Genomic DNA, 72089 nt, shown 5'->3' with positions numbered 1-72089 from the left:
CCTATAATAAGAATATCATATTTCTTCTTAACAGTAGGGAGAGGAAATTCAAAACCTCCAAATATAATCGATGGAATTTTCCCAATAGAGTTGATACTATGAACTTGAGGTTGTTTCCTCGGAAAGTGTACCGTATGCTCAGTACCGTTAACATGAAAAGTAACATTGCCGTTGTTGCAATCAATAACAGACCCTGCAGTATTAAGAAAATGTCTTCCAAGAATAATAGACATACTATCATCCTTGGGAATATCAAGTATAACAAAGTCCGTTAAAATAGTAACGTTTGCAACCACAACAGGCACATCCTCACAAATACCGACAGGTATAGCAGTTGATTTATCAGCCATTTGCAAAGATATTTCAGTAGGTGTCAACTTATTCAAGTCAAGTCTACGATATAAAGAGAGAGGCATAACACTAACATCGGCTCAAAGATCACATAAAGCAGTTTTAAACTTTTAATATAATTTCTTTTAATGGAGCAAGGTATAGTAGGTACTCCGGGGTCTCCAAGTTTCTTTGGTATTCCACCCTTAAAAGTATAATTAGCAAGCATGGTGGAAATCTCAGCTTCCGGTATCTTTCTTTTATTAGTAATGATATCTTTCATATATTTAGCATGAGGATTTGTTTTAAGCACATCAGTTAATCTCATACGCAAAAAGATAGGCCTAATCATTTCAGCAAAGCGCTCAAAATCCTCATCATCCTTTTTCTTGGATGGTTTCGGAGTAAAAGGCATGGGTTTCTGAACCCAAGGTTCTCTTTCTTTACCATGTTTCCTAGCAACAAAGTCTCTTTTATCATAACATTGATTCTTTGATTGTGGGTTATCAAGATCAACAGCAGGTTCAATTTCTACATCATTGTCATTACTAGGTTGAGCATCATCATGAACATCATCATTAATATTTTTACTAGGTTCATGTTCATTACCAGATTGTGTTTCAGCATCACACATAGATATATCATTTGGATAATCAGGTGGTTCAGCAATAGGTTCACTAGAAGTTTGCACAGTTCTATCATTTTTCTTCTTCTTTTTAGAAGAACTAGGAACATCAATATTATTTCTCTGAAAATCTTGCTCGATTCTCTTAGGGTGGCCTTCAGGATACAAAGGTTCCCGAGTCATTCTACCAGTTCTAGTAGCCACTCTAACAGCATAATCATTTTTCTTACTATTCATTTCATTAAGCACTTCTTTTTGAGCCTTAAGTACTTGTTCTACTTGAGTGGTAACCATAGAAGCATGTTTGCTAACAAGTTTAAGTTCACCTTTAATATTAGCTATATAATCACCTAAGCGTCTAATCATATAAGCATTTTCTTTTAATTGTCTACCAAAATAAGCATTGAAGTCGTCTTGCTTAAACATAAAGTTATCAAACTCATCCAAGCACTGACTAGCAATTTTAGTAGGAGGGACTTCAGCTTTATCATATCTATAGAGAGAAGTTACCTTTACTACCTGTGTCGGGATATCGGGATCAGGAGGTTCTTCAGTAAATAAATAATTGAGATCATATGTTTCTTCAATAGGCAGTATATTAAGACCATGTATTTCTTCAATAGGAGGTAAATTCTTAATGTCTTCGGCTTTAATACCTTTTTCTTTCATAGATTTCTTTGCCTCTTGCATATCTTCGGGACTGAGAAATAGAACACCTCTCTTCTTCGGAGTTGGTTTAGGAATAGACTCAGTAATTGGAGCAGGAGCTGGCTCAGGAGGTGCCCAATTACTTTCATTTGTCAACATATTATTCAATAGAATTTCAGCTTCATCCGGTGTTCTTTCCCTGAAAAGAGAACCAGCACAACTATCCAGGTAATCTCTGGAAGCATCGGTTAGTCCATTATAAAAGATATCAAGTATTTCAGTTTTCTTAAGAGGATCACTACAAGAAATATGTCAACTTGTGACCACCACTATTGGTCACTGAATGGTCACAAATTTCCATTTGTGACCTTTTTGTGACCAAAAACATAAGGTCAAAAGCTGGCCGTCATAAACTAACTATAGCGACCTTTCTTCTGGAATGATCGTAGACGTTTATGACCAAAATACGTCTACTATGGCATTTTGGTCACTCGCAACCTCCCCAGGCCACGTAGGCATCCAGCGTGGCAATCTGACGTGGCACAAGATTCAGCCCAGTCCAATTCGGTTTTCTACATGGGCCTAGCCCAACAATTCGGCCATTTTAATATTTATTTTTTCTGTTAATTTTCGCGAGCTACATGGGCCTAGCCCAACAATTTAGCATTTTTATTTTCTGGGCCGTGGCCTTTTTGCAAACCATTTCATTAAGCCTATTTTTCTGGTTTTTCTAAAATACATAATGTTCTGATCCACTATAGTTTGGGCCATAGCCTTTTTCGAGCCCAAATATTATTTTGTCAAGTAGAACATTTGGTCTTTTTCATTCACAGATTTCAATTTACACATTTGAATAACAAAATAATAAATCTCTCAATTAACTGATTAAATCCAGAAATCATCCAGTCAAATACTCACAAGAGCACATACACGTTTGCACGTCCAACAAGTGCACATACAATCAAAAACAGATACACAAGCACCAAAACTTGGTGGCAACATCAACTAAAACTATGGCGCGCATCTCCAAGCTTCTTCTGATCTTCTATCACAGCAGCAGCAGCCTCGACAACATTAGATCCTGATCCAGATAAGCTATTAGTGAAATACACTGGAAGTAAATAATATTCTTTCAAGAGGCTAAAATTTATACATACATGCCCAAATGCCCCAATTTAGTAAACACTAAGCATGGCATAACAAAACTTCCAACAACTTGAATGCAACAGATTAACCTGATGTTGTTCTATAATAGTAATCTATACATACCTGCATGGTACATTGGTACAAAGTTTAGGTAATGAAATGAACATCACTATAACACTAACCTAAAAAAATTCCTATTCTACTACCACGACCATCCATTCAACTAACAATACTAGTAAGTGCACAAAGACTAACATCACAAGGCAGGAGACAATTATGACAATTTTGGCAAGTTGGAGAAATCGTTTAATCAGTTTTGGTATACTTAGGTTATGAGCCAAAATAGATCAAGCAAAAAAAGCAGTAACTGGTGATGCATGAGCATGGATATGGTACAAAATTGAGCATATTAACATTAAGATTTGGGCCTTCCAACTTTACTGGTCATACATACATATACAGAATTGAGCATGAATCATTGGTCTTAGTTGTATATGAGACTAGTTGGGCTCTGTATTCTAAGCTCCAAGCAGGTTACAGAAGAAATTGAAGATGAACCGTATATAACAGACTAAAAAATCAAATAGAAACCCAAAAATTAAATACGATTATAACATGAAGGATTACAACAGGTTCAATTCAATCAATTTCTACAGCATTGAATCAGTAGCATAAGCATGCAACAACAACATAAGAATTTAATCAACAGCAGCGCGAGTATAAGCATTTAATTAGCAGCAACAACACAAGCAGCAGCACCACCAGCACAAGTGCACACCTATTCAAGCTAGTAGCAGTCTAGCAGACTAGCAGCAGAAGCATTTAGACAACTAGAGAAGCACAGTACAACAGCAAAAGCATTGAAAGAGCAGCAAAGCAGGTTTGAACTATCACATGCATATCTTATAAACTTAGGCAAGTGTTCTCAGGTTATCCTTAACATCATGCATTAACTTGGGTAATTAGCATCAAACAATACATATCAGTACAAGGCTAGGCAAGATAATAAAGACTTGGGAAAAGATAGCAGAGTTATAAAAATGATATGTGCCCTTAAAGAGAGGGCAGTGTCAAGTGCGGCCACAGACATAGGCATTAGCCGCACCCACGACCCCTGGACACTCTCACAACCGAAGAGGAGGTGCCTTGCGTATAGTCTCCTTCGAGTCTGCGAGAGAAAGAACAAGGTGAAGGTCAGTACGCATCAAGGATGCTGCTGTTTTGGGTCAATCTAAGTCAAGGGCATAAGAGAATTTATTCAAAAAATAAAATAACATGTGAACATCTTGCACAAACTATCATCATTTATAAAAAATACAAAACAAATATGCATACGAAGGTGAAATATTACAAAGAAAGCACTCATCAAGTAGCAGAACAGGAGAATTAGTTAACACTATACATTGCAAATTCAGCAACTACAGAAAGGAAAAAAACAGGGCACATCCATTCTCCAAGCATCCAGTATATTATCAGAATGACGAAACTTTCATAACAAACAGAAAAGCATATGTGGTGGTAAGATGATCGACATACTGAATCTTTTATGGCGAGTTTGGCGAGTACTAGTTAAGCAAACAAACATAAAGAAGGACTAAAAGAATAAACCTTTGTAACAAAGTAACTAGAATTAGCACCAACTGCAAGATGACATGTGGTGCAACAACTAATTATAGCTAAATGGGTTGTCCAAATACATAGATTATCATTAGATGGATGAAACCAACAAGATCGGATCATACAAATATTCCAGGGTATCTGACTTTGTTATCCAGAAATATCGCATGAGTGTAGTGCACACCAGGATAAATTGCAAGACGGAAACACTGGGAGCAAGCAACTGATGTAGTAATAAGCTTTCATGGAATTTTATTTTATGTCATGCTAAATGCAGCAGGCATGCATAACTTGATTCACAAGGCTGCACGCAACATACACAGTGAACTCTCATGAACAAACACACCACAGCTTTAAAAACAAAATTTCAAGCATCACAGTGCACCATACGAATCAACAATGAAACACTATAGTTCATCAATATCACTAGGCCCAACTAGTGTGTGGTGGGATATCGAACCATTTCGAATTTTTTTCAGTGGATTCCATACAGCAAGGGGGATTTTCCACAACTAGCTCTCAAGAACAAACACACCACAGCTTAAAAGGAAATTTCCAGCCTCACAGTGCACCATACGAATCAGTGGTGTGTACACAAAATATATACAGGTTCATCCAAAAACTAAACCAACCCCTACTGTCCTCACTAAACACCAGCACTCAGGCCCAACTTTGTAGCGATGATTACATAGACGCACTGCTAAACTAACGCGACATGTAAACCAGATCCACGCATCGAGAGCTAGCAGAGGAGGTCGGGACAGCTGCCAGAACCCCACATGAACAAAGCAAGGGTAATCCATCTAGAAAATGGCGCGTTTCTGGAACAGAAGCCCGGCGAGTGACGGCGAGAGCGAGAGCGAGCAAGCTAGGGGTCTCACCTTGAGGCCGATGTAGCGGTCGCTGTGCACCCTCTTGAAGTGCTTCACCCCCTTCTTCACGATCGCCTTCTTCAGCAAAGGCACCGCCATCTGCACAACGCACGGAGGAAACTCAGTAACAGGAAGGCATGAAGGATCGGCGGCCGGCGATGGTCTATCCCTCGACGGATCTGCATCCACAAGGCGAGGTGAGAGAGGGGGTCAGCTACATCCTACCCATGCGGATCGATCAGATCGGAGGGGAAAAACAAGCGGGGACGAGGGGCACCTACCCGTGCTGGTCCGCCATCGCGGCCTTGTCGGGGACGAGGGAGAGTTGGGGAGGCGTCCGGGCAACTTGGAGGGGTAGAGTCCAACAGCAACCATCGAGGATGTGGCTGTCTCTAGCGTGGATGAGAGGCCTTGACGAAGGGGGAAGTCGGTGAGATGCAGAGCCCGGAGGAGCGTCAGACGGTGAAGGAGCCGCGGCGGAGCATGGCGTCAAGTGCTCGGAACGGAGCCGCCGTCGCGCTCCGGGCGCGATCGTCGGAGGTGCTGCAGAGCAGCCATGGAGACGAGGCTGTGGTGCCGGCCATGGACTGTAGAGAGAAGGAGGAGAGCGGCGCTACCGAGCGCGAGGGTGGATCGGCGGTGGGTGGGTGGGGGTGGCAGCGGGGCATGCCTTGATCGGATCTAGGGGATCGAGGGGAGGGGGAGAGGCCGAGAGGGTGGGTCGGGAGTGGGTGGGTGGGTGGGTGGCGGCGGCGGGGATCGAGGAGGGTGGGTGGGTGGGTTAGGGTTCTTGTTACTCGGGAGAGGCTCCACCGTTGGATGGATGCACGATAGACGGCTCATATTGCGTCCAATTTGATGATCCGCGTGAAGGTGGTTCCTCGCGTCTCATTGGCCGGTTGTCTCGCTTTTGAATCTCAAAAAAATTGGACTCAAATCTCTGATTTTTTTTAAACATAACAATGGCATAGTTTGTCAAAATGATCTCGTATTTGCATTAGTGTGCATCTTGAAATGGCAAACAATGTTGCCAAATAGAGCTTTAATTTTTATTGCACAAAAAAATCTTTTTCTATTTTCCGAGTGCATAAATGATTTTTTTGTGAAGAACCTACCAAATGTTTGTTCCAAAATAGCACCACTTCATTTTTTTTTCTAAAATAGTAGACCACATTTTATATAAAATTGACCAAATAGTTGCATGACAAAAGCTTTTGATCCACCTCTCGTGAAAAAACAATTTCCATTTTCTGAGTGCCCAAAATGAGATTTTTTGTGAAGGACCTACCATATATTTGTTGCAAAATTGTACCAAATCAATTTTATAAAATACTAGTACATATTTAATTCACAATTGACCAAATGGTTGGGTGTAAAAAGATTTGATCCACCTCTCGTGAAAAAGACAAATTTCCGCCGATTCAGCCGGAAGTGGGTCAAATTTGAACTGTAGCTGCCTTGTAGTTTGCTCTTTATTTTTTCCAAAAATCATTTCTAGGTACATAAGTATCTATTTAATCAGAGAAACACCAAAAAAATTCCAAGATTCAACCACTAGCTAGGAACAGTCATTCCCGCCGTTTTGACCGCATTTTGAAACGGGCATAAATTTTTTAAAAAAAATCAAAAAATTGGGAAACCTTCGCATTGTGTCATTATATGTGGCCAAGTTCCCAGGAAAAATAACAAACTTGTAATACGGCAATTATTTATAAAAAGTGTTCTCAGAAACGAGCTATCATGTATGGAGATCAATGGCTTTCAAGCCAAATGATCAATCTAATGGCCACATTCATGGCATAGTTTGTTCAAATGATCTCATATTGTGCACAAGGGTGCATATTGGAATGGCAAACAATGTTGCCTAAGGAAGTTTTCATTTTCTTTGTACGAAAAAACCATTTTTCATTTTTCGAGTGCCCAAAAGGAGGTGTTTTTGTGAAGGACCTCCCAAATAATTGTTGCAAAATTGGACCAAATCATTTTTATAAAATACTAGGCCATATTTAATGCAAAATTGACCAAATGGTTGGGTGCAAAAAGTTTTGATCCACCTCTCGTGAAAATGACAAATTTCCGCCGATTCAGTTGGAAGCGGGTCAAATTTGAACTGCAGCTGCCTTGTAGTTTGCTCTTTATTTTTTCCAAAAATCATTTCTAGGTACATAAGTATCTATTTAATCAGAGAAACACCAAAAAAATTCCAAGATTCAACCACTAGCTAGGAACGGTCATTCCCGCCGTTTTGACCGCATTTTGAAACGGGCATGCAATTTAAAAAAAATCAAAAAATTGGGAAACCTTCGCATTGTGTCATTATATGTGGCCAAGTTCCCAGGAAAAATAACAAACTTGTAATACGGCAATTATTTTTAAAAAGTGTTCTCAGAAACGAGCTATCATGTATGGAGATCAATGGCTTTCAAGCCAAATGATCAATCTTATGGCCACATTCATGGCATAGTTTGTTCAAATGATCTCATATTGTGCACAAGGGTGCATATTGGAATGGCAAACAATGTTTCCTAAGGAAGTTTTAATTTTCTTTGTACGAAAAAACTATTTTTCATTTTTCGAGTGCCCAAAAGGAGGTTTTTTTTGTAAAGGACCTCCCAAATAATTGTTGCAAAATTGGACCAAATCATTTTTATAAAATACTAGGCCATATTTAATGCAAAATTGACCAAATGGTTGGGTGCAAAAAGTTTTGATCCACCTCTCGTGAAAAAGACAAATTTCCGCCGATTCAGATGGAAGCGGGTCAAATTTGAACTGCAGCTACCTCATAGTTTGCTATTTATTTTTTCCAAAAATCATTTCTAGGTACATAAGTATCTTTTTAATCAGAGAAACACCAACAAAATTCCAAGATTCAACCACTAGCTAGGAACGGTCATTCCCGCCGTTTTGACCGCATTTTGAAACGGGCATAAAAAATTCAAAAAAATCAAAAAATTGGGAAACCTTCGCATTGTGTCATCATATGTGGCCAAGTTCCTAGGAAAAATAACAAACTTGTAATACGGCAATTATTATAAAAAAAGTGTTCTCAGAAACGAGCTATCATGTGTGGAGATCAATGGCTTTCAAGCCAAATGATCAATCTTATGGCCACATTCATGGCATAGTTTGTTCAAATGATCTCATATTGTCCACAAGAGTGCATATTGGAATGGCAAACAATGTTGTCTAAGGAAGTTTTCATTTTCGTTGGACGAAAAAACCATTTTCCATTTTTCGAGTGCCCGAAAGGAGGTTTTTTTGTGAAGGAACTACCAAATAATTGTTGCAAAATTGGACCAAATCATTTTTATAAAATACTAGGCCATATTTAATGCACAATTGACAAAATGGTTGGGTGTAAAAAAATTTAATCCACCTCTCGTGAAAAAGAAAAATTTCCGCCGATTCAGTTGGAAGCGGGTCAAATTTGAACTGCAGCTGCCTCATAGTTTGCTATTTATTTTTTCCAAAAATCATTTCTAGTTACATAAGGACCTATTTAATCATAAATACATGGTTTGGTGGAGATACATCGAGGTTTGGGCGGTGGCCGAGGGCCCCAACTCTAGAGCGCGTAAACTCGCATGCCCGTCGCGTGGTCACCGCGTGACCGTAATGTTGCCATGTGTTCTGGGCGGCCTAGGCATGTCTAGTGGGTTGGGCACTCCCCAGGTTGGTGCTAGAAATAAAATTACAACATAAGATTCTCACGAGGAGACCGATCGATGCTCAAACATGAATTAGAAGCCAAGTGTTTGATTAGCGGTACGGGAAATGCACATGGCCAATGGGCGTGAGTTTTGGATGAGGATGATCATCTAATAAGGAGAATGTCTTCATAAATTTTTAGCTCAAAAGGAGGATCCTAGGTGGTACTTGCTTTGCAAAGTACCACGCTGGACAAAAATATGAAGTTGAAGCTGGGCTCAAAATAATGAATGGAGTGAGCTGAAATTTTTTGGAGGATGGTTATTTGGGCATAGGAAAGCATTGTAGAAAATTGATACCATTTGGACATGCCAAAGTAGCACTTCCTTCACAATGCTCTTCTATGGACAGAAATTTGGGAAAACTAGTGAGAGATATTGGATGAATGAAATGAGCGCAAAATTGGTGTAGGTAAGTTACTTAGGTATGGTCATGCGCTGGTAAATTTTCAGATCATTTGGGTAAGCCTAGCTAGTACTTACTTCACAAAGCTTCTCTCGAGGTAGAAACTTTGGAAATTTCCCGAGAAAGATTTACTAGGAAAATTGAGCTGAATATTAGCATGTGGCAATGATTTGGGTATGGAAGAGTGCCCGAAAAGTTTGAGGGTAATAGGAGGGGTATATATTACACTTGCTTTGCAACGTGCCAATTTGGCCATAAAATATAAATTGAACCTGGGCTCACATAGATGATTTGACTGACCTGCAATTTGGAGGAGGGTGATAATTTGGGCATATGAAGGAACTGTATAAATTTCATGTCATTTAGAGATATAAAAAAGGTACTTCCTTCACAATTCTTCTAGGTGGACAAAAACTTTGGAAATTTGCCAAGGAAGATTTGCTAGGCAAATGGAGCTGAATTTTGTCATGCGGTAATTATTTGGATAGGAAAGAGTGTCCAAAAATTCTGAGGGCAATCAAGAATATATAAATAGAACTTCCTTCATAAAGTGTTGTTGTGAACATAATAGGAAAATGAATATTGTTGAATTAGTTTTGAACTAGGCAAGGAAGGATTTTTACATATTTGATGAAGATATGCCCCAAAGAATTTATGATATTTTTTTGGGAATTTTGGGAATGATAGAAATATAGGTTGCTTCACAACCTAGGGCAAAAACTGCCACATGGACATGACACATAGGCCAAACTGATGAGATGGCGCCTAGTCATCACAACCCACCACAATCTACAAGGCTATGACCATCTATATTGGTCATTAACAACTAGAAATAAGGCAGCAGACTAGCACTGTTTGCTTTGTGCCCATTTCGTGTAAGGAAATTACGACCTTTCTGACCAAAATGGTCGCAATGGTTTAGGGTTTGGAGCCCCCTGAACAGCTTTTGACCAATTGGTCTAAAATGGTCATAAATTTATGACCAATTCTTCGAGGGTCACTGACAGAAGGTCATAAGTTGACATATTTCTTAGAGTGGATGATCAGGCAAAGCATTAAGTAACTTGAGAAGCCTCCCCCAAGCTTGTGGGAGACTCTCTTATTTAGTTCGCACAAAGTTGTATATTTCCCTCAAAGTTGCTTGTTTCTTATGAGCAGGGAAATATTTAGCAGAGAAGTAATAAATCATATCCTGGGGACTACGTACACAACCAGGATCAAGAGAATTAAACCATATCTTAGCATCACCCTTTAATGAGAACGGAAATATTTTGAGTAAATAGAGGTAACATGATCTCTCATTATTAGTGAACAGGGCAGCTATATCATTTAACTTAGTAAGATGTGCAACAACAGTTTCAGATTCATAGCCATAAAACGGATCAGATTCAACCAAAGTAATTATATCAGGATCAACAGAGAATTCATAATCCTTATCAGGAACACATATAGGTGAAGTAGCAAAAGCAGGGTCGGGTTTCATTTTATCTCTAAGTGATTCTTTTTTCCATTTAATTAATTACCTCTTAAGCTCATATCTATCTCTGCAAGCTAAAATAGCTAAAGAAGCATCCCTATCAAAAAGATAACCTTTAGGAATAACATGCATGTTTTCATCATCACTATCATCATCGTATTCATGTTCAATAATTTCTCTTTCTCTAGCCCTAGCAATTTGTTCATCAAGAAATTAACTAAGGGGCACAGTAGTATCAGACATAGAAGCAGTTTCATCATAAGTATCATGCATAGCAGAAGTGGCATCATCAATAACATGCGACATATCAGAACGAATAGCAGAAGCAGGTGTAGGTGTCGCAAACTTACTCATAACAGAAGGTGAATCAAGTGTGGAGCTAGATTGTAGTTCCTTACCTCCCCTCGTAGTTGAGGGATAGATCTTGGTTTTTGGATCTCTCAAGTTCTTCATAGTGTCCAGCAGATATAAATCCCAAGTGACTCAAAGAATAGAGCTATGCTCCCCGGCAACGGCGCCAGAAATTAGTCTTGATAACCCACAAGTATAGGGAATCGCAACAGCTTTCGAGGGTAGAGTATTCAACCCAAATTTATTGATTCGACACAAGGGGAGCCAAAGAATATTCTCAAGTATTAGCAGCTGAGTTGTCAATTCAACCACACCTGGAAACTTAGTATCTGCAGCAAAGTGTTTAGTAGCAAAGTAATATGATAGTCGTGGTAGCGGCAACAAAAGTAAAGACAACAAAAGTAATGTTTTTGGTATTTTGTAGTGATTGTAATAGTAGCAACGGAAAAGTAAATAAGCGTAAACCAGTATATGGAAAACTCATAGGCACAGGATCAGTAATGGATAATTATGCCGGATGCGGTTCATCATGTAACAGTCATAACATAGGGTGACATAGAACTAGCTCCAATTCATCAATGTAATGTAGGCATGTATTCCGTATATAGTCATACGTGCTTATGGAAAAGAACTTGTATGACATCTTTTGTCCTACCCTCCCGTGGAAGCGGGGTCCTATTGGAAACTAAGGGATATTAAGGCCTCCTTTTAATAGAGAACCGGAACAAAGCATTAGTACATAGTGAATACATGAACTCCTCAAACTATGGCCATCACCGGGAGTGGTCCCGATTATTGTCACTTCGGGGTTGCCGGATCATAACACATAGTAGGTGACTATAGACTTGCAAGATAGGATCTAGAACTCACATATATTCATGAAAACATAATAGGTTCAGATCTGAAATCATGGCACTCGGGCCCTAGTGACAAGCATTAAGCATAGCAAAGTCATAGCAACATCAATCTCAGAACATAGTGGATACTAGGGATCAAACCCTAACAAAGCTAACTCGATTACATGATAAATCTCATCCAACCCATCACCGTCCAGCAAGCCTATGATGGAATTACTCACGCACGGCGGTGAGCATCATGAAATTGGTGATGGAGGATGGTTGATGATGATGACGGCGATGAATCCCCCTCTCCGGAGCCCCGAACGGACTCCAGATCAGCCCTCCCGAGAGGTTTTAGGGCTTGGCGGCGGCTCCGTATCGTAAAACGTGATGATTTCTTCTCTCTGTTTTTTTTCTCATCGAAACTCAATATATGGAGGTGGAGTTGGAGTCGGAGACGCAACAGGGGGCCCACGAGGTAGGGGAGCGTGCCCTAGGGGGGCGCCCCCACCCTCGTGAGAAGGGTGTGGGCCCCCTGGTCTTCATATTTGGCGTGGATTTTTTATTATTTTTTTCTAAGACCTCCCGTGGAGTTTCAGGTCATTCCGAGAATATTTGTTTTCTGCACATAAAACAACACCATGGTAATTCTGTTGAAAACAATGTCAGTCCGGGTTAGTTCCATTCAAATCATACAAGTTAGAGTCCAAAACAAGGGCAAAAGTGTTTGGAAAAGTAGATACGACGGAGACGTATCAATCCGTTGCATGGCAATCCCTACTCCTTGCATTGACGTGAATCGGTGGGCATCTCCATAGCCCGTTGATTAGCCGCGTCAATGTGAGACTTTCTCCCTTTTGTCTTCTCACACAACCTCAATCATTATATTCTATTCCACCCATAGTGCTATGTCCATGGCTCGCGCTCATATATTGCATAAAAGTTGAAAGAGTTTGAAAAGGCTAAGTATGAAACAATTGTGTGGCTTGTCATCGGGGTTGTGCATGATGAGAGCATTTTGTGTGACGAAAATGAAGCATGGACAAACTATATGATTTTGCAGGGATAAGCTTTATTTGGCTATGTTATTTTGATAAGACATAATTTCTTGGTTAGCATACTTGGAGTATTATTATTTTTATGTCAACATTAAAATTTTCTCTTGAATCTTTCGGATATGAACATTCATGCCACAATAGAGAAAATTACATTGAAGAATATGCTAGAAAACATTCAGCATCAAAAATTCTGTTTTTATCATTTACCTACTCGACGACGAACAGGAATTAAGCTTGGGGATGCTTGATACGTCTCCAACGTATCTATAATTTTTGATTGTTCCATGCTATTATATATTCTGTTTTGGATGTTTAATGGGCTTTATTTTACAATTTTATATTATTTTTGGGACTAACCTATTAACCCAAGGCCCAATGCAATTTGCTATTTTTTTTCCTATTTCAGTGTTTCGCGGAAAAGGAATATCAAACACAGTCCAAACGGAATGAAACCTTCGGGAATGTGATTTTCGGAACAAACATGATCCAGAGGACTTGGAGTGGACGTCAAGAAACAAACAAGGAGTCCACGAGGCAGGGGGCGCCTACCCCCTGGGAGCGCCCTCCCCCTCGTGGGCCCCTGGTGGCTCAACCAACCTACTTCTTCCTCCTATATATACTCATATACACTGAAAACAACCAGGAGCAGCACGAAACCCTATTTCCACCGCCACAACCTTCTATACCCAAGAGATCCCATCTTGGGGCCTTTTTCAGAGCTCCGCCGGAGGGGGCATCGATCACAGAGGGCCTCTACATCAACTCCATGGCCCCTGCGATGATGTGTGAGTAGTTCACTTCAGACCTTCGGGTCCACAGTTATTAGTTAGATGGCTTCTTCTCTCTCTTTGAATCTCAATACAAAGTTCTCCTCGATCTTCTCGGAGATCTATTCGATGTAATTCTTTTTGCGGTGTGTTTGTCGAGATCCGAGAATTGTGGGTTTATGATCAAGTATATCTATTAATAATATTTGATTCTTCTCTGAAATCTTTTATGTATGATTGGTTATCTTTGCAAGTCTCTTCGAATTATCAGTTTGGTTTGGCCTACTAGATTGATCTCTCTTGCAATGGGAGAAGTGCTTAGCTTTGGGTTCAATCTTGTGGTGCTCGATCCCAGTGACAGAAAGGGAAACGACACGTATTGTATTGTTGCCATCAAAGATAAAAATATGGGGTTTATATCATATTGCTTGAGTTTATCCATCTACATCATGTCATCTTACCTAATGTGTTACTCTATTCTTATGAACTTAATACTCTAGATGCATGCTGGATAGCGGTCGATGTGTGGAGTAATAGTAGTAGTTGCAGGCAGGAGTCGGTCTACTTTTCACGAACGTGATGCCTATATACATGATCATGCCTAGATATTCTCATAATTATTCGCTTTTCTATCAATTGCTCGATAGTAATTTGTTCACCCATCGTAATACTTATGCTATCTTGAGAGAAGCCACTAGTGAAACCTATGGCCCCCGGGTCTATTCTCCATTATATTAATCTTCCGTCAACAAGCTATTTCTATTACCTTTTATTTTGCAATCTTTACTTTTAATCTTTATCATAAAAATACCAAAAAATATTATCTTATCATCTCTACCAGATCTCACTCTCGTAAGTGACTGTGAAGGGATTAACAACACCTTTATCGTGTTGGTTGGAGGTTCTTATTTGTTTGTGTAGGTACGAGGGACTTGCGTGTGGCCTCCTACTGGATTGATACCTTGGTTCTCAAAAACTGAGGGAAATACCTACGCTACTTTGCTGCATCACCTTTTCCTCTTCATGGGAAAACCAATGTACTGCTCAAGAGGTAGCAGCGGTTCAAGGTCATGCTCACGAATTGTCGGCCTGGGTCCTTGCTTCCTTGAAGAATCACCTTGGTACATTTTCCTAGAAATTTTTCTTCCTGTGAAAAATTTATGAAATTTTTAGTGACTCAAAATAAAAGTGAACCAAACTCAACAAACTTGATAGCAACTACTCCTACAAGTACCTAGAGGCTATATCATGCATCAAAACTACTTTGAACCATATAAATTTGACATGCAAGCTCAATAACAGGGTCACCAAGGCAGAAAGAATTTGCAATAAATAAAGCACTAGAACAAAAACTAATTCGACCATTGGAGGAGTCACATACCGAAGATCAACCCCCAAAGCAGTTTTGTGAATGGGGCTTTGAGCAAGGAGATCGAAAATGGCATCAAGATGAGCAAGAACACGAGTTTGAGCAATGGAGTGATTTTTTCTGGAGGAAGATGGAGTGGATGGGTGCTGGAATAAGTAGAGGGGACCACGTGGGGCCCACAAGGTCAGGGGCGCGCCCTCCACCCTTGTGGCCAGCTGGTGAGGCCCCCTGGTGTGTTCTTTGCACCAAGAATTCTCAAATATTGTAAAAATAATCATACTAAATTTTCAGGGCATTTGGAGAACTTTTATTTTCGGGACATTTTTTATTGCATGGATAATTTAGAAAACAGACATAAAATACTATTTTTTCTTTATTTAAACTAAATAATAGAAAGTAAATGATGGGTACAGAGAGTTGTGCATTCTAAATTCATCCATTTCATGCTCATCAAAAGGAATCCATTAACAAGGTTGATCAAGTCTTATTAATAAACTTCTTCCGAGTGATATGAAACCGGAGAACTTTCGAATAACACTAGGTTACCTCAATGGGGATATGCATGTCCCCAATAATAAGAATAGCATATTTCTTTTTGACAGTAGGTAGAGGGAATTCAGAACCTCCAATAGTAATAGTTGAAAATTTTCCAATATAATTGATACTATGAACTTGAGGTTGTTTCTTCGGAAAGTGTACCGTATGCTCATTACCATTAACATGAAAAGTGGCATTGCCTTTGTTGCAATCAATAACAGCCCCTACAGTATTCAAAAAGGGTCTACCAAGGATAATCGACATACTATCATCCTTGGGAATATCAAGAATAACAAAGTCTGTTAAGATAGTAAAGTTTGCAACCACAATAGGCACATCCTCACAAATATCGATGGGTATAGCAGTTGATTTATCAGCTATTTGCAAAGAAATTTCAGTAGGTGTCAACTTATTCAAATCAAGTCTACGATACAAAGAGAAAGGCATAACACTAACACCGGCTCCAGGATCACATGAAGCAGTTTTAACATAGTTTCTTTTAATGGAGCATGGTATAGTTGGTACTCCGAGATCTCCAAGTTTCTTTGGTATTCCACCCTTAAAAGTATAATTAGCAAGCATGGTGGAAATCTCGGCTTCCGGTATCTTTCTTTCATTAGTAACAATTTTTTTCATGTACTTAGCATAAGGAGGCATTTTAAGCATATCAGTTAAACGCATATGCAAAAAGATAGGTCTAATCATTTCAACAAAGCACTCAAAATCCTCATCATCTTTTTTCTTGGATGGCTTAGGAGGAAAGGGCATGGGTTTCTGAACCCATGGTTCTCTTTCTTTACCATGTTTCCTAGCAACAGAGTCTCACTTATCATAATGTTGATTCTTTGATTGAGGGTTATCAAGATCAACAGCAGGTTCAATCTCTACATCATTATCATTACTAGGTTGAGCATCAACATGAACATCATTATTAACATTATCACTAGGTTCATGTTCATTACCAGATTGTGTCTCAGCATCAGAAATAGAAATATCATTGGGATTCTCGGGTGTATCTATAGCAGGTTCACTAGCATGCAAAGTCCTATAAGTTTTCTTTTTCTTTTTAGTACAAGGACTAGGTGCATCAGTATTAATTCTTTGAGAATCCTGATCAATTCTCTTAGGATGGCCCTCAGGATACAAAGGTTCCTGGGTCATCTTACCACCTCTAGTCATAACCCTAACAACATTTTCATTGTTCTTACTATTCAACTCATTAAGAAAATCATCTTGAGCCTTAAGTACTTGTTCTACTTGAGTTGTAACCATGGAAGCATGTTTACTAATAAGCTTAAGATCATTAACAGTTCTATTCATATAATTACTCAAGTGATCAAGCATGTAAGCATTACTTTTCAATTGTCTACTAACATAAGCATTGAAATTCTATTGTTTAACAATGAAATTATCAAACTCATCCATGCATTGTCTAGAAGACTTATTATGAGGAATATTACCTTCATCAAATCTACGGAGAGAGTTTACCTCTACTACCTGTGTCGGATTATCAAGACCATGTATTTCTTCAATAGGTGGTAGATTCTTAACATGTTCAACTTTAATACGTTTTTCTTTCATAGATTTCTTTGCCTCTTGCATATCTTCAGGACTGAGAAATAGAATACCCCTTTTCTTTGGAGTTGGCTTCAGAGTTGGTTCAGGAATTGTCCAATTATTTTCATTACTCAATATATTATTCAATAGAAATTTAGCTTGCTCAACAGTTCTTTCCCTGAAAACACAACGAGCACAACTATCCAGGTGGTCTCTCGAAGCATCGGTTAGTCCATTATAAAAGATATCAAGTATTTCATTTTTCTTGAGAGGATGATCGGGCAAAACATTAATTAACTAATCGAAGAAGCCTCCCCCAAGCTTGTGGGAGACTCTCTTCTTCAATTTGCACAAAACTAAATATTTCCTTTAAAGCAGCTTGTTTCTTATGAGTGGGGAAATATTTTTGAGAGAAGTAATAAATCATATCCTGGTGACTACGCACACAACCAGGAGCAAGAGAATTAAACCATAACTTAGGATCACCCTTTAACGAGAAAGGAAACAATTTAAGAACATAATAATAACGAATTTTTCCTCATGAGCAAATAGGGTGGCTATATCATTCAATTTAGTAAGATGTGCCACAATAGTTTCAGATTTATAGCTATGAAAAGGATCAGATTCAACCAAAGTAATTAACTCAGGATCGACAGAGAATTCATAATCCTTATCAGTAACAAAGATAGGTGAAGTAGCAAAAGCGGGATCATATTTCATTCTAGCATTCAAGGATTTTTCGTTAAGCTTAACTAACAATTTCTTAAGATCCTCTCTATCATTACAAGCAAAGAAGTCTCTAGCAGTTTCTTCATCCATAACATAACCCTCAAGAACAACAAGCAATTCATATCTAGGGGGAATCATAATCATCAGTTTCAATAATATCATCATTTTCAGTAATTTCATTCTCTCTAACCATAGCAAGTTGTTCATCAAGAAATTCACCAAATGGCACAGTATTATCAAGCATAGAAGTAGTATCATCATAAGCATCATGCATAGTAGAAGTGGCATCATCAATAACATGTGACATATCGGAATCAATAGCAGGTGTAAGTGTCGCAAGTTTACTAAAAACAGAAGGAGAATCAAGTGCAGAGCTAGATAGCAGTTTCTTACCTCCCTTCGTAGTTGAGGGAAAAATCTTGGTTATTTGTTCTTTCAAATTCCTCATGGTGATCAACAGATATAAATCCCAAGTGACTCAAAGAATAGAGCTATGCTCCCCGACAACGGTGCCAGAAAAAGGTCTTGATAACCCACAAGTATAGGGGATCGCAACAGTTTTTGAGGGTAGAGTATTGGTCCCAAATTTGTTGATTTGACACAAGGGGAGCCAAAGAATATTCTTGAGTATTAGCAGTTGAGTTGTCAATTCAACCACACCTGAAATACTTAATATATGCACCAAAGTTTTTAGTAGCAAAGTAGTATGGAAGTAACGGTAATGGTGGCAAAAGTAACAGTAGTAGTATTGTAGTAATCGGAACAGTGGCAACACAAAAGTAACGAAGCAAAGATCAATACATGAAAAGCTCGTAGGCAATGGATCCATGATGGGTAATTATGTCAGATGGCATTCATCATGCAACGGTTATAACATAGGGTGAAAACGAACTAGCTCAGTTCATCAATATAATGTAGGCATGTATTCCGAATATAGTCATACGTGCTTATGGAAAAGAACTTGCATGACATCTTTTGTCCTACCCTCCCGTGGCAACGGGGTCCAATTGGAAACTAAGGGATATTAATGCCTCCTTTTAATAGAGTACTGGACCAAAGCATTAGCACTTAGTGAATACATGAACTCCTTAAGCTACAGTCATCACCGGGAGTGGTCCCGACTATTGTCACTCCGGGGTTGCCGGATCATAACACGTAGTAGGTGACTATAACTTGCAATATTGGATCAAGAACACAAATATATTCATGAAAACATAATAGGTTCAGATCTGAAATCATGGCACTCGGGCCCTAGTGACAAGCATTAAGCATAGCGAAGTCATAGCAACATCAATCTTAGAACATAGTGGATACTAGGGATCAAACCCTAACAAAACTAACTCGATTACATGATAAATATCATCCAACCCATCACGGTCCAGCAAGCCTATGATGGAATTACTCACGCACGATGGTGGGCATCATGAAATTGGTGATGGGGGATGGTTGATGATGACGATGGCGACGGATTCCCCTCTCCGGAGCCCAAAACGGACTCCAGATCTGCCCTCCCGAGGAAGAACAGGGCTTGGCAATGGCTCTGTATCATAAAACACGATGAATCCTTCTCTTTGATTTTATTCTCCCCGAACGTGAATATATGGAGTTGGAGTTGAGGTCGGTGGAGGTCCAAGGGGCCCACAAGGTCGGAGAGCGCGCCCTAGGGGGGTTGGCGCGCCCCCACCCTTGTGGCTAGGGTGTGGGGCCCCTGCTGTTGATTCTTTCGCCAATATTTTTATTAATTCCAAAACTTAGCTCCGTTAAGTTTCAGGTCATTTAGAGAACTTTTTATTCTGCACAAAAGTAACACCATGGCAATTCTGCTGAAAACAGCGTCAGTATGGGTTAGTTCCATTCAAATCATGCAAGTTAGAGTCCAAAATAAGGGCAAAAGAGTTTGGAACAGTAGATACGACGGAGACGTTTCATCTGCCACATTCAGATGTGTATGTATTTCACAAATTTCTATGTCTACAATGCTCTGCATGGAGCTACTCTAGCTAATTGCTCCCATTTTCAATATGTATCCAGATTGAGAATCAGAGTCATCTGGATCGGTGTAAAAGCTTGCATCGACGTAACTCTTTACGACGAACTCTTTATCACCTCCATAACTGAGAAATATTTCCTTAGTCCTCTTAGGTAACTAAGGATAACTTTAACCGCTGTCCAGTGATCCACTCCTGGATCACTATCGTACCCCCTTGCCAAACTCATGCCAAGGTACACAATAGGTCTGGTACACAGCATAGCATACTTTATAGAACCTATGGTTGAGGCATAGGAAATGACTTTCATTCTCTTTCTATTTTATACCGTGGTCGGGTTTTGAGTCTTACTCAACTTCACACCTTGCAACATAGGCTAGAACTCTTTCTCCGAGTCTTCCACTTTGAACTACTTCAAAATCTTGTCAAGGTATGTACTCCTTGAAAAATGTTCTCAAGCATCTTGATCTATCTCTATAGATCTTAATGTCCAATATGTAAGCAGCTTCACCAAGGTTTTCCATTGAAAAATTCTTATTCAAGTATCCTTTTATGCTATCCAGAATTTCTATATCATTTCCAATCAGCAATATGTCATCCACATATAATATCAGAAATGCTACGGAGCTCCCACTCACTTTCTTGTCAATACAGACTTCACCATAAATTTGTATAAAACCATATGCTTTGATCACCTCATCAAAGTGTATATTCCAACTTCGAGATGCTTGCACCAGTCCATAGAAGTATTGGTGGAGCTTGCACTCTTTGTTAGCACTTTTAGGATTGAAAAAACCTTCTGGTTGCATCATATACAACTCTTCTTTGAGATATCCATTAAGGAATGCAGTTTTGACATCCATTTGTCAGATTTCATAATGTGGCAATTGCTAACATGATCTGAACGAACTTAAGCATCGCTACGAGTGAGAAAATCTCATCGTATTCAACACCTTGCACTTGTCAAAAACCTTTTGTGACAAGTCGAGCTTTGTAGATAGTAACTCTACCATCAGTGTCCATCTTCCTTTTGAAAATCCATTTATTCTCAATGGCTTGCCGATCATTGGGCAAGTCCAAAAAGTCCACACTTTGTTCTCATACATGGATCCTATCTCAGATTTCATGGCCTCAAGCCATCTGTCAAATTCTGGGCTCATCATAGCTTCTTCATAGTTTGTAGGTTCTTCATGGTCTAGTAACATGACTTCCAGAACAGGGTTACTGTACCACTCTGGTGCGGATCGTGCTCTGGTTGACCTACGAGGTTCAGTAGTAACTTGATCTGAAGTTTCATGATCATTATCATTAGCTTCCTCTCTAGTTGGTGTAGGCATCACAGGAATGGTTTTCTGTGATGAGTTACTTTCCAATTCGAGAGAAGGTACAATTACCTCATCAAGTTCTACTTTCCTCCCACTCACTTCTTTCGAGAGAAACTCCTTCTCTAGAAAATTTCCATTCTAAGCAACAAATATCTTGCCTTTGGATTTGTGGTAGAAGGTGTACCCAATTGTTTCCCTAGGGTATCCTATGAAGACGCACTTCTCTGATTGGGGTTCGAGCTTATCAGGTTGAAGCCTTTTGACATAAGTGTTGCAACCCCAAGCTTTAAGAAACAACAGCTAATGTTTCTTGCCAAACCACAGTTCATACGGTGTCGTCTCAACGGATTTATATGGTGTCCTATTTAACGTGAATGCAGCTGTCTCTAATGCATACCCCAAAACGATAGTGGTAAATTGGTAAGAGACATCATAGATCGCACCATATCTAATAAAGTACGGTTACGTAGTTCAGACACACCATTAGGCTATGGTGTTCCAGGTGGCGTGAGTTGTGAAACTATTCCACGTTGTTTTAAATGAAGGCCAAACTCATAACTCGAATATTTGCCTCCGTGATCAGCTCGTAGAAATTTAATTTTCTTGTTACGATGATTCTCCACTTCACTCTGAAATTCTTTGAACTTTTCAAATGTTTCAGACTTGTGTTTCATCAAGTAGATATACCCATATCTGCTTCAATAATTTGTGAAGGTCAGAAAGTAATGATACCCATCGTGAGCTTCAACACTCATTGGACCGCATACATCGGTATGTATTATTTCCAATAAGTCATTAGCTCACTCCATTGTTCTAGAGAACAGAGTTTTAGTCATCTTGCCCATGAGGCATGGTTTGCAAGCATCAAATGATTCATAATCAACTGATTCCAAAAGCCCATTAGGAGTTTCTTCATGTGCTTTACATCAATATGACCTAAACGGCAGTGCCACGAGTATGTTGCACTATCATTATCAACTTTGCATCTTTTGGCATCAATATTATGAATATGGGTATCACTAAGATCGAGATTCAATAAACCATTTACATTGGGTGTATGACTGTAGCGACCAGACCTCAAACGGTCCAATCTCTGTGCTCCGGTGTCATCCCTGGATCAGTAATGCTGACACCACACAGTACTTGAAGGATTTATAACAGAGTAGCAATCTAACACACTTATTACATCGAGTGTCTCAAAAGAGAACTCATTACAATAAATATGGCTTAAGGCCATCTAACAACGATAACAGCGGAAGGCTTGGAAGATAAGTGAGTCCATCAACTCCAACGGCATCACTGAGTATAGAACCATGACCTAAAACTCCTTAATCGTCTTCTGAAAAGTCTGCAACATTAACGTTGCATCCCGAAAACGGGTCAGCACATGGAATATGCTGGCAATGTAACACATAGAGAGTAATGGAATGAAACAGCTATTCTATAGGCATATTGGGCTGGTGGAGAGCTCTATGGTTACAGTTTTGCGAAAAGCCAATTTTTCCCTACTGCAAAGGAATTAATTTATTTAACTATCATGGTGGTTGTTAAACATTGAGAATGGTTGACAGCATTCTCAAACCCAATTAAACATCCTTAAACAAACCCATCAAACTTAAATTTTATAGTAACATGCTGAGATTCATATGATAATCCAAGTACTAGATACTCAAGATGTCCATAACCGGGGACACGGCTAACCATGATTAGTTTATACACTCTGCAGAGGTTTGCGCACTTTTCCCCATAAGACTCGATCTCCTCCATTGGATATCTCGCACTGCACGGTGTTTGAGAAACGGATGACCGAGACATAGTCTTTCAGAAGTGCTAGCACCTTACGATCGGGTAGACCGTACCACCTACATCCCCTACATCTGCTAGTCTACCACTGTAACAGTTCGCACGACTTAGTCAACTATGCTAGAGCCCATAATAGCTTGTGGCTGCACACGAAAGTTTCTAGCATGAATAATCTCATGATCCCTTTGAGCCTGGGTGGCGGTCCAAAAGAAAACAGGCAATGCTGGAATACCCAGGTACCTCAATCCACCCAGATGTGTGTTTAAGTTGCCACCTTAGATAAACCATTAATTAACAATACTCACATCTGTCATGGATATCACTCACCCAATCCACGTCTACTAGCATAGCATAGCAATGGTAAGCGAACGTAGAAGTAACTCCCAAAGGTTTTGATAATAAACAGGTAATAGGTACTACCTCAACTACTTCCCATCCCACAATTTAATTAGATCCTAATCATGCAATGTCTGAGGATTTGATCTAATGCAATAAAACTGGGTAGTAGAAAAGGTATGATCAAAGTGTTACTTGCCTTGCTGATGATCCGCGAAACCTAGAGATTCGAAGTAACAGGCGGCGCACTCTGGGTATTCTATCGCAGGCAAACAAACAAAAATACAATAAGTACTCATCTAGTGCACAGATAAAAGTCAAATAAGAGAACTAACCAGAAAGTTCAACTTTAAGAACTCCGGTTTGCAAAAAGAATCAAATCGAACGAAGCAACGAAAGTCAAACGGCGAAGGAAAACAACTTCATTCTACTAATCTGGATCTAAGGAAATATTTACAGTGGCAAAAACTTGTTTAAGTTGGTTAAACGGATAGAGGGTTTTGAGACGAAACTCCAGGTGCTTGAATCGCCTGATTCCGATAAACGAGCGAAAAGTTATACTAAAACGAAAATCGGATCAGAAATCACGATCAGAAAATAATCACAGAAAATCCGAGAAAAAGAAAAACGACGAACGGATTAACGAACGAACGTTCGTTAACCGGATCTAAACGATGATAACGTTCGTTAAAACGAACGAACGAGCGAACGCTCGCTAATTAACCTAAACCGAAAAAAACCGATCTAATAATAAAAAAACGAAACTAAAAAAACCGAAAGAAAACCGACGAAAACCGTCGTTTTTTAAAACCGGGCGGACAAGGCGAACCTGGGCGTGGATCGGCGAGGCAGCGGCTTGGGCGGCTGCGAGGTCGGCGGGGGCGGGGTCGGGCGCGCGGGTGCCGGGCTAGGGTTCGGGCTCGAGCTAGGGCTTTGGCAGGCTCCCCCCCGGCTTATAAAGCCTACGCGGGCCGGAGTCCCGGTCGGACATGGCCCGTAGGTCGGTGTGATTTTTTTTAAATAATTACGCGCAGAAGAAAAATAAAAGGAAATACTAAACGGACTCCAAAAATCCCGAAATAAATTTTCCCCGACTTCTAAAATCAAGTCGGACAAAGTGAACATTTATTTGGGGCCTAAATGCAATTTTGAAGAACGCATATTTTTCCTAAATTCAAATAAAATATCGAAAAGCTCCGAAATAAAATCTTATTTGATTTCTTTATTAAATCCTCAATTCTCTTTATTTTGGGAAAGTCATTTTATTCCCTCTCTCATAATTTTGTAATAGAAATAATTGATGATAAAATAAATAAAAATCAAATGATCCTATTCTCAATTTTTTGAGAAAACTCAAATATGAAAATAACGAAATCCCCAACTCTCTCCGTGGGTCCTTGAGTTGCTTAGGATTTCTAGGATCGAAACCAAAAGCAAATAAAATATGATATGCATTGATGATCTAATGTATAACATTCCAAATTGAAAATTTGGGATGTTACAAACCTACCCCCCTTAAGATGAATCTCGCCCTCGAGATTCGGGTTGACTAGAAAATAGGTGAGGGTGGTCCTTGAGCAAATCTTCCTCTCGTTCCCAGGTGGCTTCGTCCTCCGTGTGGTGGCTCCACTGAACCTTACAAAACTTGATAACATTGCTGCTAGTGACTCGGCTGGCAAACTCGAGAATCTTAATTGGTTTCCCCTCATAGGTCAAATTGTTATCCAACTGGATTGCTTCCAATGGCACTGTGTCTCTCAAAGGTATGCCAGCCATCTCCGTGTGGCACTTCTTCAACTGAGAAACGTGGAACACATCATGAACTCCTGACAATCCTTCGGGCAATTCCAACTTGTAGGCCACTTCTCCCATACGTTCCAATACTCGGTATGGTCCTACAAATCGTGGCGCTAACTTTCCTTTAACACCAAAGCGCTTTGTTCCCCAAAGTGGTGATACTCGAAGATAAGCTCTATCTCCAACTTCGTAAACTGTCTCCTTGCGTTTAGAATCTTCATAACTCTTCTGTCTGGACTGGGCTATCTTGAGCCTATCGCGAATCAATTTCACCTTCTGTTTAGACTCCTTAATCAAGTCAGGTCCAAACAACTGGCGGTCTCCAACTTCATCCCACGACAACAGTGTCTTGCACCTCCTTCCGTACAAGGCTTCGAAAGGGGCCATCTTCAAACTGGCTTGATAACTGTTGTTGTAAGAGAACTCTGCATATGGCAAATTGTCGTCCCAACTAGATCCGTAATCTAGTGCACAAGCTCTCAGCATATCCTCCAAAATCTGATTGACTCTCTCGGTCTGTCCATCTTTCTGTGGATGAAAAGCTGTACTGAATTCTAGCCTAGTTCCCAAAGTTTCATGCAACTGCTTCTAGAACTTTGAGGTAAACTGGGTTCCTCTATCTGATACGATACTCCTTGGAACTCCATGCAGACATACGATCCTGATCATGTATATCTTTGCCAACTTTGCACTGGTATAGGTAGTCTTCACTGGAATGAAATGAGCTACCTTTGTCAAATGATCGACTACAACCCATATCGAGTCATAGCTTGAATGTGTTCTGGGCAATCTTGTAATAAAATCCATGCCTAGCTTATCCCACTTCCATTCGGGTATCGGCAGTGGTTGTAGCAATCCTGCTGGCTTCTGATGCTCCGCCTTCACTCTCTGACATACATCACAAACTGCTACGTACTCCGCAATATCCTTCTTCATTCCGGTCCACCAGAAAATATCCTTCAAATCCAAATACATCTTGGTATTTCCTGGGTGAATCGAATATGGTGAATCATGGGCCTCTTGCAGAATTAGCTTTCTAATTTCTAGATCATTTGGTATATAGACACGGTCTTCAAACCATAAGGTATCGTGCTCGTCCTCACGAAATATCTTAGCCTTTCCCTTGCTAAGTTTCTCCTTAATAGAAGCAATCTCCTTGTCAGTCCTTTGGGCTTCTCTGATTTTATCCATCAATGTAGATTGAATCTCCAATGCTGCTACATAGCCTCTCGGGACTATTTCTAAACATAACTCTCGAAGATTTTCGACTAACTCCCTTGGTAATTCTCCCGTCATTAGGGTGTTGACATGACTCTTACGGCTTAATGCGTCGGCTACTACATTAGCCTTTCCGGGTGATAATGCAATTTCATATCATAATCCTTGATGAGCTCCAACCATCTCCTTTGTCTGAGATTCAACTCCTTCTGTGTGAAAATATACTTCAAACTCTTATGATCCGTATACACTCGCAATGGTTTCCAATCAGAAAATGTCTCCAAGTCTTCAGTGCATGCACTACGGCTGCTAACTCCAAATCATGCATAGCATAATTCAACTCATGAGGCTTAAGCTGTCGTGAGGCATATGAAACAACTCTCCCTTCCTGCATAAGCACTGCTCCAAGTCCTCGACGTGAAGCGTCGCAATACCCCTCATAATCCTTGGTCTGGTCTGGAAAAATCAACACTGGTGAAGTAACCAAACATTTCTTCAACTACTGGAAACTAGCCTCACATTCCTCCATCCATATGAACTTGGTATCCTTCTTCAACAACTCCGTCATAGGCTTCGCAATCTTTGAGAAATTCTCTATAAATCTCCAGTAGTATCCTGCGAGTCCAAGAATACTCCGGATCTCTCCAACTATTGTTGGTGCTTCCCAATTGGTCACAGTGATAACCTTTGTGGGGTCAACTGCTATTCCTTCTCCGGATATAACGTGTCCGAGGAATCCTACTTCCTTCAACCAAAACTCACATTTGCTAAACTTGGCATATAGTTGATGTTCCCTGAGCTTTCCAAGAACCAAACGCAAATGTTCCTTATGCTCCTCTTCATTCTTTGAGTAAACCAGGATATCATCAATGAACACTACGACGAACTTATCCAAGAACTCCATAAACACTTTGTTCATCATGTTCATAAAATATGCAGGTGCGTTAGTCAGACCAAATGACATAACGGTATACTCGTACAGCCCATACCTGGTGGTAAAAGTCGTCTTGGGTATATCCTGTTCCCAAATCTTCAACTGGTGGTATCCTGATCGCAGATCGATCTTGGAAAATACCTTAGCTCCTTGCAATCGATCAAACGGATCATTGATCATCGGTAGTGGGTACTTGTTCTTGATTGTTACTTCATTCAATCCTTGATAATCGACAACCATCCTTAACGATCCATCCTTCTTCTCCACCAGAAGTACTGGCGATCCCCAAGGTGTAGAACTTGGGCGAATATAACCTTTATCCAGTAACTCCTTAATTTGCTTCTTAATTTCCACCAAATCCTTTGCAGGCATCCTGTATGGTCTCTTCGATATTGGCCCTGTGCCTGGCAATAGCTCAATCAAAAACTCAATATCTCTATCCGGTGGCATGCCTGGCAACTCCTCTAGAAATACATCAGGGAATTCCTTTACCACTGGTACTACCTCCTGCACAACTCCTGTTAAGCAATTTACTTGAGTCCTCTTTGGCACATGTCGAGATACATACTTGATCCTTCTCCCTTCTGTGGTGGTAAGCAAAATTGACTTACTAGCACATTCAATATTCCCCTCATACTTTGATAACCAATCCATGCCTAATATCGCATCCAATCCTTGGGAATCCAATACTATTAGGTTTGAGGGAAAAACATAGTTACCAATCCTTAATGGTAACCGATCACACCATAGACTAGCCATATATTCTGCTCCAGGCGAGGTTACTAACATGGGTGACCTAAGGGCTTGGGTTGATAGTTTATACTTATCCACAAATCCCCTTGATATGTATGAATGCGATGCACCAGTATCAAAAATAATGAGTGCAGTAAATGACTTAACCAAAAACTTACCGATTACTGCATCCGGCTGCTCTTCAACCTCCTCCACATTAACGTGGTTCACCTGCCCCCTGTTGAAAGGGTTCGGCTTCTTCCCGGAGCTTCCATTGCCATTTCCATTCCATGATTCAGGACATTCATTGGCATAATGTCTGGTCTTCTGGCACTTAAAGCAAGTGACTTGGCTCAGATCTTTCTTGGCTGGGGTTGATGGGTTGGTGCGGTTCTGGCCGTTGCTTCCTCCATTCCCATTACCATTTTTGGGGCCATTGTGATTGTGCGAGCTATCTCCTCCATGGGTATGCTGAAAATGTCCTCCCGGTCTAGGGGTAAATCGTGGCTTCTGCTGAGCTCCTGAATTGTACTTTCCTTGTGCATACTTCCTCTTGCGATTTTCAATTTGCTGCTGCTTCCCTTCAATCATAAGAGCACGATCTACCAACTCCTGGTAGTTGTTGAAGGTTGCTACCATCAACTGCATGCTAAACTCATCATTCAGTCCTTCCAGAAACTTCTCCTGCTTAGCTGCATCCATAGCAACGTCATCTGGGGCATAACGTGCTAATTTACTAAAGTCCTCCACATACTGGCCAACTGTCCGTCCTCCTTGGCGCAAGTTGCAAAACTCTCGCTTCTTCAAGGCCATAGCTCCTGCTGAAACATGGGCAGTTCGAAAAGCCTGCCGAAACTGGTCCCATGTGACAGTGTCGACAGGGAAAGTGGCTGTGAAATTCTCCCACCATGATGCTGCGGGTCCTTCAAGCTGATGTGCGGCAAACTTCACCTTCTCCGCATCTGTGCATCCTGCTGTGGTCAACTCTCTAGCTGTCTTGCGGAGCCAATCATCTGCTACTATTGGCTCGGTGCTACTGGAAAACACCAGCGGATTCAGCCTAAGAAAACGGGCTAAATGATCAACAGGTGGTGGTGGTGGTGGTGGGTTGTTGTTGTTGTTGTTCCCCTGATTCTGATTCTAGACTAGCAACTGCATCAATGTGTTCTGCTGCTGGATCAACTGAGTGAGCTCCGGTGGAAAGGTAAAACCGGGGTCATGTCTCGGAGGCATCTGAGGGTTTAGAAAAGATGAGATTTAAGAATAGAGGGGGTCTAAAGAGAAAACACTACCCATATGCACATGAGGCAAAAGCAAACAATTCACTTCATTCATTCAATCAAACAAGGGCATACAATCGATCTAACTATCGCAAAAGTGCTCGGACTACTGTATTTACATGGTGGACTACTACTACTGATGAGGTGGTCTACTAGAAATATTCTTCGGTTGCAGACTCCATGATATATGCCCCGGCTTCATCAACATAGTCATCATCGCTATCATCTAGATCCGAGTCGGTGTCGTCGATGATGATGTAGTCTTCCGGGCAAATCTCCTTGGGTTCTTCGTCTTCATCTACTGGTGTAGGGCCTCCCATAAATATCCCGATCTTCATTGTTAGGTCGGCATTCTTGTCCACTAATACTTCAATTTCTTCTTCGTAATCTTCATGTGTAGCCTTGAGTTCTTCCTCCAGTTCCTTGATTCTTGTCCTTGCCTTCTTCAGGTCTATCATGTCGGCGCACATCTGGTTCTCCTGTCGTCGAATGTGCTGGTTTAACTCCTGGATAAAAGCTGCAACTGATCTATCCTTCCTGGTGCTGATCATCTCCCAGTGCTCATCTCGGCGTCCACAAATCTGGTAGATAGTATCCTTGAGATCATTGTGGTAGACTTCTCCAATGCATCCCATGGCGATGTAAGCTGCCATGCTCTTTCCAAGACTCCAAGTTGGTGCATCAAAAGGAAACTCTATGGGCTCAGTGACTGGCATGAACGTCCTTCCTGGAACTTGAACTTGAATCATCCAGCGCTCTTCTTCAGGTAAAGTGGCGTTGTAGGTTCCAGTGAAGCTTGGTACTCCTATGTTCAGGTATCTAGTGACTTCCTTCAAGTGACGTCCAAAGGGTGTATCTTCATCCGGTTGCGTGAACTTGTTCCTTGCATCCGCCATCCTAAAAGAGTAGAAAAGATGAGGAGTCAGAAGAGAAGAGAGTAGATAGTGATCTAGGTCTTTAGCTTAGTGGTCGTGTCCTACAGTCAGCACGTGCTCCGATACCATCTCTGTAGCGACCAGACCTCAAACGGTCCAATCTCTATGCTTCGGTGTCATCCCTGGATCAGTAATGCTGACACCACACAGTACTTGAAGGATTTATAACAGAGTAGCAATCACACACTTATTACATCCAGTGTCTCAAAAGAGAACTTATTACAATAAATATGGCTTAAGGCCATCTAACAATGATAACAGCGGAAGGCTTGGAAGATAAGTGAGTCCATCAACTCCAACGGCATCACTGAGTATAACCACGACCTAAAACTCATTCATCGTCTTCTGAAAAGTCTGCAACATTAACGTTGCAGCCCGAAAACGGGTCAGCACATGGAATATGCTGGCAATGTAACACATAGAGAGTAATGGAATGAAACAACTATTCTATGTGCATATTGGGCTGGTGGAGAGCTCTATGGTTACAGTTTTGCCAAAAGCCAATTTTTCCCTACTGCAAAGGAATTAATTTATTTAACTATCATGGTGGTTGTTAAACATTGAGAATGGTTGACAGCATTATCAATCCCAATTAAACATCCTTAAACAAACCCATCAAACTTAAATTTTATAGTAACATGCTGAGATTCACATGATAATCCAAGTACTAGATACTCAAGATGTCCATAACCGGGGACACGGCTAACCATGATTAGTTTATACACTCTGCAGAGGTTTGCGCACTTTTCCCCATAAGACTCAATCTCCTCCGTTGGATATCTCGCACTGCACGGTGTTTGAGAAACGGATGACCAAGACATAGTCTTTCAGAAGTTCTAGCACCTTACGATCGGGTAGACCGTACCACCTACATCCCCTACATCTGCTAGTCTACCACTGTAACAGTTCGCACTGACTTAGTCAACTATGCTAGAGCCCATAATAGCTTGTGGCTGCACACGGAAGTTTCCAGCACGAATAATCTCATGATCCCTTTGAGCCTGGGTGGCGGTCCAAAAGAAAACAGGCAATCCTGGAATACCCAGGTACCTCAATCCACCCAGATGTGTGTTTAAGTTGCCACCTTAGATAAACCATTAATTAACAATACTCACATCTGTCATGGATATCACTCACCCAATCCACGTCTACTAGCATAGCATAGCAATGGTAAGCGAACGTAGAAGTAACTCCCAAAGGTTTGATAATAAACAGGTAATAGGTACTACCTCAACTACTTCCCATCCCACAATTTAATTAGATCCTAATCATGCAATGTTTGAGGATTTGATCTAATGCAATAAAACTGGGTAGTAGAAAAGGTATGATCAAAGTGTTACTTGCCTTGCTGATGATCCGCGAAACCTAGAGATTCGAAGTAACAGGCGGCGCACTTCGGGTATTCTATTGCAGACAAACAAACAAAAAAACATACAATAAGTGCTCATCTAATGCACAGGTAAAAGTCAAATAAGAGAACTAACCAGAAAGTTCAACTTAAGAACTCCGGTTTGCCAAAAGAATCAAATCGAACGAAGCAACGAAAGTCAAACGGCGAAGGAAAACAACTTCGTTCTACTAATCTGGATCTAGGGCAATTTTTACAGTGGCAAAAACTGGTTTAAGTTGGTTAAACGGATAGAGGGTTTCGAGATGAAACTCCAGGTGCTTGAATTGCCTGATTCCGATAAACGAGCGAAAAGTTATACTAAAACGAAAATCGGATCAGAAATCACGATCAGAAAATAATCGCGGAAAATCTGAGAAAAAGAAAAACGACGAATGGATTAACGAACGAACGTTCGTTAACCGGATCTAAACGATGATAACATTCGTTAAAACGAACGAACGAGCGAACGCTCGCTAATTAACCTAAACCGAAAAAAAAACGATCTAAAAAACGAAACTAAAAAAACCGATGGAAAACCGATCGTTTTTTTTATTAAAAAAAAACCGGCGGCGCGGGTTACGAGGCGAACCTCGGGCGGCGGCGCGGCGGCTCCGGCGACGGCGGGCGGCGGTGGCGTGTGGCGCTGGTGACGGCGGCGGGGTCGGGCGCGGGCGGGCGGCGGCGCTAGGGTTCGGGGCGCGGGCTGGGCTGGCTTCGGCTGGGCTCCCCCCCGGCTTATAAAGCCTACGCGGGCCGGAGTCCCGGTCGGACACGGCCCGTAGGTCGGTGCGATTAAAAAAAATTACGCGCAGAAGAAAAATAAAAAGAAATACTAAACGGACTCCAAAAATACCAAAATAAATTTTCCCCGACTTCTAAAATCAAGCCGGACAAAGTGAACATTTATTTGGGGCCTAAATGCAATTTTGAAAAATGCATATTTTTCCTAAATTCAAATAAAATATCGAAATACTCCGAAATAAAATCTTATTTGATTTCTCTATTAAATCCTCAATATTTCTTTATTTTGAGAAAGTCATTTTATTCCCTCTCTCATAATTTTGTAATAGAAATAATTGATGATAAAATAAATAAAAATCAAATGATCCTATTCTCAATTTTTTGAGAAAACTCAAATATGAAAATAACGAAATCCCCAACTCTCTCCGTGGGTCCTTGAGTTGCTTAGGATTTCTAGGATCGAAACCAAAAGCAAATAAAATATTATATGCATTGATGATCTAATGTATAACATTCCAAATTGAAAATTTGGGATGTTACAATGACCATAAAAGGTTTTATTCATGTAAATATAACAACAATTATTCTCTAACTTAAATGAATAACCGTATCGCAATAAACACGATCTAGTCTTGTTCATGCTCAACGCAAACACCAAATAACATTTAGTTAGGGCCAACACTAATTCCAAAGGTAGAGGGAGTGTGTGATGGTGATCTTATGAACCTTGGAATCACTTCCAACACACATAGTCACCTCGTCCTTAACTAGTTCCTGTTCATTGTGCAACTCCTGTTTCGAGTTACTAATCTTAGCAACTAAACCGGTATCAAATACCCAAGGGCTACTATGAACACTAGTAAAGTAGACATCAATAACATGTATATCAAATATACCTTTGTTCACTTTGCCATCCTTCTTATCCGCCAAGTATTTGGGGGCAGTTCCGCTTCCAGTGACCAGTCCCTTTGCAGTAGGACTTAGTTTTAGGCTTTGGTCCAGCTTTGGGCTTCTTCCCGGGAGTGACAACTTTCTTTCAATTCTTCTTAATGTTCCCTTTCTTTCCCTTGCCCTTTTTCTTAAAACTAGCGGTCTTGTTAACCATCAACACTTGATGCTCTTTCTTGATTTCTAACTTCGCCGATTTCAGCATCGCGAAGAGCTCGGGAACCATTTTCGTCATCCCTTGCATATTATAGTTCATCACGAAGTTCTAGTAGCTTGGTGATAGTGATTATAGAACTCTGTCAATCACTATCTTATATGGAAGATTAACTCCCACTTGATTCAAGCGATTGTAGTACCCAGACATTCTGAGTACATGCTCACTGGTTGAGCTATTCTCCTCCATCTTGTAGGCAAGGTAGAGGTCTCACACCTCTTGACATGAGAATGAGTCTGAAATATCAATTTCATCTCTTGGAACATCTCATGTGCTCCGTGAGGTTCAAAACGTTTTTGAAGTCCCGGTTCTAAGCCGTAAAGCATGGTGCACTAAACTATTAAGTAGTCATCATACCGAGCTTGCCAGACGGTCATAACTAGGTTTGTCACCTAGTGGTGCATCAATGATATAATTCTTCTACACGGTAATGAGGATAATCCTTGGATCATGGACCCAGTTCGCATTATTGCTACTATCATATTTCAACTTATTTTTCTCTAGGACATATAAAAAATAAGGGAGCTATATCGCGAGCTATTGATCTACAACATAGATTTGCAAATACTATCATGACTAAGTTCATGATAAATTAAGTTCAAATTAATCAAATTACTAATGAATTCCCACTTAAATAGACATCCCTCAAGTCATCTAAGTGATAGATGATCCAAATCAACTAACCCATGTCCGATCATCACGTGAGATGGGGTAGTCATCAATGGTGAATATATCTATGTTGATCATATCTACTATATGATTCACGTTCGACCTTTCAGTCTCCAGTGTTCCGAGGCCATGTCTGTACATGCCAGGCTCGTCAAGTTTAACCCGAGTATTCTGCATGTGCAAAACTGTCTTGCACCCGTTGTAGGTGAACATAGAGTATATCACACCTGATCATCACGTGGTGTCTCAACATGATGAACTGTCGCAATGGTGCATACTCGGAAAGAACACTTATACCTAGAAATTTTAGTGCGCGATCATCTTATAATGTGATACTTCTCCAATGTATATATAATTTTTTATTGTTCCATACTATTATATTATCTGTTTTGGATGTTTTATATGCATTAATATGCTATTTTATATGATTTTTGGGACTAACCTATTAACCTAGAGCCCAGTTCCAGTTTCTGTTTTTTTCCTTGTTTTAGAGTTTCGCAGAAAAGGAATACCAAACGGAATAAAACTTTCGCGATGATCTTTCTTGGACCAGAAGACACCCAAGAGACTTGAAGTGCAAGTCGGAAGAGCCACGAGGTGGCCACAAGGGTGGAGGGCGTGCCCAGGGGGTAGGGCATGCCCCCAACCTTGTGGGCCCCTCGTAGACCTCCTGACCTAGATCTTCCTCCTATATATACTCTTATACCCCAAAACCATCCAGGGGAGCCACAGAACCACTTTTCCACCACCGCAACCTTCTGTACCCATGAGATCCCATCTAGGGGCCTTTTCCGGCATCCTGCCGGAGGGGGATTCATTCACGGAGGGCTTCTACATCAACACCATTGCCTCTCCGATGAAGCGTGAGTAGTTTACTTCAGACCTACGGGTCCATAGCTAGTAGCTAGATGACTTCTTCTCTCTCTTTGATTCTCAATACCATGTTCTCCTCGATGTTCTTGGAGATCTATTCGATGTAATACTCTTTTGCGGTGTGTTTGCCGAGATTCGATGAATTCTGTATTTATGATCAGCTTATCTATGAATATTATTTGAATCTCCTCTAAATTCTTATATGCATGATTTGATATCTTTGCAAGTCTCTTCGAACTATCGATTTGGTTTGGCCAACTAGATTGGTTTTTCTTGCAATGGGGGAAGTGATTAGCTTTGGGTTCAATCTTGCGATGCTCGATCCTAGTGACAGAAAGGGAACCGACACATATTGTATTGTTGCCATCGAGGATAACAAGATGGGGTTTTCATCATATTGCTTGAGTTAATCCTGCTACATCATGTCATCTTACTTAATGCATTACTCTGTTCTTATGAATTGAATACTCTAGATGCAGGCAGGGGTCGGTCGATGTGTGGAGTAATAGTAGTAGATTCAGAATCGTTTCGGTCTACTTGACACAGACGTGATGCCTATATTCATGATAATTGCCTTAGATATCGTCATAACTTTGCGCTTTTCTATCAATTGCTCGGCAATAATTTGTTCACCCACCGTAATAATACCTTTCTTGGGAGAAGCCACTAGTGAAACCTGTGGCCCCGGGTCTATTTTCCATCATATAAGTTTCTGATCTACAATTCTAGTTTCCTATTTACTTTCTTTTGCAATCTTTTACTTTCCGTTTCATAAACCAAAAATACCAAAAATATTACTTTACCATTTATCCATCTCTATCAGATCTCACTTTGCGAATAACCATGAAGGGATTGACAACCCCTTTGTCGCGTTGGTTGCAAGTTGGTGTTTGTTTGTGAAGGTATTCGGTGGATTGTCGCGTTGTCTCCAAATGGATTGATACCTTGGTTCTCAAAATTGAGGGAAATACTTATGCTACTTTGTTGCATCACCCTCTCCTCTTCAAGGGAAAAACCAACACAAGCTTAAGAGGTAGCAAGAAGGGTTTCTGGCGCCGTTACCAGGGAGATCTACGCCAAGCTAAGACATACCAAGTAGCCATCATAAACTCTCATCCCTCACAATACATTATTTGCCATTCGCCTCTTGTTTTCCTCTCCCCCACTTCTAAAACGATTTTCGAAAAGATTTGCCTTTTCTCCACCCTTCTTCCATTCGTCTTTTCGTTTGCCTTGATGTCTTATTTGGCTCGTTTGCTCGTTTTGTTGGAATAATTGTGTATTTATTGCAAATCAGACCTAGTATTTATGGATCCTCATCCGCTTGCCAATCTTTTTAAGAGATCCAATTATGATGAACCAATTGCTAGTGAGTTTTGTGCATTATATTATCTTTACGAAGTTTTGCTTGAAATTTGTGAATCTGAAAATTGTAATGAAGTACTTTATGAAGTGATTCATGATAGATCTTTGAATAAAAAGCATGATTGCAATGATGTTATTATAAATTCTATTAATGTCAATTGTGGTAATAATATGCAAAACCCTATGCTTGGGATGCTAGTTTTGCTATGTCCACTACTTGTTGCAATGATCATGATTGGGGTGATTTTTCTTATGATCTTGAAAATTTATTTAAGCCCCGTGATGAATATGAGATTGATAATAATGTTTGCAATAATAATGAAAGTGGGTTTGGAAGAGTGTCAACTTTAGATCCCACATATTTGGATAATGTTCAATCTTATGAAGTTTTTGATAAAAGTGGGTTCGGAGAGGTCATGACTTTATTTTATGATAATCCCACTATTTTGGAAGAGTGTCAACTGTGCATACATATGGTTCATAAAGAGCATATTTTATGTGATAGATATATTGTTGAATTTGCTTATGATACTACATGTAATTATTATGAGAGAGGAAAATATGGTTGTAGAATTTTTCATGTTACTAAATTACCTCTCGTTATGTTGAGATTGACATTGTTTCTTTCTTCTTCCTTGCATATGCTAGTTTTTGCTTACCTTGATAATTTGTTTGCCTATAAGATGCCTATGCATAGGAAGTATGTTAGACTTAGATGTGTTTTTCACATGTTATATGATGCTCTTTTTGTGCTTCAATTCTTGACTTTCATGTGAGAATCATTAAAATTATCAATGCCTAGCTAAAAGGCTTTTAAGAAAAGCGCTTGTTGGGAGACAACCCAATGTTTTTCTTTTCTATTTTTTCAATAAAAAATTCATCTAGCCTCTGTTTAGATGTGGTTTTGTGTTTTAATTAGTGTTTGTGCCAAGTAAGACCTTTGGGATAGCTTGCGGTGATAGTTGATTTGATCCTGCTGAAAATCAGAAACTTTTGCGCCTAGGAGATTAGTTTAATTTTTAACAGAAGCGCGATAAAATACTGATTCTTTTTGCATAGGATTAATAAAAAAATTATCTAGGACTTCCTAATTTCTTAGAATGTTTGGAGTTACAGAAGTATTTGAAATATCCAGATTGCTACAGATTGTTCTGTTTTTGACAGATTATGTTTCTCGTGTGTTGTGTGCTTGTTTTGACGCATCTATGGCTAGTATCAAGGGGTATGAACCATGGAAAAGTTGGAATACAGTAGATATTACACCAATATAAATAAAGAATGAGTTCACAACAGTACCAAAAGCGGCGATTTATTTTCTTATACTAACGGAGCTTACGAGATTTTCTGTTGGAGTTTTGTGTTGTGAAGTTTTCAAGTTTTGGGTAAGGATTTGATGGACTATGGAATGAGGAGTGGCAAGAGCCTAAGCTTGGGGATGCCCAAGGCGCCCCAAGGTAATATTCAAGGATGTCAAAAAGCCTAAGCTTGGGGCTGATGAAGATATGTACCTAGGGTAGGGTCATAGGCCTGACCGAGACATCCTCCCCTAGGACGTCACCTTAAAACCATAAGCATTCGAAGAGGAGTCATCATCCACTCGACCATGAGGACTTCCACTCGGAAGACTTGAAGTCACTCAACCGCAGAGACTGTTACTCGACCACTAGAAGGTCTAAGGTCGCTCCAGACCACAACGGTCGGAGATCACCTCATAGATTTAATGGTCATTATGTCTCTTTATTTACTAGCGTTACCAGTAACGTCTCCCCTTTAATGTACCTTAAACCCTTTGTAACATGGGAGGCTGGGGTCCTGGCGCACTCTATATAAGCCACCCCCCTCCACAGGCACAAGGGTTCGGATCTTTTGTAAACTCACACACACATATAATCCAGTCGACCGCCTCAGGGCATCGAGACGTAGGGCTGTTACTTCTTCCAAGAAGGGCCTGAACTCGTAAAACTCGTGTGTAAAACTGCTCCATAGCTAGGATCTTGCCTCCTCATACCTACCCCCCATTCTACTGTCAGTCTTAGATCCACGACAGTTGGCGCCCACCGTGGGTCAGGTGTCTTAGCAGTTTATTGGAGAAGTTGTGATTCTTCCGATTCCCATCATCATGGTTTCTGGCGGAGGATTGGCTGAAGGCTGCGAGATCCGTCTCGGCGTGCTCGTCTTCATCGACGACGACTCCGCTTGGCTCCATGAGGCTCCACTCGACGTCGAGGCGCTCCTCATCCGCGGGGCGACGCACTTCCGCGCCTGCGTCTGTGGTGTCCTTCTTTGACAGCCGTCGACTCAGTATAGGTCGGCTCCTATGGCATCCTCGCTTCCCATTATTCACCGGTGTCAGCGATCCGGTCAGTCGCGGCTTCAGCGGTGGGTGCAGCATGCGGTGGCCCACCAATCGGCCACCCCACAAATCGCGGCAATCAAGCCCGACGAAACTCTCTACGGCCTGTTCGATTGGCTCCGTCGAGACAGCATCTGAGTGCGACAGCAGTGACCCTGTGGAGGAAAGTCTTGATGGTCAATGGACCACGCAGTCCTCCTGGCTTCACCCATGAAGACGGTGGCGATGGCGTCGGCGATCCATCACATGTCCACGAGGAGTACCGCCTCGAAATCCTTTCTTCGCAGCGGAGGGAAGATCTTTGCCGTTGCAATATGGATGCACTTCACACTCCTATCGTTGGAGAAACCCCTGAGGCCTAGGCCTTGGAGGAGGCGCGCCTGGCCTACTTGGCTGAGCACACTCAACTAGAGAACCTCCAGCGCGCCCTCAACGAGCGTGCCCGGTAGCGGATTCCTGAATCCAGTCGATGACAACTTTTTCCGCCTCCGACTCAGGTATACCAAACTCCGATCAAGAATCTCATAGCTGCAGCCCGAATAGCAGAGTCAATTCAACCTTCCCAGTCAGAAGCTGGCCGAGGTTTCATGCAGATCCGGGCTTTGCTCCGGGCAGCGGGATGATACGTCTCCAACGTATCTATAATTTTTGATTGCTCCATGCTATATTATCTACTGTTTTGGACTATATTGGGCTTTATTTTTCACTTTTATATTATTTTTGGGACTAACCTATTAACCAGAGGCCCAGCCCAGAATTGTTGTTTTTTGCCTATTTCAGTGTTTCGGATAAACGGAATATCAAACGGAGTCCAAACGGAATAAAATCTTCGGAAACGTGATTATCTCACCGAACGTGATCCAGGAGACTTGGATCCTACTGCAAGGGATCAAAGAGGTGGTCACGAGGGGGGCGCCCCCCCTAGGGCGCCCCCTGCCTCGTGGGCCCCTCGGTGCTCCACCCACGTATTCCTTCCTCCTATATATACACACGTACCCCCAAACGATCAGAACAGGAGCCAAAAAACTAATTCCACCGCCACAACTTTCTGTATCCACGAGATCCCATCTTGGGGCCTGTTCCAGAGCTCCGCCGGAAGAGGGCCGTCATCACGGAGGGCTTCTACATCATCCTAGCCCCTCCGATGAAGTGTGAGTAGTTTACCTCAGACCTTTGGGTCCATAGTTAGTAGCTAGATGGCTTCTTCTCTCTCTTTGAATCTCAATACAAAGTTCTCCCCCTCTCTTGTGGAGATCTATTCGATGTAATGTTCTTTTTGCGGTGTGTTTGTTGAGACCGATGAATTGTGGGTTTATGATCAAGTCTATCTATGAATAATATTTGAATCTTCTCTGAATTCTTTTATGCATCATTGGTTATCTTTGCAAGTCTCTTCGAATTATCCGTTTGGTTTGGCCAACTAGATTGGTAGTTCTTGCCATGGGAGAAGTGCTTAGCTTTGGGTTCGATCTTGCAGTGTCCTTACCCGGTGACAGAAGGGGCAGCAAGGCACGTATTGTATCGTTGCCATCGAGGATAACAAGATGGGGTTTATTTCATATTGCATGAATTTATCTCTCTACATCATGTCATCTTGCTTAAGGCGTTACTCTATTTTTTAACTTAGTACTCTAGATGCATGCTGGATAGCGGTCGATGAGTGGAGTAATAGTAGTAGATGCAGAATCGTTTCGATCTACTTGTCACAGACGTGATGCCTATATACATGATCATGCCTAGATATTCTCATAATTATGCACAATTCTATCAATTGCTCAATAGTAATTTGTTCACCCACCGTAGAATACTTATGCTCTTGAGAGAAGCCACTAGTGAAACCTATGGCCCTCGGGTCTATTCTCATCATATCAATCTCCATCACTTTTATATTGTTTTGCTATTTACTTTGCCTTTACTTTTTACTTTGCATCTTTATATCAAAAATACCAAAAATATTCTATCTATCAGATCTCACTCTGGTAAGTGACCGTGAAGGGCTTGACAACCCCTAATCGCGTTGGTTGCAAGTAGCTATCGCTTTGTGCAGGTACGAGGGACTTGAGCGTGGGATCCTACTGGATTGATACCTTGGTTCTCAAAAACTGAGGGAAATACTTACGCTGCTCTGCGGCATCATCCCTTCCTCTTCGGGGAAAACCAACGCAAGCTCAAGACGTAGCAAGACGGATTTCTGGTGCTGTTGCCGGGGAGTCTACACAAAAAGTCAATATACCAAGTACCCATCACAATCCCTATCTCTCGCGTTACATTATTTTCCATTTACCTCTCGTTTTCCTCTCCCCCCCAATTCACCCTTGCCGTTTTATTTTCTCTCTCTCTATACTCCCTCTCTGTTTGCCTCTTTTTGTCTGCTTGCTTTTTGTTTGCTCGTGTGTTAGATTGCTTGTTTGTCGCGATGGCTCAAGATACTACCAAATTGTGTGACTTCACCAATACTAATAATAATGATTTCCTTAGCACTCCAATTGCTCCTCTTACCGATGTTGAATCTTGTGAAATTAATACTGCTTTGTTGAATCTTGTTATGAAAGATCAATTTGCCGGCCTTCCTAGTGAAGATGCCGCTACTCATCTGAATAGCTTCGTTGATTTATGTGATATGCAAAAGAAAAAAGATGTCAATAATGATGTCGTTAAATTGAAGATATTTCCTTTTTCGCTTAGAGATCGTGCTAAAGCTTGGTTTTCTTCTTTGCCTAAGAATAGTATTGATTCATGGAACAAATGCAAAGATGCTTTTATCTCTAAGTATTTTCCTCCCGCTAAGATCATCTCTCTTAGAAACGATATAATGAACTTTAAACAACTTGATCATGAACATGTTGCACAAGCTTGGGAGAGAATGAAATTAATGATACGTAATTGCCCTACTCATGGTTTGAATTTGTGGATGATTATACAAAAATTTTATGCCGGATTAAATTTTGCTTCTAGAAACCTTTTAGATTCGGCCGCGGGAGGCACTTTTATGGAAATCACTTTAGGAGATGCTACTAAAATCCTAGATAATATTATGGTTAATTATTCTCAATGGCATACTGAAAGAACTTCTAATAAAAAAGTGCATGCGATAGAAGAAATTAATGTGTTGAGTGGAAAGATGGATGAACTTATGAAATTATTTGCTACTCAGAGTGTTTCTTCTGATCCTAATGATATGCCTTTGTCTACATTGATTGAGAATAAAAATGAATCTATGGATGTGAATTTTGTTGGTAGGAATAATTTTGGTAACAACGCTTATAGACGGAATTTTAATCCTAGGCTATATCCTAGTAATCCTTCTAATAATTATGGGAATTCCTACAATAACTCTTATGGGAATTATAATAAGATTCCCTCTGACTTTGAATCTAATATTAAAGAATTTATTTCTTCGCAAAAGAATTTTAATGCTATGATTGAAGAAAAATTGCTTAAGATTGACGATTTGGCTAGGAACGTTGATAGAATTGCTCTTGATGTTGATGCTTTGAAACTTAGATCTATTCCACCTAAGCATGATATTAATGAGTCTCTAAAAGCCATGAGTGTAAAGCAAGAACCGCTAGGATGCGTGCTTCCAAAGATGCCTTTATTAAAGCGTGTTCTTCTAATTCTTATGAAAATCAAGATGAAGATCTAAAAGTTATTGATGTGTCTCCTATTAAATCTTTATTTTGCAATATGAATCTTTATGGAACTGAATATGATCTTCCTTTACCTAGAAGGCGTTCTAAAAATTCGGAGTGTTTAGATCTTAATGATGAAATTGATGAAAGTGGGATGGAAAGAAATAAAAATCTAGATGTTGCTAAACCCACTATATTGGATTTCAAGGAATTTAATTATGAAAATTGCTCTTTGATTGATTGTATTTCCTTGTTGCAATCCGTGCTAAATTCTCCACATGCTAATAGTCGAAATAAAGCCTTCACCGAACATATTGTTGATGCCTTGATGCAATCTTATGAAGAAAAACTTGAGTTGAAAGTTTCTATCCCTAGAAAACTCTATGATGAGTGGGAACCAACTATTAAAATTAAAATTAAAGATCATGAGTTTTATGCTTTGTGTGATTTGGGTGCTAGTGTCTCTACTATTCCCAAGACTTTGTGTGATTTATTAGATTTCCGTAATTTTGATGATTGCTCTCTAAACTTGCATCTTGCGGATTCCACTATTAAGAAACCTATGGGAAGAATTAATGATGTTCTTATTGTTGCAAATAGTAATTATGTGCCCGTAGATTTCATTGTTCTTGATATAGATTGCAATCATTCTTGCCCTATTATTCTTGGTAGACCTTTCCTTAGAACAGTTGGTGTGATTATTGATATGAAGGAAGGGAATATTAGATTTCAATTTCCATTAAAAAAGGGCATGGAACACTTTCCAAGAAAGAAAATAAAATTACCATATGAAACTATCATGAGAGCCACTTATGGATTACCTACCAAAGATGGCAATACCTAGATCTATTCTTGCTCGTTATGCCTAGCTAGGGGCGTTAAACGATAGCGCTTGTTGGGAGGCAACCCAATTTTATTTTTGTTCCTTGCTTTTTTCTCCTGTTTAGTAATAAATAAATTATTTAGCCTCTGTTTTGGTTGTGTTTAATTATTGTTTGTGCCAAGTAGACCGTTGGGAAGACTTGGGGAAAGTCTTGTTGAACTTGCTGTAAAAAACAGAAACTTTAGCGCTCACGAGAACTGCTGTAATTTTTATTTGAAGAGTGCTATTTAGTTAATTATTTTTTCCAGATGATTAATAGATAAATTTCTCACGTCCAGAAATTTATTTTAGAATTTTTGGGGTTCCAGATTTTGCGCTAGCTACAGATTACTACAGACTGTTCTGTTTTTGACAGATTCTGTTTTTCGTGTGTTGTTTGCTCATTTTGATGAATCTATGGCTAGTAAAATAGTTTATAATCCATAGAGAAGTTGGAATACAGTAGGTTTAACACCAATATAAATAAAGAATGAGTTCATTATATTACCTTGAAGTGGTCTTTTGTTTTCTTTCGCTAACGGAGCTCACGAGTTTTCTATTTTGAGTTTTGTGTTGTGAAGTTTTCAAGTTTTGGGCGAATTCTTTTGATGGATCATGGAACAAGGAGTGGCAAGAGCCTAAGATTGGGGATGCCCATGGCACCCCCAAGATAATCCAAGGACACCAAAAAGTCAAAGCTTGGGGATTCCCCGGAAGGCATCCCCTCTTTTTCGTCCACTTCCATCGGTAATTTACTTGGAGCTATATTTTTATTCAGCAACATGATATGTGTTTTGCTTGGAGTGTCTTGTATTATTTGTGTCTTTATTTGTTAGTATGCCACAATCATCCTTGCTGTACACACCTTTTGAGAGAGCCATACATGAATTAAAATTTGATAGAATACTCTATGTGCTTCACTTATATCTTTTGAGCTAGATAATTTAGCTCTATGTGCTTCACTTATATACTTTTGAGCTATATAATTTTGCTCTGTGTGCTTCACTTATATCTTTTGAGCTAGATAATTTTGCTCTATGTGCTTCACTTAGATCTTTTAGAGCACGGTGGTGGATTCGTTTTAAAGAAACTATTGATCTCTGATGCTTCACATAAATTAATTTGAGAGTCTCTTAATAGCATGGTAATTTGCCTAATAATAATATGCTTGGTATTCAAGATTTGTGAAACTTTCTTTTGAGTGTGTTGAATACTAAGAAAAGATTGAAGCATGATAATTGTTTTGAGATATGGAGGTGATAATATTAAAGTCATGCTAGTTGAGTAGTTGTGAATTTAAAGAATACTTGTGTTGAAGTTTGTGATTCCCATAGCATGCCCGTATGGTGAACCGTTATGTGATGAAGTCAGAGCATGATTTATTTATTGATTGTCTTCCTTATGAGTGGCGGTCGGGGACGAGCGATGGTCTTTTCCTACCAATCTATCCCCCTAGGAGCATGCGCGTAATACTTTGATTTGATAACTTCTAAATTTTTGCAATAAGTATAAGAGTTCTTTATGACTAATGTTGAGTTCATGGATTATACGCACTCCCACCCTTCCACCCTTGCTAGCCTCTCTAATACCGCGCACCTTTCGCCGGTATCATACACCTACCATATACCTTCCTCAAAACAGCCACCATTCCTACCTATTATGGCATTTCCATAGCCATTCTGAGATATATTGCCATGCAACTTTCCACCATCTAGTTCATCATGACACATCCATCATTGTCATATTGCTTAGCATGATCATGTAGTTGACATAGTATTTGTGGCAAAGCCACCGTTCATAATTCTTTCATACTTGTCACTCTTGATTCATTGCATATCCCGGTACACCGCCAGAGGCATTCATATGGAGTCATACTTTGTTTTAGTATCGAGTTGTAATCATTGAGTTGTAAATAAATAGAAGTGTGATGATCATCATTCAATAGAGCATTGTCCCAAAAAAGGCCAAAGAAAAAAATAAGGCCCAAAAAAGAAGGGGCAATACTACTATCCTTTTTTCCACACTTGTGCTTCAAAGTAGCACCATGATATAGCAAGTCTCATATATTGTGCTTCAAAGTAGCACCATGTTCTTCATATAGAGAGTCTCATATATTTTCACTTTCATATACTAGTGGGAATTTTACGTTATAGAACTTGGCTTGTATATTCCAATGATGGGCTTCCTCAAATTGCCCTAGGTCTTCGTGAGCAAGCAAGTTGGATGCACACCCACTAGTTTCTTTTGTTGAGCCTTCATACATTTATAGCTCTAGTGCATCCGTTGCATGGCAATCCCTACTCACTCACATTGATATCTATTGATGGGCATCTCTATAGCCCGTTGATACACCTAGTTGATAGTGCTATATCCATGGCTCACGCTCATGTATTGCGTGAAGATTGAAACAGTTTTGAAAAAGTTAGAGTATGAAACAATTGCTTGGCTTCTCATCGGGGTTGTGCATGATTTAAATATTTTGTGTGGGGAAGATGGAGCATAGCCAGACTATATGATTTTGTAGGGATAACTTTCTGTGTCCATGTTATTTTGAGAAGACATAATTGCTTTGTTAGTATGCTTGAAGTATTATTATTTTCTATGTCAATATAAACTTTGGTCTTGAATCTTTCTAATCTGAATATTCATACCACAATTAAGAAGATTTGCATTGAAATTATGCCAAGTAGCACTCCGCATCAAAAATTCTCTTTTTATCATTTACCTACTCGAGGACGAGCAGGAATTAAGCTTGGGGATGCCTGATACGTCTCCAACGTATCTATAATTTTTGTTTGCTCCATGCTATATTATGTACTATTTTGGACTATATTGGGCTTTATTTTCCACTTTTATATTATTTTTGGGACTAACCTATTAACCGGAGGCCCAGCCCAGAATCGTTGTTTTTTGCCTATTTCATTGTTTCGGATAAATGGAATATCAAACGGAGTCCAAAAGGAATAAAATCTTTGGAAATGTGATTTTCTCACCAAACGTGATCCAGGAGACTTGGACCCTACTGCAAGGGATCAAAGAGGTGGTCACGAGGGTGGGGGCGCCCCCCCCCCCTAGGGCGCGCCCCCTGCCTCGTGGGCCCCTCGATGCTCCACCGACGTACTCCTTCCTCCTATATATACACGCGTACCCCCAAACGATCAGAACATGAGCCAAAAATCTAATTCCACCGCTGCAACTTTGTGTATCCATGAGATCCCATCTTGGGGCCTATTCCGGAGCTCCGCCGGAAGAAGGCCATCATCACGGAGGGCTTCTACATCATCCTAGCCCCTCCGATGAAGTGTGAGTAGTTTACCTCAGACCTTCGGGTCCATAGTTAGTAGCTAGATGGCTTGTTCTCTCTCTTTGAATCTCAATACAAAGTTCTCCCCCTCTCTTGTGGAGATCTATTCGATGTAATGTTCTTTTTGCGGTGTGTTTGTTGAGACCGATGAACTGTGGGTTTATGATCAAGTCTATCTATGAATAATATTTGAATCTTCTCTGAATTCTTTTATGCATCATTGGTTATCTTTGCAAGTCTCTTCGAATTATCCATTTGGTTTGGCCAACTAGATTGGTAGTTCTTGCCATGGGAGAAGTGCTCAGCTTTGGGTTCGATCTTGCGGAGTCCTTACCCAGTGACAGAAGGGGCAGCAAGGCACGTATTGTATCGTTGCCATCGAGGATAACAAGATGGGGTTTATTTCATATTGCATGAATTTATCTCTCTACATCATGTCATCCTGCTTAAGGCGTTACTCTGTTTTTTAACTTAATACTCTAGATGCATGCTGGATAGCGGTCGATGAGTGGAGTAATAGTAGTAGATGCAGAATCGTTTCGATCTACTTGTCACGGACGTGATGCCTATATACATGATCATGCCTAGATATTCTCATAATTATGCACAATTCTATCAATTGCTCAACAGTAATTTGTTCAGCCACCGTAGAATACTTATGCTCTTGAGAGAAGCCACTAGTGAAACCTATGACCCCCGGGTCTATTCTCATCATATCAATCTCCATCACTTTTATATTGTTTTGCTATTTACTTTGCCTTTACTTTTTACTTTGCATCTTTATATCAAAAATACCAAAAATATTCTATCTATCAGATCTCACTCTCGTAAGTGACCGTGAAGGGCTTGACAACCCCTAATCGCGTTGGTTGCGGGTAGCTATTGCTTTGTGCAGGTACGAGGGACTTGAGCGTGGGATCCTACTGGATTGATACCTTGGTTCTCAAAAATTAAGGGAAATACTTACGCTGCTCTGCTGCATCATCCCTTCCTCTTCGGGGAAAACCAATGTAAGCTCAAGACGTAGCACGGGAGAGCAGAATACAGCAGTATCTCAGTCGCGGAATATAATTCATAGCAGATCTGTGGTGGCAGATACTGTCCAATCTACTCACAACCCAAGATCGCCTCCGCAGCATGAGGGACGTGGGTACCAGCAGGAACAGTACAGAAACCGTGGGTAGTATGATCATCGACTCAACCACGATGACCGTCGTCAAGTGCCCACGCCTCCTCCGAGGAGTGGGTCATACGTGCCTCGGCGGCAAGATGACAGGTGCCCTGAGGGAGTCCTGGATTAGGGGGTGTTCGGGTAGCCGGACTATACCTTCAGCCGGACTCCTGGACTATGAAGATACAAGATTGAAGACTTCGTCCCGTGTCCGGATGGGACTTTCCTTGGTGTGGAAGGCAAGCTTGGCGATGCGGATATTCAAGATCTCCTACCATTGTAACCGACTCTATGTAACCCTAACCCTATCCGGTGTCTATATAAACCGGAGGGTTGTAGTCCGTAGGCAATCAACTCCATACACAACAATCATACCATAGGCTAGCTTCTAGGGTTTAGCCTCCTTGATCTCGTGGTAGATCTACTCTTGTACTACCCATATCATCAATAGTAATCAAGCAGGAGTAGGGTATTACCTCCATCGAGAGGGCCCAAACCTGGGTAAAAACATCGTGTCCCTTGTCTCCTGTTACCATCCGGCCTTGACGCACAGTTCGGGACCCCCTACCCGAGATCCGCCGGTTTTGACACCGACATTGGTGCTTTCATTGAGAGTTCCTCTGTGTCATCGCCTTTAGGCCCGATGGCTCCTTTGATCATCAACAACGATGTGGTCCAGGGTGAGACTTTGCTCCCCAGACAGATCTTCGTCTTCGGCAGCTTCGCTCTATGGGCCAATTCGCTCGGCCACCAGGAGCAGATCGAAAGCTACGCCCCTGGCCATCAAGTCAGGTTTGGAAGCTTAAACTACACGGCTGACATCCGCAGAGACTTGATCTTCGACAGGCTTGAGCCACGGCCAAGCGCGCCGCACTATCTCGATTGGCATGATCTAGCTCTGCCCCCGGACAGTGTCCTGGAGGCCGCACACGCATCGGTTCCGACCCCTAACTCGGAGCCTATTGCGCCAATCGAGGATGAGCGGTTGGACGTCACCTCGGGGGCTGCGATCCCGAAAGCGATCGAGCCGAACTCTAGCCCCGCACTCTGCACGACCCGTGACTCCAAGGATCCGGACTCCTCTCCGGACTCCGAACCCCCCGCGCCCCTGCCAATCAAATCCGATTGGGCGCCGATAATGGAGTTCACCGCCGCAGACATCTTTCAGCATTCGCCTTTTGGCGACATCCTGAATTCTCTTAAGTCTCTCTCTTTATCAGGAGAGCCCACCCACCACCCACTTTGTAGCCACTATCGACGATCTAACCGACATGCTTGACTTCAGCTCCGAAGACATCGACGGCATGGACGACGATGTAGGAGACGAACAAGAACCAGCACCTATAGGGCGCTGGAAGGCCACCTCGTCATATGACATATATATGGTGGATACTCCAAAAGATGGAGATGCCGATGGAACAGTGGGGGATGACGCCCCCAAGAAACAGCCAAAGCGCCGGCGTCAGCGGCGCCGCTCTAAATCCCGCCAAAGCAAAAACGGTGATTCCGGCACGGGAGATAATACTACCCCGGATAGCGCCGAAGAACACCCACCTCAGCAAGATTCGGCACAGGAAGATGGAGAAGCCAGCCCTCATGAGAGAGCGGCAGACCGAGAGGTCGAGGATGATAACTATACGCCTCCCTCCGAAGACGAGGCAAGCCTCGATGATGACGAATTCGTCATACCATCAGACCCCGCCGAACAAGAGCGTTTTAAACACAGGCTTTTAGCCACAGCAAGCAGCCTCAAGAAAAAGCAGCAACAGCTTAGAGCTGCCCAAGATTTGCTAGCTGGCAGATGGACTAAAGTCCTTGCGGCCGAAGAGTATGAACTCGAACGCCCCTCCAAGAGTTACCCGAAGCGCAGGCCGCTACCCCGATCAGAGGAGGAAGAACCTACATCACCAGCGCATGACATGGCAGACCGGCCACCTCGCGGCCGCGACAGAGAGGCCTCTCAGCCCTCCACCCAAGCCATGCCCCGACGCCGCTCAACTAAGGCACGGGAAAATGCGCCCGACCTGCGAGACATACTGCAGGATAAGGCAAGACAAACAAGATCGATCTACGAATCACGCAGGCGCCCTACGGCATGTGACAATGATCTTCACGCCGGATACAACAAATCCGGCCGGGCCGAACACAACAGACATAGCTCTTCCGAGCTGCGTCGTGATATAGCCCAGTACAGAGGTGCCGCACACCCGCTATGCTTCACGAATGAAGTAATGGATCATAAAATCCCAGAGGGTTTCAAACCCGTAAACATCGAATCATAGGATGGCACAAAAGATCCGGCACTATGGATCGAGGATTATCTCCTTCACATCCACATGGCACGCGGCGATGATCTACACGCCATCAAATACCTCCCGCTCAAACTTAAAGGACCGGCCCGGCATTGGCTTAACAGCTTGCCAGCAGACTCAATCGGTTCTTGGGAGGACCTGGAAGCAGCATTCCTCGACAACTTCCAGGGCACTTACGTGCGACCGCCGGATGCCGACGACTTAAGCCACATAATTCAGCAGCCAGAGGAATCAGCCAGACAATTCTGGACACGGTTCCTAACAAAGAAAAACCAGATAGTCGACTGTCCGGACGCAGAGGCCCTAGCAGCCTTCAAGCATAACAACCGCGACGAGTGGCTTGCCCGGCACCTGGGACAGGAAAAGCCAAAATCCATGGCAGCCCTCACGACACTCATGACCCGCTTTTGCGCGGGAGAAGACAGCTGGCTAGCTCGCAGTAACAACTTATCAAAGAACCCTGGTAATTCGGATACCAAGGACAAAAGTGGCAGGACACGTCGGAATAAGCAAAAACGCCGCGTTAACAGCGACAGCAATGAAGACACGGCAGTCAATGCCGGATTCAAAGGCTATAAATCCGGTCAGCGGAAAAAGCCATTCAAAAAGAATACTCAGGGCCCGTCCAGTTTGGACCGAATACTCGATCTCTTGTGCCAGATACATGGCACCCCCGAAAGGCCAGCCAATCACACTAACAGGGATTGTTGGGTGTTCAAGCAGGCAGGCAAGTTAAGGGCTGAAAACAGAGACAAGGGGCTGCACAGCGACGACGAGGAGCCCAAGCCGCCGAATAACAATGGACAGAAGGGCTTTCCCCCACAAGTGCGAACGGTGAACATGATATACGCAACCCACATTCCCAAGCGGGAGCGGAAGCGTGCGCTACGGGACGTATACGCGATGGAGCCAGTCGCCCCAAAGTTCAACCCATGGTCCTCCTGCCCGATCACTTTTGATCGAAGGGACCATCCCACTAGGATCCGTCATGGCGGCTTCGCCGCATTGGTTCTCGACCCAACCATCGACGGATTTCATCTCACAAGAGTCCTGATGGACGGCGGCAGTAGCCTGAACCTGCTTTATCAGGATACAGTGCGGAAAATGGGAATAGATCCCTCAAGGATCAAGCCCACAAGAATGACCTTTAAAGGCGTTATACCAGGTGTAGAAGCCAACTGTACAGGCTCAGTAACACTTCACATGGTCTTCGGATCCCCGGACAATTTCCGAAGCGAAGAGTTAATCTTCGATATAGTCCCGTTTCGCAGTGGCTATCACGCCCTGCTCGGACGAACCGCATTCGCAAAGTTCAATGCGGTGCCGCATTATGCATATCTCAAGCTCAAGATGCCAGGCCCTCGAGGAGTAATTACGGTCAACGGAAACACCGAACGCTCCCTCCGTACGGAGGAGCATACGGCGGCTCTCGCAGCGGAGGTACAAAGTAGCCTTCTCAGGCAATTCTCCACTCCGGCCATTAAAAAGCCAGACACTGCCAAGCGCGCCCGGAGTAACCCACAGCAGGACCGCCTGGCACACTCTGAGCAAGCGTAGCAATGCGGCCCCAACCCCAGCTTTCGCGACATAGCGAAACCAGTACCTCGCGTACATAACTACGCCCTTGAAATACCATGGGCACAGGGGAAGGGGCACAATAACGGCACGCCCAAAATACGGCTTAAAACGTACTAGGGGCTGTCGGATTCTTTTTTTAAATTTCTTCTTACTTTCAGGACTCCATACTTCGGATGACCTGTTCGGCAATTCGACTGCCGCACAAATGATGCAAGATCCAGGGAGGCAGACAAGCCATGCCGCATTACGGAACTCCCAGGTGGTCACTGTTACGAGCGATATACCTGTTTTAAATACAATTCCGCGGCCTGCCCCTGGTCAGGATATACTGAATAGTCCAATATCTTTTGCTTACCGCACTATTTGTATCGTTCGGCTTTGATAAATAGCCTCTCTATAAACAATGCTTAGCTTCTTGTCTATTTTCTGCATTATCTTCTTTTCACATTTATGTTCATTAAATGACATGATTGCACCCGTACACCATGGTACGGCAAACACGCCAGGGGCTTCAGTACCCCTCATAATGGTGTGAGAAGTCCGTACACTTTCACAAGTGCGGCACCCCGAACTTATAGCACTATATGCATCGGCTCCGAATCATGATTTGGGTCAATAGTTGGGTTTGCCCGGCTCCTATGTTTTGGTGCCTTACGTTCCGCTCTATCGGCTAAGGTAGAACTAGGAGAACCACTACGATTGTGCCCCGGTTCAGCTGGGTTAAGCACCTCAGTGGAGAAAGCTAAAACTGACTATCATGATGAGGCGAGAGACCGGTCGCTGTTCGAGAGGTTTTTCGAGTCCCTAAAGACTTATGCCGCTTCGAGCGAGGAGCTGGCTTTGTCCGGCCAAGGCGTGGATAGCGCCCCGAACTCGGTCTTCCGAACTAGGGGCTTCGCCGAAATTTAAAATTATAGAGTTCTATGGCTAAGTGAGAGTGTTCAAGCATTATAGTCCGATTGCCTGGTTCGTTGTGCTGAGCGCCTCCCTCGAAGGACCCAACTATGGGAAAAAGAGCGCTCAGGTTTATCCCGAACACCCGAGCACTAGTGGCATGGGGGCAGAAGCCGACGACTGGCCATCTCTCAAACTTTTGAAAACGGCCGCACAGAAAGTAATATTTTAAATTCAATAAGCATTGCTTAGCGCATATGAACAAGTTTTCAGCGCACAGGATAAACATGAGCGAGTTCATTCAAAAATCACATCCTTGGTACATTCATCCGCCACAAGGCGGGCACCTGCATGAACATCCTTGTAGTAGTTCTCGGGCTTGCGAGGCTCCTTCCCCGGTGGCGGCCCGTCCTTCACAAGCTTCTCACCATCCAGCTTACCCTAGTGCACCTTTGCACGGGCAAGGGCCCGACGGGCACCTTCGATGCAGACGGAGCGCTTGATGACCTCGAGCTTCGGACAGGCCTCCACCAGTCGCCGCACCAGCCCGAAATAGCTCCCAGGCAGGGCCTCTCCGGGCCATAGCCGAACTATGAAGCCCTTCATGGCCTGTTCGGCCGCCTTGTGGAGCTCGACCAGCTGTTTCAGCTGGTCGCTCAAAGGCACAGGGTGTCCGGCCTCAGAATATTGAGACTAGAACACCTTCTCCGTCGAGCTGCCCTCTTCAGCTCGGTAGAATGCGGCAACGTCGGATACGCTGCGGGGAAGATCTGCGAATGCCCCTGGAGAGCTCCGGATTTGGGTAAGTAACAAGTAGTTTACTTTTATATTTCTGCTTTGCATGAAGAATGCCTTACCTGCTGCTATCTTCCTCATCTCCTCCAACTCTTGGTGGGCCTTTTGGGCTTCGGCCTTGGCAGACTTGGCAGTCTCAAGGGCCGTCGCGAGCTCGAATGCTTGCGCCTTTGACTCAAGCTCCAAACTCTCATGTTTTTTCATGAGAGCCTGAAGCTCTTGTTGCACCTCGCCGACCTGAGCCCCAAGTCTGTCTCGCTCGGTGCGCTCCGCGGTCATTTTCTTTTCGGCCTCAGACAGCGCCTGCTTAAGGGTCGCCACCTCAGTCGTGGCCCCTACAATAAGCAGTACAATCCTGTTACTCTTTTTGCAATCAAGCCTTTTTATAGGCACTTTTTCTGTAAGGTATTTCTTACCTTCTTCCTCCTCGAGCCGCCGCTTGGCAAGGCCAAGCTCTTGCTCGGTCCGCTCGAGGTCCTGTTTCAGGACACCCACCTCCGCAGTCAGTGCGACGGTGGATAGCAGCGAAGCCTGCATACGCATATTGACTCTTTATTGTTAGACTACTGCGAAATTTAATAGATCCTCTATTCGGCTTTTCTTTCCGAACGCCAAACAGAGCATCAGGGGCTACTGTCTATGCGATAATATTTTTACATATTTTTACTTACCTCAAAGCCTGTTAGAAGGCTAGTGCAAGCTTCAGTCAGTCCGCTCTTGGCGGACTGAACCTTCCGGATCACCGTACTCATAATAGTACGGTGCCCCTCGTCGATGGAGGCGCCGGCAAGCACCAGCAGATTGTCCGGCACCTCCGGTTGGACGGAGGCCGCCGGCTCAGAAGGCTTGCTCCTCTTGGAAGGAGTTCGCCTACCGCGGTCCGGAACCGTGGAAGATTCCGGCGTGGTGTCCGGCACAAAGCCGGACTTGGAGCCCTGGGGGGCCTTATCCCCTTCACTCCTGGAGTCCGGGAGGTTGCCTTGCGGCTCCTTCGGGACCACCTCCTCCTGCCCCAGAGCTTGTCGCGACGCCACTTCGGCGTCGTCTGCAGTGCGGGGGGAGACAGCGGGCGGAACTGAGTTCACGTCCGATGAGTCCAGGGAGCCGCCTGACGATTCGTCGAATTCGGCCCGGGGCGGACTGCATAATTACATTTGACATTAGGGAAAGCTGTGCAAACAAAGGAACATCATGAGTTATTCTAATATCCGAACTTACGATTTCGCCGGACGCTTGGCCCTGTTTGGCCACTCCTCTTTGCCCTCTTCGGCGTTGGGGGCGTAGTCCGGTGGAGGGGTCTTCCTTTTCCTAGACCCCTCGGCCTCCCTCGTTGGGGCGGCCTTCCTCTTCTCTCCTCCCTCCGCTGGGGGGGAGAGCTTTCTTCTTCCTCCTCCTCGTTTTCGCGGGAGGAGGGTGTCTCGGACTCATCAGATGACGAATCCGACACCACCACGTTGCGGGCACTCTTTCGAGTCCCCGTGGTCTTCTTATTCTTGGCCTTCTTCTCCGGCACCACATAAGGCGCCGGAACCAGCAGCTTCACTAGAAGAGCTGGGGCTGGGTCTTCGAGCAGCGGAGCCGGACAGTTAATCGGTCCGGATATCGCCCGCCAAGCCTGTCAAAGGTAAGGGAGTTTAGATCCCGCATAGAGTCAAACTATGAAAAAAGCTTAACATCCTGTAAAAGGTGTAGATGCCATACCTCGCTAGCGTGACGCTGCGAGCTGTATCCGCGGTCCTCGGAAGCGGATGCGGGAGCCTCGGCGCCCTTGAATAGCATCTTCCAGGCGTCTTCGTACGTCGTGTCGAAGAGCCTGCTGAGGGTTTGATGCTGCGCCGGGTCAAACTCCCATAGATTAAAATCTCGTTGTTGGCACAGGAGGATCCGGTGGACGAGCATAACCTGGATTACATTAACAAGCCGGACTGGCTTATTCACCAGGGACTGGATGCATGTTTGCAATCCGATCACCTCTTTTTCGTCACCCCACGACAGGCCCGTCTCTTTCCAGGACATAAGCCGCGTGGGGGGTCCGGATCGGAACTTGGGGGCTGCGGTACAATTCGGATCGTGCGGCTCGGTGATATAAAACCACCCGGATTGCCATCCCTTTAGGGTCTCCACGAAAGAGCCCTCGAACCATAGGATGTTGGCCATCTTGCCCGCCATGGCGCCTCCGCACTCCGCCTGGCTGCCGCACACCACCTTGGGCTTGACGTTGAAGGTCTTGAGCCAGAGGCCGAAATGAGGGCGGACGCAGAGAAAAGCCTCGCACATGACGATAAACGCCGAGATGTTGAGGATGAAGTTCGGAGCCAGATCGTGGAAATCCAGGACGTAGTAGAACATGAGCCCCGGGACAAATGGGTGGAGTGGAAAACCCAGTCCGCGGAGGAAGTGGGGGAGAAATACTACCCTCTCATGGGGCCTTGGGGTGGGGAGAAGCTGCCCCTCTTCGGGAAGCCGGTGCGTGATGTCCTTGGACAGGTATCCGGCCTTCCTTAGCTTCTTGACTTTGCCCTCCATGGCAGAGGAGACCATCCACTTGCCTCCCGCTCCAGACATTGCTGGAGAAGGTTGAGGTGGGAAGTGCGGGCTTGGGCGCTGGAGCTCGGGTGCGCAGGAGATAGATAGGCAAAAGAGGAAGAAGGCGTAGGTAAAAAGGTGGATCCTTGTCCCCTTATATGGGCGGATGCGGTTGTGCGTCCCCACCTTCCTAGTAAAACTCGCTTGCCTCCCAAGCACCGTGATAAGTGGCGCGGTTGGGTTACCCATGTCCGTATTGATGAGAATCCCATAAAAGGGGGGTACACGATCTCTGCTTTGACAAGATGTGCCAAGGAAACCGCCTCACAAAACACGCTGAGGTGGAAAAGTGAAAATGATTTGAGTGAAGGACTTGGCTGTAGTGCGATGACGCACTGCGGAATACGTTAGCAGATTTGATTTGTGTTAATATTATTCTCTCTATGGCAATATGTGGAAGCTTATTTTGCAGAGCCGGACACTACTCTTGGTGTTTACAATCTTCTATGAAGGACTTGGAGGAGGAACCCGCCTTGCAATGCCGAAGACAATTTGCGCGCCGGACTCGTCGTCATTGAAGCCTGGTTCAGGGGCTACTGAGGGAGTCCTGGATTAGGGGGTGTTCAGGTAGCCGGACTATACCTTCAGCCGGACTCCTGGACTATGAAGATACAAGATTGAAGACTTCGTCCCGTGTCCGGATGGGACTTTCCTTGGCGTGGAAGGCAAGCTTGGCGATGCGGATATTCAAGATCTCCTACCATTGTAACCGACTCTATGTAACCCTAACCCTATCCGGTGTCTATATAAACCGGAGGGTTGTAGTCCGTAGGCAATAAACTCCATACACAACAATCATACCATAGGCTAGCTTCTAGGGTTTAGCCTCCTTGATCTCGTGGTAGATCTACTCTTGTACTACCCATATCATCAATATTAATCAAGCAGGAGTAGGGTATTACCTCCATCGAGAGGGCCCGAACCTGGGTAAAAACATCGTGTCCCTTGTCTCCTGTTACCATCCGGCCTTGACGCACAGTTCGGGACCCCTACCCGAGATCCGCCGGTTTTGACACAGACACGCCCCCACAGCGGCGAATGAAGAATTCCTGTCGACCCCCAGAGAGCCAGGCTTTGATGCAAGGTCTATCCTCGTTCAAGGTTTGGTTGATAGGAACAGAGCTCACAGAGAAGTCCACGATAGAGATCATCCGATTGGAGGCAGGGTGCACGTTTCGGGACCCGAGTGTTTCAGCAGAGCCACCAGAGCAGCAGTGATTCATCCCAACTTCAGGTTCGCGACTGTAGTCAGCAAGTTCACCGGCGAGTCCAAGCCAGACACTTGGTTTGAGGATTACCGAGTAGCTGCGCAGATTGGTGGTGGCAATGACGATGTGGCCATGAAGCACCTCCCCTTAATGTTGGAGGGTTCAGCCAGAGCGTAGTTGAACCAGTTGGCTCGTGGCAGCATATATAGTTGGGAGGAACTTGCTCGAGTGTTTGTTAGAACCTTTGAAGGCACTTGCAAAAGACCGGCAGGGTTGATAGAATTGCAGTGTTGTGTTCAAAAACCGAATGAAACCTTGAGGGATTATATCCAGAGATGGATCACGTTACACCATACAGTGGAGAATGTGTCAGATCACAAAGCAATCTGTGCCTTCAAGGAAGGCGTTAAATATTGGGAGTTGAACCTGAAATTTGGTCGGACAGGAGATATGACTCTGACTCGGATGATGGAGATTGCCACCAAATATGCCAAAGGTGAGGAGGAAGACCGACTCCAGAGTGGCAAACACAAAACAGTCGCCCAAGAAACCGGAGGAGGGAATTCCAGTCGGAAACAGAAGCGAAAGGCCGAACTAGCCGCTCCTGGTGAAGCTTTAGCTGTTACCCAAGGAAAGTTTAAAGGAAAGCCCAAAGGGCCTTGGACTCCCAAAAAAGTTAAGGATAAAGATGGGAATGATGTGTTGGATTTACCATGCCATATTCATACCAAAAAAGATGAAGAAGGGAACATCATTTACCCTAAACACACCACTCGACAATGTCGTTTCCTGATCCAGCAGTTCCGAGAGAAACAACCCAAGGAAAAGGAAAAGGAGTCGGATGGATGTGAGGATAGGGAAGAAGATGATGATGGTTTTCCCAATGTCAATTCCACGCTGATGATTTTCGCTGATGTTGAAAGAAAAAGACGATTGAAGGTTATTAACAGGGAGGTGAACATGGTTGCTCCAGCAACACCCAGTTATTTGAAGTGGTCCCAGACGGCCATCACGTTCGACCAATCGGACCACCCAGCGCATATAGCCACCCCTGGGAGGCAAGCACTGGTGGTCGACCCTGTAGTCGAAGGCACTCGACTGACTAAAGTGCCGATGGATGGTGGCAGTGGCCTGAATATCCTTTATGCTGAAACCTTGAAGGGAATGGGCATTCCAATGTCCAAGCTTAGTGAAAGCAACATGAGTTTCCACGGTGCTATACCTGGCAAGAAGGTAGGTCACTCGGCCAGATCGCCCTTGATGTGGTTTTCGGTGATTCTAAGAATTACCGCAAGGAAAAGTTGATGTTTGAGGTAGTGGATTTCAAGAGTGCTTACCATGCCATTCTGGGGAGACCCGCTTATGCACGTTTTATGGCTCGACCATGTTACGTCTATCTCAAATTGAAGATGCCTTGCCCAGAGGAGTAATCACTATCACTGGCAATCGGCAGAAGGCAGAAGAGTGCTTCTAGAAGGGCTCAAATATTGCCGATGCGCAGATGGCAGTAGTAGAACTGCAAGAGTATCAGAGAAATGCAGATCCGAGTGATTTGCTACGAGCCAAGAAGCCTTCCACAGACTCTGCATTTCAATCGTCAGGGGAAACGAACCCGATTCATATTCACCCGACCAATCCCAATGCTGCTCCAACACATATCTCGTCAACACTCAACAGCAAATAGGAAGAAGCGCTCATCCAGTTCCTCCATGAGAACTGGTACATCTTTGCATGGAAACCTTCTGACATGCCGGGTGTACCCAGGGGACTGGTTGAGCCTCATTTGCAAGTCGACCCGAAAGTAAAACCAGTCAAGGAACATCTCCGACGGTCCGCCATCCAGAAGAGAAAAGCAATTGGCGAGGAGGTAGCTCGGCTCCTGGCAGCAGAGTTCATCCGAGAGATTTACCACTCTGAGTGGCTCGCCAATGTTGTCATGGTCCCAAAGAAGGATGATTCACTTCGCATGTGCATTGACTTCAAGCATATCAATTGGGCCTGCCCGAAAGATCATTTTTCCTCTTCCCCGCATCGACCAAATTGTCGACTCAACTGCGGGGTGTGAGCGTTTGTCCTTCTTGGACGCCTATTCCAGGTACCATCAGATCTGACTGTATGGACCCGATGAGATAAAAACGGCTTTCATCACTCCATTCGGATGTTTCTGTTATGTCACTATGCCATTCGGCCTGAAGAACGACGGAGCCACATTCATGAGGATGATCCAGAAGTGTCTGCTCACTCAAATAAGTCGGAATGTGGAAGCATACATGGATGACATTGTAGTCAAGTCACATAAAGGTTCCGACCTGCTGGCTGACCTTTCCGAAACCTTTGCCAACACCTCATAAGGTATGATATCAAGCTTAATCCATCAAAGTGCTCATTCGGAGTTCCTGGTGGAAAGTTACTCGGTGTTCTCATTTCCGAACGAGGAATCGACGCTAACCCAGAGAAAGTTGGTGCCATTCTTCGGATGAAACACCATGTGCGTTTGCACGATGTCCAGAAGCTTACCGGTTGTTTGGCCGCCTTGAGTCGATTCTTTTCTCGTCTCGGTGAAAAGGCACTGCTTCTTTACCGACTGATGAAGAAGTCTGATAAGTTCGAGTGGACTCCCGAAGCTGATGCAGCGTTTGTAGAGCTCAAAGCTCTACTTTCCACCCAGCCGGTGCTTGCTGCACCAATCAGCAAAGAGCCTTTACTGCTTTACATTGCAGCCACTGGACAAGTTGTCAGTACAGTACTCACGGTCGAGCGGGAAGAAGAAGGAAAAACTTATAAAGTTCAGCGCCCAGTATATTACGTTTCTGAAGTTCTGACTCCATCAAAGCATAGATATCCCCATTATCAGAAGCTTTTTATGGAATTTACATGACCACAAAGAAGGTTGCACACTATTTCTCTGATCATTCCGTTACAGTCGTCAGAGACGCTCCATTATCGGAGATTTTAAACAACAGAGATGCAACTGGTCGAGTGGCAAAGTGGGCGATTGAACTCCTTCCCCTGGATATCAAGTTTGAAGCAAAGAAGGCTATTAAGTCCCAAGCAATAGATGGTTTCCTCGCCGAGTGGATCGAACAGCAACTTCCGTCCCAGATTCACTCGGAACATTGGACCATGTTCTTCGATGGGTCCAAGATGCTGAATGGTTCCGGTGCTGGAGTAGTGTTGGTCTCCCCCCGTGGTGACAAACTCAATTATGTTCTCCAGATTCACTTTAACTCCTCCAACAATGAGGCTGAATACGAGGCACTTCTGTATGGGTTGCATATGGCCATTTCACTCGGCATCCGTCGCCTCATGGTCTATGGTCACTCAGATTTAGTGGTCAATCAGGTGATGAAGGAGTGGGACGTCAGAAGCCCAACCATGACTGGTTATTGCAACGTAGTAAGAAAGTTAGAAAAGAAGTTTGAGGGGTTAGATCCCTCGACTGAAAAACCATCACATCCCTCGACTGAAAAATCAAGCAGCCGATGATCTGGCAAAGATAGGCTCCAAGAGAGAAGCCATTCCCAGTAATGTGTTCCTGGAGCATATTCATACCCCTTCAGTTCAAGAAGATCCCTTCACTGAAGAGCCCCCACAACCAAAGAGTGCCACCGATTCGACTGAAATCGAGATTCCAGCCGTGGTCGACTTGATCATGGAAGTTTTGGTCATCACCCCCGATTAGACAGTACCATATATCGCATACATTCTTAGAAGAGAACTCCCAAAAGACAAAGAAGAGGCTCGACAGATCATCTGTCGATCTAAGACCTTTACTGTGATAAGAGGAAAGTTGTTCAGAGAAAGTGTGACTGGAGTTTGCTAGAAATGCATAACACCTGAAGAAGGTCGAGTGATCCTCAACGATATCCACTCGGGGACCTGTGGTCACCATGCGTCCTCTCGGACCATTGTGGCCAAAGCATACCGAGCGGGATTTTACTGGCCTCGGGCAAATGAGATGGCACAAGAAATAGTCGACAAATGTGAAGGTTGCCAGTTTTACTCCAACATGTCTCACAAGCCTGCGTCAGCCCTGAAGACCATTCCACTCGTCTGGCCTTTTTCTGTTTGGGGGTTGGATATGGTTGGACCATTGAGGACTGGCAGGAGTGGATTCACTCATGTGCTTGTAGCAGTCGACAAGTTCACCAAGTGGATTGAAGCCAAGCCTATCAAGAACCTTGATGCCAGTACTGTTGTCAGCTTCATCAGAGAGATAACATTTAGATATGGTGTTCCACACAGCATCATCACTGACAATGGGTCAAACTTCGATTCTGATGAGTTCAGGACTTTCTGTGCTTCACAAGGTACTCGAGTCGACTATGCCTCAGTCTCCCACCCCCAGTCGAATGGGCAAGCTGAAAGAGCAAATGGTTTGATTCTCAAAGGACTGAAACCCCGACTGATGCACGACCTCAAACACGCAGCAGGAGCCTGGGTCGATGAACTTCCATCAGTATTATGGGGATTGAGGACAACTCCAAATCGGTCGACTGGCAGAACCCCATTTTTCTTGGTTTATGGAGCTGAAGCTGTACTTCCAAGTGACTTACTCCACAATGCACCCCGAGTCGAGCTGTTCACAGAGGAAGAAGCGGAACAAGCAAGGCAGGATGCAGTTAACCTCCTGGAAGAAGAAAGAGATATGGCCTTGATTCGATCAACCATCTATCAGCAATACTTGCGTCGATTCCATGCCAGAAACGTGAGGGGTCGAGCATTTCAAGAGGGAGACTTAGTTCTCCGAGTGGATCTGCAGAAACCACACAAGCTTTCTCCCTCTTGGGAAGGCCCCTTCGTTGTCACCAGAGTGCTCCACAATGGAGCGTACCACCTCTACGACGTCGAGCACAAGAAAGACGAGCTGCGTGCCTGGAATGCGGAGCTGCTCCGCCCCTTTTATACTTAAGCACTCAGTCTGTTGAGATGTAATAAGACCTTTATAGTTTGTCTATCAAAGACAAGAGTTTTACAGTCTTCTAAAAAGATTGTCGATTGTTTACGCTTGTTTCTGAAATCCCCCAGTGGGTGGCTTAGCTGCAAATCTATTTCGCCTAAGTTTAAAAAATCCTACCGAGTGATGAGCAAGCCTCTCACTCGGGGGCTTAGCTGCGAATCCGTTTCGCCTAAGTTTAAAAAATCCTACCGAGTGATGAACAAGCCTCTCACTCGGGGGCTTAGCTGCGAATCCGTTTTGCCTAAGTTTTAAAAATCCTACCGAGTGATGAGCAAGCCTCTCACTCGGCGGCTTAGCTGCAGTCCAGTACTCGCCTAAGTTTTAAAAATCCTACCTGGTGATGAGCAAGCCTCTCACTCGGGGGCTTAGCTGCAGTCCAGTACTCGCCTAAGTTTTAAAAAAAATCCAACCGAGCAATGAGCAAACCTCACACTCGGGGGCTTAGCTGCAGTCTAGTACTTGCCTAAGTTTCAAAAATCCTACCGAGTGATGAGCAAACCTCACACTCGGGGGCTTAGCTGCAGTCCAGTACTTGCCTAAGTTTCAAAAATCCTACCGAGTGATGAGCAAACCTCACACTCGGGGGCTTAGCTGCAGTCCAGTACTTGCCTAAGTTTCAAAAATCCTACCGAGTGATGAGCAAACCTCACACTCGGGGGCTTAGCTATAGTCGACTACTCGCCTAAGTTTCAAAAATCCTACCGAGTGATGAGCAAACCTCACACTCGGGGGCTTAGCTGCAGTCCAGTACTCACCTAAGTTTCAAAAATCCTACCGAGTGATGAGCAAACCTCACACTCTGGGGCTTAGCTGCAGTCCAGTACTGGCCTAAGTTTCAAAAATCCTACCGAGTGATGAGCAAAGCTCACACTCGGGGGCTTAGCTGCAGTCCAGTACTCGCCTAAGTTTCAAAAATCCTACCGAGTGATGAGCAAACCTCACACTCGGGGGCTTAGCTGCAGTCCAGTACTCGCCTAAGTTTCGAAAATCCTACCGAGTGATGAGCAAACCTCACACTCGGGGGCTTCGCTGCAGTCCAGTACTTGCCTAAGTTTCAAAAATCCTACCGAGTGATGAGCAAACCTCACACTCGGGGGCTTAGCTGCAGTCCAGTACTTGCCTAAGTTTCAAAAATACTACCAAGTAATGAGCAAACCTCACACTCGGGGGCTTAGCTACAGTCCAGTACTCGCCTAAGTTTCAAAAAAATCCTACCGAGTGATGAGCAAACCTCACACTCGGGGGCTTAGCTGCAGTCCAGTACTCACCTAAGTTTCAAAAATCCTACCGAGTGATGAGCAAACCTCACACTCGGGAGTCTTAGTTACAATCTAGTACTCGCCTAAGTTGAAAAATCCTCTCCACGGAGCTGCGCCACAAGTATAATGTGCGCTCAATCCCTATTCGGAAGGACGACAAGGTGTAGGTCGACTGCGAACCTCTCCTCAGAGCTGCGCCACAAGTATAATGTGCGCTCCATCCCTATCTACAAGGACGACGAGGTGCAGGTCGACTGGGATATTTCCTTCAAAGTTACATCTCAAAGAATATTCCGAGTGAAGAATAAGTTCCACTCGAAGGTAAATGCAAGCACATGCAGAAGATAAACCAAGATCAGATAAAATCTCAAAGGTCTCAAGACGAAGATAAAAGTACTCGGACGTCAGGCCTGAAAGAGTTTAACGTTTACAATAACCACTCGGCATACCGAGGCAAATTTAAAGCAAGTTTGAGTTTCAAGTTGGTTCACTTAGCAGGAGGAGGACTGGCAGGCTCGACGAACTCGTCCAAGTCGATCCCGTCCGTGATCCGAGTGGCAGCAGCAATGAAAGTTTCCATGAAAGACGAGAAGTCGTGCCTTTTTGTGTTGGCGACCTTGATCGCCGCCAGCTTATCTTCTCGAGCCTCTCTGCAGTGTACCCTGACCAGTGACAGAGCCATGTCAGCACCGCAGCGGGCAGAGGACTTCTTCCATTCCTGCACTCGGCCAGGGACCTCATTGAGTCGAGCCATCAGAGACTCGAGATCATTATGAAATGTTGCCCTTGGCCAGAGCGATGAGTCGATGCGTGAAACTGCCAACTTCATACGGGCAAGATAACTTGTAACACTAGCGACGCGGGATTCCAGTCGAAGCACATTCATGGCAGCCTCATCGCCGACTGGAGAAAGGATAGGGTCCAAGCCTGTCTTGACCCGTCCAGTCTCCTCTTCAAAGTTTTGGCAGAATTCTGCAAAGTCAAAGAGTTAATGAGTTGACTGGTTAGATCCAACTTGCAAACAAGTAAAATAGTCGAGTAAAAAAGAGGTACCTTCAAGCATAAGAAAGAGTTTCTTGGCAAGAGCTTTCAGATAAGCCTCCAGATCGTTCCTCCTGCGAGTCATGCTCTCCAGCTGGTCGGTCAGAGCCACTTTATCTTTTTTCAGATGAGTCACCTCTCGATTGGATTTAGTGAGAGACGACTTCAGCTTGTTAATTTCTTCCTCTAGTGCTCCGACCGAAGCCAATTTCTGGTCGGCAAGGGCAGTCTTATCCTGAGCCTCCTTCTGCGCAGCTGCAAGATCCAGATCCTTTTTCTCCAGGGCTAGCCTCGTTTTCTCTGCAAAATACACATTTAGATCAAACAGAAGATCGAAGAGATAATTTAAAGGACGGTCGACATGAGCAGTCGACAGGCAGTTACCTTCCATACCGGCAACTTCATCTTGAGCCTTCTTCAAGTTTTGTTGGGCCAGCTCCAGGTCAAGGTTGAGTTGCCTCTGCTTCTCCTCAAATTCGGCGAACTTGGAAATGAGGGTGCAATATTTCTGCAGTAAGTAAAAGACATATCAATCGACGAGATCAAAGATTATTTACTTCCGGGTGAATAAAGCTTCAAGACTACTCAGACCCCAACCGACTGCTAGCAGTCGACTGCGGTCTCGTGGACTACACCCAGTGGGTGCACTTGACGTGCCCCCACTGGTTTGGATTCCATTCGGCTAGTCCGCCCAGACTGAATACCAAAAAAAGTGCTCAGACCTGATACGTCTCCAACGTATCTACTTTTCCAAACACTTTTGCCCTTGTTTTGGACTCTAACTTGCTTGATTTGAATGGAACTAACCCGGACTGATGCTGTTTTCAGCAGAATTACCATGGTGTTATTTATGTGCAGGAGCAAACGTTCTTGGAATGACTTGAAACTTCACGGAGACACTTTTCAGACAATAAGAAAAATACCTGCCAAAGATGAAGGCCAGGGGGCCCACCATCTCTCCATGAGGGTGGGGGGCGCGCCTGCCCCCCTAGGGCACGCCCCTACCTCATGGGCCCCCTATTGCCTCTCCGACTCCAACTCCACCTCCATATATTGAGTTTCGATGAGAAAAAAATCAGACAGAAGAAATCATCGCGTTTTATGATACAGAGCCGCCGCCAAGCCCTAAAACCTCTCGGGAGGGCTGATCTGGAGTCCGTTCGGGGCTCCGGAGAGGGGAATACATCGCCATCGTCATCATCAACCATCCTCCATCACCAATTTCATGATGCTCACCGCCGTGCGTGAGTAATTCCATCGTAGGCTTGCTGGACGGTGATGGGTTGGATGGGATCTATCATGTAATCGAGCTAGTTTTGTTCGGGTTTGATCCCTAGTCTCCACTATGTTCTGAGATTGATGTTTCTATGACTTTGCTATGCTTAATGCTTGTCACTAGGGCCCGAGTGCCATGATTTCAGATCTAAACATATTATGTTTTCATCAATATATGAGTGTTCTTGATCCTATCTTGCAAGTCTATAGTCACCTATTATGTGTTATGATCCGTTAACCCCGAAGTGACAATAATAGGGATACTTACCGGTGATGACGTAGTTTGAGGAGTTCATCTATTCAGTATGTGTTAATGCTTTGTTCTGGTTCTCTATTAAAAGGAGACCTTAATATCCCTTAGTTTCCGTAAGGACCCCGCTGCCACGGGAGGGTAGGACAAAAGATGGCATGCAAGTTCTTTTCCATAAGCATGTATGACAATGTTCGAAATACATGCCTACATTATATCAATGAACTAGAGCTAGTTCTGTGTCACCCTAGGTTATGACTATTACATGATGAACCGCATCCGGCATAATTCTCCATCACCGATCCATTGCCTACGAGCTTTCCATATATTGTTCTTCTCTTATTTACTTTTCCGTTGCTATTGCTATCATCACTACAAAATACCAAAAATATTACTTTCACTACTGTTACCTTTTGCTACCGTTATCACCACTATCATATTACTTTGCTACTAAACACTTTGATGCAGATATTAAGTTTCCAGGTGTGGTTGAACTGACAACTCAGCTGCTAATACTTGAGAATATTCTTTGGCTCCCCTTGTGTCGAATCAATAAATTTGGTTTGAATACTCTACCCTCGAAAACTGTTGCGATCCCCTATACTTGTGCGTTATCAAGACTATTTTCTGGCGCCGTTGCCGGGGAGCATAGTTCTATTTTTGTGTCACTTGGGATATATATCTGCTTATCATTATGAAGAACTTGAGAGACCCAAAAACCAAGATCTATCCCTCAACTATGAGGGGGGTAAGGAACTGCCATCTAGCTCTGCACTTGATTCACCTTCTGTTTTGATTAAGATTGCGACACCTACACCTGCTTCTGCTATTCGTTCTGATATGTCGCATGTTATTGATGATGCCACTTCTGCTATGCATGATACTTATGATGAAACTACATCTATGCCTGATACTACTATGCCACTTAGTGCTTTTCTTGATGAACAACTTGCTAGGGCTAGAGAAATTGAAAATATTGAATCTGATGATACTGATGAAAGTGATGATGAAGAACCACTTGCCATCCCTAAGGGTTATGTTTTTGATCAAGATGCTTCTTTAGCTATTTTATCTTCCAGAAATAGAACTGAACTTAAAAAATTATTAGCTAAATGGAGTAAGCAATCTCTAAATGCTAGAATGAAACCTGAACTTGCTTTTGCTACTTCACCTATCTTTGTTACTGATAAGGATTATGAATTCTCTGTTGATCCTGATATAATTACTTTGGTTGAATTTGATCCTTTTCATGGTTATGAATCTGAAACTGTTGTGGCACATCTTACTAAATTGAATGATATAGCTACCCTATTCACTAAAGATGAGAGAACTCACTACTTTTATATCCTTAAAATATTTCCGCTCTCATTAAAGGGTGATGCTAAGATATGGTTTAATTCTCTTGATCCTGGTTGTGTGCGTAGTCCCCAGGATATGATTTATTACTTCTCTGCTAAATATTTCCCTGCTCATAAGAAACAAGCTGCTTTAAGGGATATATATATAATTTTGTGCAAATTGAAGAAGAGAGTCTCCCACAAGCTTGGGGGAGGCTTCTCCAATTACTTAATTCTTTGCCCGAACATCCTCTTAAGAAATATGAAATACTTGATATCTTTTATAATGGACTAACCGATGCCTCCAGAGATTACCTGGATAGTTGTGTTGGTTCTGTTTTCAGGGAAAGAACACCGGATGAAGCTGAAATTCTATTGAATAATATGTTGACAAATGAAAATAATTGGACACCTCCGGAGCCAATTCCTGAGCCTATTCCTAAACCAACTCTGAAGAAGAGGGGTATTCTATTTCTCAGTCCTGAAGATATGCAAGAGGCAAAGAAATCTATGAAAGAACAGGGTATTAAAGCTGAAGATGTTAAGAATGTACCTCCTATTGAAGAAATACATGGTCTTAATTTACCGCCTGTTGAAGAAACATATAATCCAAATCGTTTACCTATTGAAGAAACTCATGGTCTTGATAACCCGACACAGGTAGTAAAGGTAAATTCTCTCTATAGATATGATAAAGTTGTAATCCCATTTACTAAGTTTGCTAGCCCATGCTTAGATAAGTTTGATAAATTTATGGCTAAGAAAGAAGACTTTAATGCTTATTTTGGTAGACAATTAAAATACAATTCAAATATGCTTGAACACTTGGGTGATTATATGGCTAATGTTAAAAGTGAACTTAAACTTATTAGTAAGCATGCTTCTATGGTTACCTCTCAAGTAGAACAAGTACTTAAAGCTCAAAATGATTTGCTCAATGAATTGAATAGTAAAGATAATGATTATGTTGTTAGAGTGGCTACTAGAACTGGTAGAATGACTCAGGAACCTTTGTATCCTGAAGGCCATCCTAAGATAATTGAGCAAGATTCTCAGAGAAATAATTTAGATGCACCTAGTTCTTCTAAAAAGAAGAAAAAGAAAAATGATAGGACTTTGCATGCTTCTAGTGATCCTATTGTTGAAACACCTGAGAATCCAAATGATATTTCTATTTCTGATGCTGAAACACAACCTGGTAATGAACCTGAAACCAGTGATAATGTTAAAGATAATGTTCATGATGATGCTCAACCTGGTAATGATAATGACATAGAAATTGAACCTGTTGTTGATCTTGATAACCCACAATCAAAGAATCAACGTTATGATAAGAAAGACTTTGTTGCTAGGAAACATGGTAAAGAAAGAGAGCATTGGGTTCGGAAACCCATGCCTTTTCCTCCCAAACCATCCAAGAAAAAGGATGATGAGGATTTTGAGCGCTTTGCTGAAATGATTAGACCTATCTTTTTGCGTATGCGATTAACTGATATGCTCAAAACCAATCCTTATGCTAAGTACATGAAAGATATCATTACAAATAAAATAAAGATACCGGAAGCTAAAATTTCCACCATGCTTTCTAATTACACTTTTAAGGGTGGAATACCAAAGAAACTTGGAGATCCAGGAGTACCCACTATACCATGCTCTATTAAAAGAAACTATGTTAAAACTGCTTTATGTGATCTTGGAGCCGGTGTTAGTGTTATGCCTCTCTCTTTATATCGTAGACTTGATTTGAATAAGTTGACACCTACTGAAATATCTTTGCAAATGCCTGATAAATCAACTGCTATACCTGTCGGTATTTGTGAGGATGTGCCTGTTGTAGTTGCAAACGTTACTATTTTAACGGACTTTGTTATTCTTGACATTCCCGAGGACGATAGTATGTCTATTATTCTTGGAAGACCCTTTTTGAATACTGCAGGGGCTGTTATTGATTGCACTAAAGGCAATGTCACTTTTCATGTTAATGGTAATGCGCATACGGTACACTTTCCGAGGAAACAACCTCAAGTTCATAGTATCAACTCTATTGGAAATATTCCATCAATTATATTTGGAGGTTTTGAATTTCCTCTTCCTACTGTCAAGAAGAAATATGATATTCTTATTATTGGGGATGTGCATATCCCTGTTGAGGTAACATAGTGTCATTCAAAATTTCTCCGGTTCCATGTTATTCGGAATGAGTTCGTTAACAAGACTTGATCAACCTTGTCAGTGGATTCCTTTTGATGATCATGAGATGGATGAAACTAGAAGGCACAACTTTCTGTATCCCACTTTTACTTTCTGTTGTTTATATTAAATAAAATAAAATAATTATTTGTCTATTTGTTATCTGATTATCCATGCAATATAAAAATACCTTGAAAATAAAAGTTCTCCAAATGCCCTGAAAATTAAATATGATTTTTTAGAATATTTGAGGATTTATGGAACAAAGAACACACCAGGGGGGCCAACCACCTTGCCACGAGGGTGGAGGGCGCGCCCACCCCCCTAGGGCGCGCCCCCTACCTCGTGGGCCCACGGCGGCCCTCCTCCACTTATTCCTTCACCCATACACTCCTTCTTCCTCCCCCAAACACGAATAACCAGCTCAAACCCGAGTCCAAGCTCGTTTTGCTGGCATTTTCGATCTCCTTGCTCAAAGCACCTCTCACAAAACTGCTTGGGGAGATTGTTCCTTGGTATGTGACTCCTCCATTGGTCCAATTAGTTTTTGTTCTAGTGCTTTATTCATTGCAAATTTTTGCTGCTTAGGTGACCCTGTTCTTGAGCTTGCATGTCAAATTTATATGGTTCCAAGTAGCTTTGATGCATGATATAGGCTCTAGGCACTTGTAGGAGTAGTTGCTATCAATATTATTGAGTTTGGTTTACTTTTATTTTGAAGTTACTAAAAAATTCAGAATTTTTTAGAAAATGATGAGGAGACTTTTGAGGGGCTCATCGAGCCAATGCTCGAAGGAAAAGGCACCTAATCCTAAGTATAATCTGCCTCGCACCGCGGAGGTTCGGGCATGTGAATGGCCTTCCGAGGATTTCTTAAGAGCAGCCGGGATTTATGAAGATTTTCATGAATTGGCTCAGACTGCAGGCCTTACCGCTTTCCTCCACGACCAATGCAATCAGTATCTCTTGCTCACAAATACCTTTGTGCAAAACTTTCATTTTCATTCTAGGAACTCACCACCTACGGTGGAGTTTCATTTATATGATGAGCATAAGGAGATGTCACTTTATGATTTCTGTTGGATTTGTTTAGTCCCTTTTGAGGGCAATACAAAAGAACCACATCGTGATGATGTGGAAGGATTTATTGACACTATCACTGTAGGGGAAACAAGGAAGGTTTCCGATGCATGAATCACTAGCATACACTTTCCTGTTTTATGTTACTTTGCATTATTTGCTAGTCGTTGCTTAATTGGTCGTGGAAACTGTGGAAACTTGAGTATCCCTGATATTATTATTTTTCACCACAGTTTATACGGTGATAACTCTTTTAGTATGGGAGGCATTATTGCCAAACGGTTAAGTTTGAACCGTACCAAGGGCCCCATCTTTGGAGGCATCTATGCTACACGCCTAGCTGCACATTTTAACATACCTATTAGGCATGCTGAGAAGGAAGAAAAAGTGCTGCCTCGTGTTTATCTAGATTATAAAAGTATGGTAGCACATGATTTTATTGTTAAGAATAGGGAAGGAGAGATTAAATATCAATTTTTCTTTAATAAACATCATCCTGAGACTATTACCTTACCTGCTCCTTCTTTGTTTGATTTGACTGTAGGCACGTACCTTGTTCCGTTGACGGCTATCCACGCCTACCGGAACCCTGCACCAGCCGAGGAGCCAGAGTCGGAACCACAATTTGATCCTCCACGATAGTCTAATTACCAGTGGGATCCGGAGATGATTGTCAGCCAGTGGCAATCGGAGCCTTCCTCGTCTACACCACAGTACGACCCCAACTATTATTATGGATATCAGCCAGGCCAGCCGTGGCCATAGACCAACTTAGGCCAAAAGCCTAAGCTTGGGGGAGTACGTATTTCTCACCGACATTACATTTATGATCACACACTCATTGCTAGATGTCGGTACTCACACTTTTTCATTGTATCATCCATGCTAGTTTATTTTCCTTTTTTATGCTTTCTTCTTGTGTGTTTAATAAACCTTAAGAAAAACCAAAAAAATTAGTTGTAGCTTTTAATTAGTTTACTTTCCATGCTTGTAGTAGTAATTAAAAACAAAACCCAAAAATATTTCCTGTTCTTCTTTTGCTTGTTGGGAGCTTTCCCGTGTAAATAGTTTTATTTCTTTTCTTTGGGGGTCGATAGGAGAAGACCATGATTAAATTGTTGAAGTGGCTCTTTATGCATTATTGTTGATCTAACAAAAGAGCCCATATTGCCTTGTCTTCTCCTATTTATTGAATGCTTGCAGATTCCATCTTAGTCCAATGCACGTGCACTATTATTATTATTCACACTATTCGGTCGTGCAAGTGAAAGGCAATTATGATGATATATGATGGACTGACTGAGATGAGAAAAGCTGGTATGAACTCGACCTCTTTTGTTTTCGTAAATATGATTAGTTCATCGTTCCTGATTCAGCCTATTATGAATAAACATGTTTGCAATGACAACTAGAGAT

The sequence above is a fragment of the Triticum urartu genome, chromosome 1, assembly GCF_003073215.2.
Source record: "Triticum urartu cultivar G1812 chromosome 1, Tu2.1, whole genome shotgun sequence".
Taxonomy (NCBI): domain Eukaryota; kingdom Viridiplantae; phylum Streptophyta; class Magnoliopsida; order Poales; family Poaceae; genus Triticum; species Triticum urartu.
The sequence above is the reverse complement of the archived record's forward strand: the minus strand, read 5'-3'. Positions refer to the sequence as shown.